We start from the raw sequence: 56481 nt of genomic DNA on the forward strand, positions 1-56481 counted from the left end.
CATAAGATACCTAGGAATAAACCTAACCAAAGAGACACAGAATCTATACTCAGAAAACTATAAAGTACTCATGAAAGAAATTGAGGAAGACACAAAGAAATGGAAAAATGTTCCATGCTCCTGGATTGGAAGAATAAATATTGTGAAAATGTCTATGCTACCTAAAGCAATCTACACATTTAATGCAATTCCTATCAAAGTACCATCCATCTTTTTCAAAGAAATGGAACAAATAATTCTAAAATTTATATGGAACCAGAAAAGACCTCAAATAGCTAAAGGGATATTGAAAAAGAAAGCCAACGTTGGTGGCATCACAATCCCGGACTTCAAGCTCTATTACAAAGCTGTCATCATCAAGACAGCATGGTACTGGCACAAAAACAGACACATAGATCAATGGAACAGAATAGAGAGCCCAGAAATAGACTCTCAACTCTATGGTCAACTAATCTTCGACAAGGCAGGAAAGAATGTCCAATGGAAAAAAGACAGCCTCTTCAATAAATGGTGCTGGGAAAATTAGACAGCCACATGCAGAAAAATGAAATTGGACCATTTCCTTACACCACACACAAAAATAGACTCCAAATGGATGAAGGACCTCAATGTGCGAAAGGAATCCATCAAAATCCTTGAGGAGAACACAGGCAGCAACCTCTTTGACCTCAGCCGCAGCAACATCTTCCTAGGAACAACGCCAAAGGCAAGGGAAGCAAGGGCAAAAATGAACTATTGGGATTTCATCAAGATCAAAAGCTTTTGCACAGCAAAGGAAACAGTTCACAAAATCAAAAGACAACTGACAGAATGGGAGAAGATATTTGCAAACGACATATCAGATAAAGGACTAGTGTCCAGAATCTATAAAGAACTTAGCAAACTCAACACCCAAAGAACAAATAATCCAATCAAGAAATGGGCAGAGGACATGAGCAGACATTTCTGCAAAGAAGACATCCAGATGGCCAACAGACACATGAAAAAGTGCTCCATATCACTCGGCATCAGGGAAATACAAATCAAAACCACAATGCGATATCACCTCACACCAGTCAGAATGGCTAAAATCAACAAGTCAGGAAATGACAGATGCTGGCGAGGATGCGGAGAAAGGGGAACCCTCCTCCACTGTTGGTGGGAATGCAAGCTGGTGCAACCTCTCTGGAAAACAGCATGGAGGTTCCTCAAAATGTTGAAAATAGAACTGCCCTATGACCCAGCAATTGCACTATTGGGCATTTACCCTAAAGATACAAACGTAGTGATCCAAAGGGGCACGTGTACTCGAATGTTTATAGCAGCAATGTCCACAATAGCCAAACTATGGAAAGAACCTAGATGTCCATCAACAGATGAATGGATCAAGAAGATATGGTATATATACACAATGGAATACTATGCAGCCATCAAAAGAAATGAAATCTTGCCATTTGCGACAACATGGATGGAACTAGAGCGTATCATGCTTAGCGAAATAAGTCAAGCGGAGAAAGACAACTATCATATGATCTCCCTGATATGAGGAAGTGGTGATGCAACATGGGGGCTTAAGTGGGTACGAGAAGAATCAATGAAAGAAGATGGGATTGGGAGGGAGACAACCATAAGTGACTCTTAATCTCACAAAACAAACTGAGGGTTGTTGGGGGGAGGGGGTTTGGGAGAAGGGGATGGTATTATGGACATTGGGGAGGGTATGTGTTTTGGTGAGTGCTGTGAAGTGTGTAAACCTGGTGATTCACAGACCTGTACCCCTGGGGATAAAAATATATGTTTATAAAAAATAAAAAATTATATTAAAAAAAAAAGAATTTTTATACTGAGTGATCAGGAATACTCAGAATCATTCTGCATGAAGGACTGGGACATGGTATTATAAAACCATCATTGCTAAATTCCAGAAAGTATTCATTTCTTCCAGGGAGGAGTAGAAAGGGGCTTCTCAGGGGCAGCTCAGTGACCACAGGACACCTGTCCAAGTTGCAGAGCTTTTTCTTCCTGAGAGTTTCTCTGTTTATGTCTGGAGGAATTTGTGCTGTGCTTCTTTCAGCAAGAGAGACAGCAGCCCAAGAAGGGTTTAGAGCCAACTAATACAGAGATGAAGCAATAGGAATAATGGGCATTTCATCAACCTGAAGAGCACTACCAAAACAGGAGAGAGGACCTCCAGCAAACGCTGTGTCCCCAGCGCGTCTCCGCAGCAGTGCAACCATACTCCCTGTTTGAGAGTGGCACCCATTTGGACGATGATGTGTCAGCAATAAGAACAGTGCTTATGGCTTTGGACCAGAGGGTAACGCTACCTGTGCCTGGGTCAGGGTGTACTGTGAACAGCAGCCGCAGACTTTCATGCTCAATGCATTCTTAAATGGCTTGATCTTTGGCTGCTCATTGGATCGTGGCTACTTGTGAAGTAGAACCACCTACATGAGTCAAACCGCTTGCTCCTTTATATCTGAATTGGATGTGAAATATTCACACTTAGTCTCAAATATGGACCTCTGTATGTTCTGGGATGCAACAATACTTTAAAGACAGTAATGAAATCAAACTGCAAATTTCTGACCAGGCAGTAGGTGCAAAACTACCCAGCTTTGCCATCCTTCCTTCCCAACCTTTCCTCCAAACCAAATATCTCCCTTCCCGAGGGCAAAGATAGATCACATACATTTCAGACTAGTGCAGAGCTCTAGTTCCAAGCCATACAGGATGCTTAAACCTCTGACTTAAAAGGTCCCTAGGGTTGAGGATCACAGTTTCGTTTTTTTGTTTGTTTGTTTGTTTGTTTTTTTAAGATTTTTATTTATTTATTTGACAGAGAAAGATCACAAGTAAGCAGAGAGGCAGGCAGAGAGAGAGAGAGGGAAGCAGGCTCCCTGCCGAGCAGAGAGCTCGATGCGGGACTCGATCCCAGGACCCTGAGATCATGACCTGAGCCGAAGGCAGCGGCTTAACCCACTGAGCCACCCAGGTGCCCCCACAGTTTCGTTTTTTTAATAGCTTTGTCTTCCACCTCCTGCTAAACTAAACAGAAGTTCTAGGAATATCGACAGAATTGTTACCATGGATCCAACCTTTTGAATTCAAGGGATACTCCAATCATCTTCAGAGAGCTAAAAATCTCAGTTCTTAAAAATCTGACCCACATCCCTCTCCCAGTCTTTTTCTCCAGTAGCTTCCTGCCAACACACACACCACACTTCACTCTGCTACACTGCTTATGATTCCCCAAGCCAGTCGTGTATTTTCCTGCCTTCAAACTCTGCTCATGCCAGTGCCTGATCTGGAATTTTCTAGCCAGTACTTAGTGTTACAGTTATTTGTTGATGTGCCTTCCTCTCTTACTAGACTGTGAGACAACCCAGGAGCAGGGACAGGGTATGTCGCATCTATGCTTTCCCAGCACTCAGCAAAGCTCCTAGGCAACAAAAGGTACTCAATAAATATGTGCTAAAAAAAATCTGAACAGGTACCACAAACCATTTGCCAATTTCTTAAAGTAACAAATGTACCAACTGAAACATACTAGTCCACAGGATGCTTCAAAAAGGTCAATATGAAGGCTTGTCTAGAGCCTAGACAAAGGGAAAACTTTATTTCTCAAAATACTACTTCAGTGTGGCCAGAGGCATGAGGAGCCCACAGAAGTCTTCCAACCCCGAAACAAGGTATAATGTATGTTTCTTAACCCTGACAATCAGGACAACAAAACAACTCTGGATAGGATTCTGTTTCTCACCCGGGCATTGGGAAATTAAAAATGTGGCAGGACAACATAGGCATAGATCTTAATTAGTGGATCTGTGATGCTCATTGAGTTGAAATTGATGCAGAATAAGCAAAAACAAAGTATACTCTCCCCCCTCAATGCAAAAGGGTGGCCCAGGAGTCCAGGTGGTCCACAGCAACACTGAAGAATGGACTAGGAGTGAACTAAAAGACCGAACAGTAACATTTACTACACCCATGGGGCAGAAATGCCACAACAGCTTCTCCAAATCCCCCTGAATTGGTTTGGGGGCTCTAAGCACCACAAATGTGATTAAGAACTTTTTTTTTTAAGATTTTATTTATTCATTTGACAGACAGAGATCACAAGCAGGCAGAGAGGCAGTCAGAGAGAGAGAGGAGGAAGCAGGCTCCCTGCTGAGCAGAGCCCAATGCGGGGCTCGAGCCCAGGACCCCGGGATCATGACCTGAACCAAAGGCATAGGTTTCAACCCACTGAGCCACCCAGGCGTGCCGTGATTAAGAACTTTTAATTAGATACACTGTGGGTAATATACAAATGATAGAGTGCTATTTATTGCATAGGTCAAACGCTACCCTACTTATACGTCACCAGAGTTTGCTGATTTGTACCTTTAGACATAATTTTCACCCACAAGTCTGTTGTCCTGGAAGAAAAATGCCACCTGCAAGCCTCTGTGGAAAGGGATGGGAGGCAGGGGTAGAGATAAGTGTGGAGAGAGGGCCAGCGGGCTGACAGCCGTCACCAGTGATTTGTGTAATGGCACTTGTCTGGCCTTCCCAAGGACCTTGAAGTAAAACCAGCTTCCAGCTGCCAGCTGCCAGAAGCAGGAGCAATTCAAGTCCATTTGCCAGAAGGGCAAGGATAAAATCTGTGGGTAAAGAAAGAAACATCATCACCTTTGGGTCCCAAAGAGGGACTTGGGCATAGTGACTATTAGGAAAACAAAAAGGAGACAACTATTTTAAAAAGATACATGATGGTGTCTCTTTAATAACCATAGTAGCCTGTGCTGAAGGTTAGAAGGTATTTAGAAAATAATCGAGGGACACCTGGGTGGCTCAGTGGTTTAAAGCCTCTGCCTTCCGCTCAGGTCATGATCCCAGGGTCCTGGGATCAAGCCCCACGTCGGGCTCTCTGCTAGGCAGGAAGCCTGCTTCCCTTCCTCTCTGTCTCCCTCTCTGCCTACTTGTGATCTCTCTCTCTGTCAAATAAATAAATAAAATCTTAAAAAAAAAAAGAAAAAGAAAATAATTGATAACCTTCCCTAACAGCTTTTGGGGGAAATGGTGGTAACCCATTCATTGGCTTCTCCTTGGCCGTGTGCCAGCGACACAGGGCAGCTCTGAATTTCTCCCAGTGACAATTCACCCCCAAGAGTCTATCTCACACTGGACCACAGAGGAAAGAGAAAATTGTGAAAAGGCTAGAACATCCAGATTTTACTAATGAATCCTGACAGTTAGCTGTTTGTTAGCACATAGCATTTTATTTCATAGGAGGCTGGCAAATCCCCTGTGGCTTCTTCGGTTGATGCTTCCTCGAGAGAGGAGGCAGGAACTCCATGTGGGTTCAAATCCAAGTGAGGTTCAAGATGCCTACAGCTTTCCATGGATGTGTAACACGACTATGGGATAAAGGAGACCATTTCCCATGTTTTAGAGCAGAACTTTCACAGTGATAGTGAGGACTCCAAAGAGCAATGCCAAGAGAACAGGAGAAGGAGAATGAGCACAGATTAAACAGACTCAGAATGTGGAGGACCACAGAGTTGTCCCCAGTAGGGCTTACTGGCCAAGTTACAACGATTAAAAAAAAAAAATGACAAACAAAAGCTAGCCATTTCAGAACGCAATCTTGTTAGGAGAGACCCTGCAGCAGCGGCAATACTCATCACCAGGCAGGTGGGAGCCCCGGGTTTCCGCAGGGTTTTATTTGGGTTAGACCCTAGCTGGCAGACAGATGGAGCCCAGAACCCCAGGGAAAGGCCCAGCCAAGCCTAGGCTGGATGTCAGAGCCCCAACCAAGGAGGACAGCCTTCGGTGGGTTCCTGGAGCACACCCCAGTTTCACCCACACTATCAAGTCAATAGGAAGGCTGCAGATTCATGAGCTCCGGGGGCTCCTCCCAGGGGCACTTAATACTTGAGGTCTCAAACTAATCCAGATATCACCTACTGGCTGGGGGGTGGCATGCCTTCTATCCTGCCAATGCTATTCCTGATACTACAAGTACGGGGAGTCACTGAGTCTTCAGGCTGCTGATGTTTGGGTACCTACCCAGATCAGGCGTGGGGCAACCACAGTACCTGACAATCAGGTAGCAGGACTGGAAAGCAGGGTCTACCTTACCATTGTGCTCTGCCAGAAAGGTCCTCCATCGTGTGGGGCATCCAGTGCCATGTAAAGGAATGGAATTCAGCCTTTGATTCAATGACCTAGGGCATTAAATCACATTTTATCAATACCTAAATGATACCAATAGATAAGAAATTCTAGCATTAACATTTCAGTGTCAGTGGCCTCAGAGAAATCTTCAACATATGCACCAGATGGATTCACTCTTTTAGATTTAGTTCCCTTCTCTCAGCAAACTCCTGCAACACCAAAGGAATAATTACCGCTCAGTGGAACACTGCAGAGTGCTAGCCAAAAAAATAAAGTCACATCAATTTAAACCAGCAAATGTGAATTTTTGGAAGAGAAAAGTATTCTCTTTCCAGAGGCAATTATTTGTCTCTTCAGAAATGTTTGCCAATATAAAATTCCCCTCCCCCACTGTGGAACTCAAAAAATGAGAATCACAGTAGTGTATCTGCTTGGAAGGGGCTGGAAGGCACCAGGCAGAAGGGCAGAGATGGCTTTGCACAGAGCCCTGTGCACGGCTAAAGGGTGGACAGTCTAAATCCAAAACTCGTGGGCAGCTGAAGGCATTCTCCCAAAGGAAAGACAGCAAGTGGCAGGATGAGTACCATTTTCTTCATGTATACCCCACCTGACAATTACAAGGCACTTTTGTATCCATTCTCAGACCAGCCCTGCCTGACATCTCAGCAAGGTAGGCAGGACAAGGACTGTGGGTCCATTCGCAGCTGAAGAAGCTGAGGTGTGACTTCACTTCAGACCTGCCTCTGTCTCCATGTCTCTCACCATGGCACTGTCCAGGTGGCAGTGGACACATTCCATCCCCTCCACCAGCCTCCACACCTCAACCACACCAGCCGCTGCTCTTAATTCACCGAGGAAAACAGCCTGTGTCTTCCGTTTGAAGGCAGCTGTTCAAAGCCCTTCACATCCACACCCAACTGCCTCCTGCTGCACGCTGCCAGCGGGTCTAGTCGAACTGTCACTGGGCACTACGGGAAGCATCTTTGCTGCATGCCTTCCTTAGGCAAGTCAATGAATGTGGCTCCCTTGCTACTAAAGAGTTTGCTTGCAATAGTTCATTTTGATTCCTTCTTAAGGCAGTAATGGCCCCATTGCTACTACTTCCCCATACCCTAAAGAGCCACCAAAGCACTGACAGCCACCTAGTACCTCAAAGAGCCATGATCCACCCCCATCCAACCCCCATCCACATAGACATTTAGAACACCTGTCAACAGTATCACTCTGAGACTGGGATAGCCAGTCCCTGGCCTAGGCATCACAATTTAAAGGGCCTTCCTCTGGCCCTGCTTTAACCATACCACTCTCCACAGAGCAGGGAGTCTATGTGGCCAAGGGACTTGCCTACTCCAACTCTATGCTTCCCTCTTCTACAGTATAATCTCAGAATATACAAGACCTTGAACTCCCTGGCCATATGCCCCAAGCCTGTGTCATGGCCCGTGCCATCCTCTTCCCAGCTCTGTCTTCCCAAGAATGGGCACATCTCTAGGCCTAAGGCACTGGAGGGGCAGCCATGAGACGGCTGTTGCCCTTCAACCCAGTAACATTGGAATTTGAACATGTGGGCTATAATGATACTTCCCAAACGTGAATGTGACTGTGAATCACCTGGAATCTTATTAAAATCCAGATCCTGGTTACAGGGCATTTGGGAGTCTCAGTCAGTTAAGCATCCAACTCTTGATTTCAGCTCCAGTCATGATCTCAGGGTCGTGAGATCAAGCCCCATGTTGGGCTCTGTGCTGAGCATGAAGCCTACTTAAGATTCCCTCTCTCGGGCGCCTGGGTGGCTCAGTGGGTTAAAACCTCTGCCTTTGGCTCAGGTCATGATCTCAGGGTCCTGGGATCGAGTCCCGCATCGGACTCTCTGCTCAGCAGGGAGCCTGCTTCCTCCTCTCTCTCTGCCTGCCTCTCTGCCTACTTGTGATCTTTCTCTATCAAATAAATAAATAAAATCTTGAAAAAAAAAAAAGATTCCCTCTGTCCCTCTCCCTCAGCCCCTCCTCCCACCCCACCTCCATGTTTTCTTCCTCTCTCTCAAAAAAAAAAAAAAAAAAAAAAAATCCAGGTAATCCAGGTTAAGTAGGCCTAGAGTAGGCCCTGAGAGTCTGTAGTTCTAACAAGTTCTGAGGCAATGCTGATGCTCTAGACTCTGTGGAGCACGGCTTGTGTCTATAGGCCTGTGCAGAAGGCCCCTCAAGGTAAGGACAGAGCCAAGAGGTTGGAGAAGGGGAAGCTGGCTGTCAGTCTACATTTTGTACCCCTGTCCCAGACCCACCAAAGTTAGGAGTGGCCTTGTCTTTCATCACATCTAGAAGTATCAAGAGTATGTCAACCATTTCTGGAAACCAAAGGAAAATGGTCAAGTGGGAAATACTGTTTGCCCCTCCTTCAAAGCCTTGAATCCCTTCCATCATCACCTCCCATGACAAAAACTGGAAGACTACCCTCTGGGACCCTGCACAATGACACACATCAATTTTCAATATCAACTTTCTCCTTCCATGGACATTCCCACAGTGTTTTACTCCCCTGCCACGACATCTGGCTCTCAGAATCATACATTCCATCTTGCTCGGCACTTGTCAGTATCAAAGACTGGAGACACAGAATTCAAGACAGCTGGAGAAGGATACAAGATTCTTCATGACAACATACTTACTACCAAGTAATCCCATGCACTCCCTGGCCTAAAGGGGAACATAGGACACTAGGCGGGCCTGACCCATGTGCTTGTATGGTCTATCTAACTCATAGCCGAGAGGTCATGAAGCCCCAGCCTCAGTCACTGGTCCACTAACTAGTTTGGGACAATCAACATTCAAATGACCATATCCACATGAGCAAGCCTGAAGTTTTTTCCTGCCTTTTATCATTGTAAAGAGAAGGATAAAAACAAAAATAGACACAAAACCACAGAAATATCGTTTAATTGGAATATTCAACTGGGGGAGCAAACTACCAAGTGCCTTCCTGAAGTACAGTTTTCAAAACTTTTTCAACATGAAATCACTTAAATCCAGTGGTAGTGTGGGCCCATATAAAGCAAATGAAAACAAAACTTCCTGTGGAATATGAGATGGGGGTTGGCAGGCAGTACCAGTTTCCTTGGGACCCATTGACTGCTATACACAGAGGCCCCCAGGGAAGCTCCAAGAAACCTCTAGTACTCCAAAGTATCCCCTTTGGAAATCACTGATGAAGTACATGTCACTTATAAAGGTCAGACTTTTTCCTAATTTCACTGATTAGCACTCAGGCACAAGCAAAGCAAAATAAGAAAAAGAAGTCCAATGAAGGAAGGCAGTCATGCCACAGCAGTCTGAGGTGCGGGTCTTAGAGCTGCCAAATGTTTAAATAATGCATCTGAGTGAAGACTCATGATTACCTGAGGAATACAGAACGGAATCTGAGTCCTAATTCTGCAGCTAACTCACTGTGTGACCTTAAATAAGGTCCTTGTCTTCTCTGAGCCTCAGACAAAATATCCAGATGGCCTTTGTCCAGCTCCGATGCTCTGGGATTTTATGATATTTCAGGAGTCCATATTTAAGCAAAGATTCATGGTCATGTCATCCATCATGGATAGATGCTAGAGGAAAAGAAAGAAAGGAAACCTTTATGTTGTTCTGCTGGCACAGTTCTGTGCTTTCGTTCAGAAACTCAAACCATTTTAATAGCTTATTCCATTGGATCTGAAGCAGAAAAACAAAAAGGAAATTAATCTTGAAGAAATCATATGTCTGCAATCTTTGAATATCTCTCACTCAGTAAGGTTCCAGCTACTTCTGTGCCTTGCCAGTCCTTTCTGACTTCTAGATAGAAGGAGAGAGAATAGTGTTTGACTTTTGGTGGAGAGGGAGGTGCTCTTGAGGGTATAAGACCGAGGAAGCAGAGAGACCACCAGAAAGCACTGGCACTAGTCGACATCAGAGATGATGGGGCCCTGAACCAAAGCCACGGCAATGGAGGCGGAGAGGAGAGGACAGATCCGAGCAGTATTCAGGAGGACACACTGACAGGACTGGGTGCTGGAGTTGAAGAGAAAGGGGAAAATGAAGGCCAAATGTCTTACCTGGGTGATGACACACATGACAGTGCCATTATTCAAGTGATAGCTGAGAAGGAAAAAGAGATTTGAGAGGTAGGCTGATGAATTAAAGGTTGGAATGTTGACCGGGGAGTGCCTGTGGACCATCAGGTGGAAATGTCTAGCCCGCATGTGGACATACGGGTTGCAAGTCCCACAGGCCTAGGCAGGAGCACATGCAACCATGAGATTAATTTGGAGATCCTTGGCACACAAGGCTCCTGCCTCCTTGCATGTCTGCCACACTGCCTCATTTATTCACCAAAATATTTAGAGACCCTACTTACTTTGCTAGGCAAGGAAACACACAGATGAATAAAAGCAGACATGGTCTCTGTCCTTGTATAGCTTATAGACTAGCAGGGGAGACAATTAACAAGAAAAAGGTACAGGTATCATTTTAAATTGTGACAAATATTATGAAGGAAGCAAATTGGTACAGTGATCAAGAATACCAGAGGGTGAAAGCGGGGGGTCTCCTGAAAAGGCCTTTAAACCAAGACTTGAAGGGCATAACTGGACGAAAAACAGAATATGCGAAGACCCAGAAGCAGGAAGGAATGTAGTCACCAAGCTGGGATACCTACTAATGGGGCGGTTCTGTGGTATGCCTACAATATTTGCTGCTGCTGTTACTGATATTTAAATGGTAGTATTAAAATGCTGCAATAAAGGCATGATTATAAAATTATACCAAAGCCAAAACACTTGATGCCTATGAAATGGTGTTTAACAATTTTTCGTTGTCACTGATGGGACTGGATGGTAGTGGTTACATGAGTCAGATGGAATATTAACGTGAACAGAACTTAAGCAAAATTGCCACAGAGCTCTGCATTCCATTACTAATAGCTCCGATTGCTTCAAATCTCGCCAGCACACTGAAGTCACACTCTGGGCAAAGTCACCGTTCTGTAGGATCTCAGTCAAACACTGTTACTCAGGAAGCAATACTTAAAATAACATTCCTTTTAATGATTAAAGAGAGGGTTGGCATAAACTGCAGAACAGAAAAAAAAAAATTCTATGTAGCCACTGGGGAAAGGATAAGTAGGTTGTGTTTTGCAAGTCCTTCCTGGTGGGTTTGCAATTATTCCACAGCGTGACAGCTAAAATGCCGAAGAAATCACTTACCTGAATCTCAGTAATAATTAGTTCTCTATCCTTTGTATATTCACTCCAAGTTCTGTTGACCTCACCACATGGAAAGACTGAGTTTACCCATTTACAGTTCGAAGTATTTATTCCTTGAAGGCAAACAAAAGTGTGCTGGGGGTTGAACAATTCCTGGCCAGCACTGTGTATTTTAACTAGGATGTTTAAGATGCATCAGTTGAATAATTAATGTATAAATCTTAGCCGGCTGGGTAAGGAAAATGAAAACAAGCTCTATTTGTTATAGACAGAGATTTAGCTACGTTAAAAGTCTTGCTGCTTTTAAGATGAGCCTCTACGTCAAAAAGGGCAAAAGACAGAAACACTACTCTTTGTAGTGCAATTAAAGAGGAAATTAACAAATTGTGCTAATTTGTTGCACTGGTAATTTGTCTGAAAATTGTGGTGTTGCAGTATTACAATTTGGGTGTGGGACAGCATGCAAATGAAGAACTCACCAGCATTTACCAACTATTCCCTTACTTCCTCGTCTGTGAAACTACTCAGAATTGCACGGCCTGCCTGTGGTAAGCTATAATTAAGGCTATTTCTTATAATTAAGGACTATTTTTAAATTAACATTTTAAAGTCCACTGGCAGCCCCTATGTCTCTGATCTCAGCCCGGCAGGACTGATGGGCAGGCTATCTTACTATGGCCCTCAGCAAATGAGCCAGGTGCGATTTTGTCAAGTGACCCAAGTTCTCCAGCTTGCTGGTGGTGTGTGCATCACTAGGGGGTAGCCGCCCCATTGGAGTCCCTGGAACACAGCAGCCTCTGGTCTATGGCACCTGCAGAGGCCGAGGAGCACAACTGTTCAACCCTCGTCACTTTGGCTTGTGCCATTTCCACAAATGTTTAAATGGCCCAACAGAGCACAGACTATCGTCAACATCCCTGGCTCTGGCAAACAAGAAAGGGAAAGGATCTATTTGTAGTTTGATTTTGACTTTGGGGTTTTTCATAGGTTTAGCTCAATTGTGGTGCTGAGGCTATATTTCTTTCCCTCAAGTCCAACAAGTCAAATCCCAAAGGCCACAGAATTCTTTTCTATGCTTTAGAACTCACAACTGAGAGATGAACCAAATGTCTTTATCATCTCAATTCTCATTTTATGAGCAAGAGAAACCGAAGCTCCATGAGTTTAGATGACTTGTCTAAGAGCACTGGCTAAAAACCAAGAGTTTTGGTCCCTCCTGACAGGGCTCTTTCTAACACACTACACATCACCTTCTAAAGTCAGCCTTCTAGAAAATAAATGTACAAGCAGTGAGTTGTAGGGAGTAATTTACTGATATAAAGAGATATCTATGAGGTTATAAGTGAATATAAACTCCGAAGCTTCCACAGAATGACCTGATTATGGAGCTGCTCAGCTTCCCTCTGCAGTCAGACCAAAGCTTAAATCCTGCAGGAACACGATGGCCCAACCAGGGTTTGACTAGCTTAGACTTGGACTATGTGCCCATCATTCCATGTATCTGTTACCCTCGATTCTGACAAATCTTCCCGTGGTCTAGCTCATGACAACCATTCTTAGCTTCCTGCTTAGGTTTGTTCATAGGTTCTCTTTTCCCTTCTTCCCAACGGCCATCCCAACCACACTCCCTGCCCTTATATCCGGCACCCCTACTGAGACCCCACCTAGACTTGTAACAGACCCTCTTTCATGATCTACCAGGTCCTGTGGATGAAGACCAGGGGCAGGGAGTGAGGTGGAGAAGGCGGGAGTATTTAAGCATTCACTTTTTCAATATATCTACTAGAAGCTTCACTCGGCCACCCCTTGGCATCACTACCTGCAATGAAAAAGGATAATCAAAAGCTAACCCGGGGCCTTCTGAGATCGTGAAGGGCCTACTGAATGAAAAGATTAAAGTAAGCTGCTCCCACAATTAGGGCTGAGTCTGTATTCTTATATTCTTCGCTTTTCAAAGTTGTTCACCTCTATATGGTTTATAGCAACTTTTTCCCAGCTTGAATATTTGTGAGGTACTGTTCTGGTGATGTTTTTAAAAGAGCCAAGAAGTGGGGCACCTGCCCAGCTCCGTCAGTAGAACGTGCAACTCTCAGTCACAGTAGGGCTGTGAATTCAAGCCCCACGTTGGGCATAAACCAAACTTAAAAATACATAAATAAATAAATAAGAGCCAGGAAGTCATCTAAATTATCACAAAGCTAATTCCTCATCAAACAACATAGGTGGACATCTTCCATTTAGAGAGACAATCTCTGTGTACAGAAAGTCAGCAAGCAAATTAGGCCTCCTTTTAGCAAATGTGTTACATTAGTAATTGGCAATAAAATAAATACATAAAAGTATAATTCAATTCAAACTACCGCTAAATTTGTGATAATTCAATCATGGGCTGGCATATTTTACCCTTCCTCTATTTAAGAAACACCAACAACAGGTTTCTGAGTAAATTAGGAGTATAAACATGAGCTCTTAGGGGATGTTTAACCCAGTTCAGAGAACAACATGTTTCCAAGCTCTCTGACAACACTCATTTGCATAGAAATAATTAGTGTGCTAATTTCAAATGATCTTTACCTACTCATTGTAGCATACTCTAGCAAGACATCTACTTGACAATACTGTTAGCTGTTTATAACATGTATCATTTCTGCCTGCAAATAATAAAAATCAATCATTTTAAAGTAAACTGTAACTCAGAATTGTCCAGACATCAGAATGCCCAGCTTTCCTTCCCCACCCACCCTCTACCCCCCACCGCTGCCCATCTGTGTGAGAGAGACCTTAACTGCACCCACAGACACTTTTCAGCATCCACTGAATCGTCATTAAAGAGCATTAGAGCATTTAGAATAAAAACATCTATAAATGCCCCATGCAGTAAGATCTGAAGCAGACTGCCTAGTTATTAGGGTTACATAAACCTAGATACCACTTAGGAACCAAAATGCCTAGGGCTTTAAGAGATTTTAAAGAGAAAGAAATAACCATGCACCTATATTGCTTTTACAATTTCAAAAAAAAAAAATCTAAGTAGTGTAAAAATTCTCAGAGAAAGGGTAAAGAAGTGTCCTGGGGTGCCTGAGTGGTACTGTGTATTAAGCATCTCTTAGTTTCTGCTCAGGTGGTGAGCTCAGGGTTTGAACAGAGCCCTGTTTTGGGCTCCACACAGAGCCTGCTTCGGGTTCTCTCTTCTTCTCCCTTTCCCTCTGCTCCTCCTGCTCATTCCCTTCTTCTCTTCTTCTCTCATTCTCTCTCTCTAATAAATAAATAAATCTTAAAAAATAAGAAGTGTCCTAAGAACTCAAACATTACGTAAGCCATGAAAGAGAGCTCGGAGGTCATCCAGGATGACTCTACCCCTGGCAACAAAACTCTCAGCAGAAGCCCAGAAACCTAGCTTCTGCTTAAAGACCCCAAGAGTCTCAGACCTTCCCCTCTCCCAAAACTCTTCCCATCATTCAACAGCTCAGAGGCATTAGACAGTCTTTCTTTACGCGAGGTCAAAATATGCCGCCCTGTAACTCCCACATGTTGGCCCAAGTTTCTTAGGGGAGGGAAACTAGGTTTTTTTATCGTCCTTTACATGGTATTTTGCACATACATGTTCTCACTGGATCGTCCCAGTAACTCTGCAAGGCAGATACTCCTACTACCCTTGCCTTACAGATGAAGACGTGGAGGTTACGAGGTTTGGTTCCCGCTCAGGGTTGCAGGTGGCAAAGTGGCAGAGGTGGGGCTTCAACGCAGGTTCCCTAACTTCACCTTTGATACCATTTTCACCACCCCACCTTGCCTGACTGCAACATTCAATACAAACACACAAAAAGCTTCTGTTTCTCCATGAGAATAACCCCTGAAGATAAAAAGGGATAGAATCATTGAAGATGCACTCTCCACACATTCCCCCTGAGAGATTTCTGCTACTCCCATGACTTTAAACCCCCCATAGGGAGAGGCCCAGGTCTGTATCTCCAGCCCAGGCATTCACCTTGAGCTCCAGAACAAAACAGCCACCCTCCCATCTGGATGTCCCACAAAACCTCAGATACAACAGGTACCATGTTGAATTTATCCATTATTCCCCCATTCTCTGTCCACACTCCATTTCTGATCTTGGTCAGAAGTACTACCCTCTCCCCAGGAAGCCATGCCATAAAACTGGAAAATTATCCTGGACACCTCTCTCCCCGAAACATCATAAGGATTCCACCACTTTGAAATCTGGTTCATCTGCTTCTTCCTCTCCATCCCCATTGCTACTGACTTATTCCATCCACCATGAAATCTCAGACAAATTCCACATGCTACTGGGCAAATCTACCTGCCTCCATGTAGAGCACCACCAGAGCGATCCAATATGACAATCTATGCCCCTCTCCTGCTACCAATCTTTCAATGGCTTCCTGTTGCCTCCAGAGGTGAACGCCAAACCCAGCTGATCAAGAAAATCACTGGGCATGTGGATGGGACATCTTTCTATTTTTTAAGTGCCCTGGGTGATTTGAGTGAGTCAGCAATGGTTGGGAACTAATGGTGTACCAGGCAATGTTAACATCCTCAATGGCCTGATTGCTGCCTACCTGTCTAGTCACCATTCCTACAACTTCCCCCTTGGGAAGGAACACTCCAGCAATCCCAAAACATACCATGCTGGATGGTAATTCTGCGCCTGCACTGATGATGACCTCTCAGCCTAGAATGTTCTCTCTACCTTTGACCAACCTCTACTGGCCTTTCAAACTGTAACTGAGGTGTAATTTCTTCAAGAAGCCTCTCATAATCTCATTAGACTGGACTAGGCAGCCCCCCTCCTCTGTCACCCCACAGCATTACACAGAGTTCTCTATCATAACACTCAGCACATTAGTGCTGAAATTATTTCCCCATTTGTCTGGATCCTTGACAAGCCTATAAGCTCCTCAAAACTAAGGAACTAAGGAACATGCTGATTCATCACTGGCAATCACATAACAGGTGCTTACTAAATGCTGACATGCAATGTACCTGATTTCAAGTTGAGGCTTTACGCTGACTTACTCTAGAGTTGGATCTTAGGAAACTCAATTCCTCAATTCACAGGCTTGGGTCTCAGTTCCCACATCCGTACAATGGGATAATAAATCTCCATGCTCATTCATATGCCAAACATGTGACTGTCTACTAAGAGCCAAGTACTGGACTGTGTGATGCCTGAATGAATCAATTAATGTATGTGAAGTATTTCTATAAACTGTTACACAGTATTTCAAAGACATTTCTACAATTTTAGTTTTCCCTTAGTCTCTCTGAACCAGAAATAATAATCTCATTTCATAAAACCAAAGTCTACTAAGTATTAATCCCTATTAGGCTCATCAAGGTATCAGGTAAGAAAGCCACTTAGTCCAGAAGGAAGTACACTGGCCTAACTGGGATTGGAGGTCCACTGGAGGAGGTCCGCATAGTGAGAACCCACTTTAGTGGGGGCAGTGCTAATCTCCCAAGGACACAGACTTTACAGTTGAACATTACTGAAAAAAAAAAAAAAAAACCCTCACCGAGCCACAATCCACACCCCCATTCCCACCACTGACTTCTGTCTTCCTGTGCTCAGGTTTCCATGGTAAAGGGTGTAAAACCCAATGCAGCAGGCTAGACTGGGCTCAACAACCTGACTCTTCCAGGTCTTCCTGAAGCCTAGCTATTCAGGTGAGTAATCAGTTCCCTGAGATTTTCCTGGGGATCTCAGTCCCAGGAGCAGCAGTCTTAAAGTTCAGTCCCACACAGAGCCCAGGGAAACCACACTGATGTGCTGACCCTGAGGAATCTGAGCCCAGATTAGCTCTGGGCTATTCTATAACCAAACTGCACTGTTGCCCCTGAGGACTTGTATTCCACAGGCCCAGAGGGGACCATAAACTCCCCAAAGTCCTGGGACTAGACATTCTTGGACATGTTCTAAGCAACTACTCTCTCCCATCAAGTTTTTCATCCTCTAAAGGGAGGTCCCAGTCCATAGATTGCTTCTTAGAACCACAAGCCCTACAGGCACGTAGAGATGACACCATGTGACATAAAAGTGCCCATCCCCCTAAGGGATCTGATCTCTCATTGCTCTAGAAGTAACTCTTAGAGGTGGGGGAGCTATCAGAAGTGACACTGAGAGCTAGGCAAAGAGGGGATGGAGGCACTTCTTTCATGTACAGAGCTCCTAGAAAGTATCAAGTCCACATTCAGTGAAACAGATTCTTATCAATCATCCCCTCTAATACCAGCCAGGTGATCATTCCTATCTCCAAGAAAGCACAAGGTTTGAGCTTGTCAACTAGGATTGAAAATAAAAGATCCGAAATCTCTGTTATCATATTATTTCACACTCAATGCCATGTACAGTTAGACTTCATGGACCACAATCCAGCCCACGGAACATCTTAATCATTCATTCAATAAATATCTACTGAGCACTTATTATATAGCTGGAAAAATAACCACAATCTGTCCTTGGAGAGCCCAGAGCCCAGAAGGGAAGACAGACACATAAACAAAAGAGCTACTTATAGTATGACATTGTGTGAAGTACGGAAGAATCTCAGAGCTGGGTATAGTTCATTGTGCTGGAAAAAGGCTTTCGAGAGTGGGGGGATACCCGGACAGGGCTTTGAAGAACAAAGAACAAAGGCAGACAAGGCAGGCAAAGGAGTCCGAGCAGAGGGAATGCGTTAAATGTCCAGAGTATTGCTGGAAACTAAGATAAGATGGGGGTAGGAGAGTAAGGAAAAATGAAACTCAAGGAGTAGGTAGGAAGACCGACAATATGCCAGGCTAAGGAGCTTGAGCTATATATACACTTTCGGAAAAGTGAGGCACCACGAAGGAGACTATAAATATTTTCTTCTTTTTATTCTGTAATTGTTTATTGTCATCTTTGTTTTTGTTATTTGCAATGCAATGGCATAGCTAAGTTTTCAGTTTGGAGAATCACTTTGTGTCAGTGGTCAGGGTGGAAAGGGCTGCAGGGGCATGGTGAGAAACTAGACACAGGAAGACCAGACTGAGGGTCACTAAAATAATCTAAATGAGAGATGATGAAAGCTGGAACAAACAAGTAGCATGGGGATAAAAACTGCAGATTAGACTTGTGAATGTTTGGCTTCGGGGAGAGACAAAGAGGAGAATGATGGCCAGATTCTGTCCTAAGAACATTCAATGGCTGGTGCTGCAGTCAACTGTAAATATGAGAGGTTGAACAAATCTGGGGGCAGTTGAGATGGGACTAGCTCAGTTTAAACACTGAGTTTGAAAAGTCTGTGCAGTAGCAACGTCCTGCAGATAGGTGGATGAATATGTCTGAAGTTTTCAAGATATTCCAGGACTAGAAATATATATATATTTGGGAGTTATAAGTGGGTAAATGATAGTTTTAATCTTGGCTGACATTAAAAGATAACCAAGCCAGAAAGTATACATGATCGCAAATGAGGATTGCCAAGAAAGGGGTGGGTCATTCAAGGGGCAGGTAAAAATAACCTGAGATCAAATGATCAGAGAAAGAGAAGAGGAGAGTAAGGGATTGAGAAAGTCAAAAAGGAACAGAGATCAAGAAGTCAAAAGTAAGGAGAAAACAGATGCAAAATATTTAGGAAAGGGCCGCCTGGGTGGCTCAGTGGGTTAAGCCTCTGCCTTCAGCTCAGGTCATGATCTTAGGGTCGTGGGATCAAGTCCCGCATCGGGCTCTCTGCTAGGTGGGGAGCCTGCTTCCTCCTCCTCCTCCTCCTCCTCCTCTCTCTCTCTCTCTCTCTCTCTCTCTCTGCTTGCCTCTAAAAAAATATTTAGGGAAGCAACACAGAACTTTGAATCACAGAACAATGAATCAACTCTTCCCTATCCAATTTCTCTTATATGGAGTTATGATGCCAAGTTTCAAGTTTGGGTCATTAGAGGAATAGTGGTATAATTAAAAGAATCAAGCACACAGGAAGAACTGGATTCTCAAGCTTGGGAAGAAAGCTGATGAGTTTCAGTTGGGATATACGAATCTGGAGATGCAATCAGGACCTTAGTGCCTAGTAAGGAGAAGGGAATCTGAGACAATCTCAGGAGAAAGGTCAGAGTTGGAAGTAAGTATTTGGAAATCATCTGTCTGAAGATGTTAGTGGAATCCATGAAATTCCCATGGAAGAGAATATCAAAAGTGAAGAGGAAAAGAAGATATGTGAAAGGCCAATAAGCATATGAAAATATGTTCCACATTGAGTCAGTAGGGAAATGCAAACTAAACACAACAAATCACCAATCTACACCTACTACAATGGCTGTAATCAAAAAGACTGACAACAACCCGTGTTGCTGAGGATATGGAGAAAATGGAACCCTCCTACCTTGCTAGTGGGGATGGGAAATGGTGCAGCTGCTTCGAAAAAGGCAGTTTCTAGGGAAAACAGTTTAGCAGTTTCACAAAAAGTTAAACATAGAATAGTTGTATGACCCAGCAATTCCATTCCTATGTATCCACCCAAGAGAAATGAAAGCATATGTCCAAACAAAAACTTGTACACAAATGTTCATAGCAGCATTATTCATAATGACCAAAAGGAAACAACCCAAGTGTCCATCAACTGATAAACAGATAAACAAAATATAGGGTATCCTTACAATGGAATATTATTTAGCCATAAAAGGGAACTGGACTTTATTAAAAACAATTTTTGTAAATTGTGGAGCACCTGGCTGACTCAGTCAGTGGAGCATGCGACTCTTGATCTCGGGGTTAAGTTCAAGCCCCATGGTGTGCGTAGAATTGCTTAAAAATAAAACCTTTTAAAAAGTTTGTTTTAATTGTGCTTTGTGAAAGGCATTGGTAAGAGAATGAAAAAAAGAAGCTATAGGCTGGGAGAAATATTTGCAAAATAACTATGTCATAAAGGACTTGTATCTAAAATATACAAAGAGTCCTTAAAACTTAACAATGAAGAAAAATCCAATTTAAAAATAGGCAAAGGATCTGAACAAAAACATCACAAAGAAGACAGAGATGGCAAGATGCTCCACATTATACATCATTCGTGAATTGCAAATTAAAACAATGATGAGATACTACTATGTGCCTATTGGAATGGTTAAAATCCAAGTAACTGATGACATCAAATGCTAGCAAGGATGTTGAGCAACAGGAACTCTCACTCATTACTTAGAGGGAATGCAAAGTGGTGCAGTCACTGTGGAAGACAGTTCAGCAGTTTCCTACAAAAGAAGGCATACACTTGCCATATGACCTAACAATTACGCTCCTTGCTTTTTATCTCTAAGTGTCGAAAACTTAGGTCTACACAAAAACCTGCACACAGATATTGAGAGCAGCTTTATTCATAGTAGCCAAAGCCTGGAAGGAAGCATGATGTCCTTCAGTACAGGAATCGATAAAATTAACTAGGGTACACCCAGACAATGGAATATTATTCAGCCCTAAAAAGGAACGAGCCATCAAGCCATGAAAAGCCATGGAGGAACCTTAAACACATACTACCAAGTGAAAGAAACCAATCTGGAAAGACTCCCTACTGTATGATTCCAACTACATGACATCCTGGAAAAGGCAAAACCATGGAGACTGTGAAAAGATGAGTGGTCGCTAGAAGTTCTGGCAGAGGAGGGAAGGACAACACTAAAAGTTCCCTGTGCTCCAACTACCCGTGGAACTACTCTCTAGGACACTACAATGGTAGACATACATTATGCTTTTGTCAAAACCCACAGGACTGTACAACACAGTGAACCTTAATGCCAGCTCTGAACTTACTATATATTAATATATCACTGATATGTTGTGAATTAACATTATTAAATCAATACTGGCTCATTAGTTCTAACAAACATTATCACACCAGTCCAAGATGTTAGTGGGGAAAACTATGGTCAGGGAAGTTTATGGGAACTCTACACTATCTGCTCAATCTTCTATAAACCTAAAGCTATTCTAAAAAATAAAGGTCTATTAATTTAAAAACAAAACACAAAGAGAGAATGAAGTACTAGCACATGTTACAGTGGGATGAACCTTGGAAACATGATGCTAAATGAGAGAAGCCAGTCACAAAAGACCACAAATTATTGTTTTTTTCTGTTTATCTGAAATGTCCGGAGCAGGCACTTCTGCAGAGACAGAGAACAGGTTAATGGTTGTCTAAGGCTGGAGGGGCAGGAAGGGTAAATGGAGAATGACTGCTCAGGGCTATGGGGTTTCTTTGTTTTTTCTTTTTTTTTTAATGTTCTAAAATGTATTGTGGCGATTGTAGTGCTGGTTGTAAACTCCGTGAATATCCTAGAAATGGCTTAAATGAGTGAATTGTATGGTATGGGGATTATAGGTCAAGAAAGCTTGAAAAATGCTAATAAATTTCAAAATCTCAAAATGGATGATCTCCTAGGAAACAGCAAATCAGACTCACAAAGAAGTAGAAAACATGGGGCAAACTAACGCTGTTCAAAGCCATTTCCTCCGATGGTTATTACAACGCCTAGACAGTTTCACAAGCAAGTTCTTTCTGTCTGACGAGGAACCAGTAATTTCCATGCTCTGAAAGTAGCTCCTGCTATAGAGAAAAAGAAAGAAATAAGTCCCATTAATTTTATAAAACTAAAGTTAGCCTATCCACAAAACTTGAGAGAACACACACACAAACCCGCAGAGGAAGAAAACTGAAGACTAACACCAGTTACAGAGATGCAAAAATCCTAAATAAAATACCAGCAAACCAAACCCAGCAAGACAAGAATACACCACCACAAGCAAAAGGGGGTTATTCCAGAACTGCAGTTTAGTATCAAAAACTCTAGACATATAGTTCATCACAACAGCTAGCCAGAGGAGAAAACCTGCATGAATGACTAAGAATTAATATTTTAAATTTATTTTTAAAATCTCTTCAGTAAATAAGAAAAATATCTATACCAGAACAGCAAGATGGCCAAAAGGGTAGAGAAAAGGAAAAAAAGTTCAGCTTCACTAGCAATCAAGCCAATACAGATCTTAAAATAAGGCACTAATTCTTTGCAATCAGATTGGCAAAAACCCCATCAGCGATAATCAAGATTTCAGACAGAAGGGACAAAGGGGCATCCCCATAATCTGCCTGTAAGATGAGAATATCCATCAAAAGCTTACAAACATGCATACATGTAGGAAGGAACAACTGCATATCTAGGAGTTTATTCAGCAATCAAAGATTTTTGCACAGACTTGGCCACAGAATACTCATCGCTGCCTTTTCTTTACAGGAGGGGAAAACATTTCTCTTCCTAAGTGCCCAACAGTAGCCAGTTGGTCAAATAAACTGGTATTTCCGCACAAGAAAATGCTATATAACCACTAAAAATGTAGAAGAATAATGAACCTAAAAGAATGTTCAGAATATATTAAGTAAAAAAAAACTTGTAGAAGAGTATGTAGAATACAGGGAAAAGAAGACTGAACAGCTGTGACAAAAGGTTAATAGTGATTACCTCTGTGATAAGAATACGGGTGACTTTTACATTCTCCATTTTGTAAATCTGTGCTTTCTACATGGTCTATGATAAACATATTAATTTGCTATAAAAAAAAACACAATGAAAGAGTGCCTTCTAATGTTCATACTCAACTCAGAAGTTCCACATCTAAAAATTTATCCTGATGATCACACATCCATGTAAAGATTTATGTACAAGACCATACAGTATTATCATTGCAAAAAAAGAGGAGACCAACTAAATGTCTAGCAATAGTACTTATCAAGTATGATATCCCTATAGGACGGAATAATGAGCAGCTACTGAAAGTCATGAGGTAGAAGAATATTTAAACACATAAGCAATTCAGTGAAAAGGCACATTTTAACATACTAAATACTGAGATGTTTGGGTGGCTCAGTTGCTTAAGCATCTGCCTTCAGTTCAGGTCAGGATCCCAGGGTCCTGGGATCGAGTCCCACAACAGGCTCCTTGCCCTGCCTGCTGCTCTCTCTGTTTGTGTGTTCCTCCTTCTCTCCCTGAAAAATAAATAACATCTTTAAAAAATATTAAACACAACACACAGCTAGTGTTCTAAAGAACTATGTAGGAAAAAAGCTAGAAGGAAGTGTACCAACATGAACTTCAGCTATGATTCTCTCCAAGAGGTAGAACCACAGATGGTTTATTTTCATCGTTGTGCATTTGACACACTTTCTACATTGTGATTTTAAACTCCAGAAAAAAAAAAAAGTAAGTCTGCATTTGAGCTGCAAGGAGAAAGAAATGGTAGAAAAATTCTCTTTGCTGGCATCATGCTGAGAGGCACTGATGTCAGGGCACACTGGTACCCCAAAACTGAACCCCAAAACTGGTCCTGTATGAATGGGAAGAACATAGATTAAAACAAATGAGAATTAATATGTTGTCTACATAATTTTTAAAAAGTATAAACACAGGAAAATGTTGGAAATCAATGTATCAAGATGTTAAGAATGATGAATTCTTGTTGGTAGGAACATGAGCAGTGGCTACTGTTGTGGATGTGATTTTCTATTTAACTTTCCAAAAATAAAAAAAAAAATTACCTACCAAATGAAACCAAATGAGAACACCACAGACATTTGCACTCATGGGTTCTGGAGAAGTGGGATCACGTTTGATCACGTGTCTCGGAGACTGTGGGAGAGCCCAGTCTGTTCCTGGGTTAGGAGGGAGCATTCTCGGCCTCTTCTTTCCTCCCTTGGCCTCTGGGGTTGAACAGGGGCACTGCCAGTGAAATAATGCAACAGTGCTTGTCTCTCCCTTCCAGTGCATGCACGGAGCCCCTCAACCTATGCCAACAAGTCCCACAAATCAGGGCCAAAGACCACTAGCTTCTGGTCACACAGAGCCTCCAGTGAGAAGCATTCTCTCCCCTACCATGGCCCTCTACTCTAGCTCTTATGTCCCCCGCCCCCCACACCCTGTCCCCAGGCTCTGAGCTCCTGGAGGGCCCAGGCAATGGTGTAGCTCAAATCTTGCCTCTGTGCCTACCATAGCACCTGGCACAGAGTAGGTGCTCAGTTAACATTTATAAGACTTGGAGAGGCAGGCAGGTATGGAATAGCATCTTGGTGCTGATGGGAGTAGAGGAACAAGGCAACCCACAAGCATTTCATCTGCACAGGAACCCACAGCCCAGCCCACGGGCCAGGCGGCTTCAGGTAGCAGGCCGGGCTGCAGTAGTCTCATGGGTAAGAGTGCCACCTAGTGGAACAGGATAGGCATGGGCACGATGAAAGCAGGTCAACATGGAAATCAAATGGTTCAGATCTTTGAAATAAAAATATAAAGATCGTCACAATAAGTGGAACAGTGCGGACCAGATGAGCAGTCTGTGTAATGACATGGCAGCAGCAAAATCACTGCTGCATCAATATACCGACTTAACTGTGATGCAAGAGGTTTTCTTTGCTTCCGAGTTTACGGGACGGATCCCATCTCATCACCAATGGCTTCCGTCAGACTCTAAGCGCCGAGGTTCCTGTGGATGCTATGGTACTCCCATAACTATAAAATTATTCTACCATTGTTTTTTTGTATTATTTCTCTTACTTAGTGGGAAGATGACAGAATTTGTTGATCACCAAACTATGTAAAGAGACAAGTCTCCTTTGCTAAAAAGCTCATATAATGAAAGGTACAGAAAAAGAACCTTTTTTCATTAAAGCAAATTTTCCACTATATATTTGCTGGGCATCCCAAACCACTGACTAGAAAAACCCAGGTTAAAATTGCACTACCCTTGTAGTTGTCCCTTCAAATACAAGCCAAATAGCGGCTGTTACACTGAGTGCAGGGAAATTCCTCCATGTCCTCTAACATCAGAATGAAATGAAGCCCCACTGCTCAAGCTCACAGGGGACAAGTTGAAAGCATGGGTTAAGCACCTCAGACTTGTCTATGTGATGTCCCCTCCTTCAACTAATAAAGCAAAGATGGTCAGTGTGAACTTGGAGATTCATGGAACCACACAGACTTCATGATGCCAAGAGTACTATACACAGCTTGAGAACCCCATTTGGAACAGGTGCCTTTGAAAGGCAAGGCAAAGGATCCTCTTTTTTTCATAGCTGAGCCAGAAGAAATCTTAGACTAGAAAGCCTGCAGAATTCAAGAGGTAACACTTCACCTGTTTTTAAACACCAGTGCAATAAGAGCTCACAATCAAGTTGGACAACTTCCTTAACACCTTTAATAATTATTAATTTAATAAATAAAATAATTTAACTTACTAATTTTAAAATTAAAAATAATAAGATAAAATTAATTTAATAATTAATACCTTCATACCAAGACTGTTGTAAGTTTCTTATTGATCTGTCTTCACTTATCTCAATGTGGGCCAAACCTACACATTTCAGCCTTATTAATATCCTTAGAGTCTAACTCTAGCCATTCCATATTTCTCCATCAACCCTTGTTCAAAAACCTTCAATGCCTGCAAACTGATTATCAAAGACAGTTGAAACACCTTGGTTAGTATCCAAGGCCCTCAAAAATGTGGCCCCAACCTACCTTTCCAAACATGTTTCTGTAATTCTCCCAACATAAGCCTGTGCTCCAGCCAAACTAACTTGCTCATTGTTCAAGTGTATCAATATATATTTTTCACCCTTCTAGCAGTGAAAAAAAAATTAGATCTCCCCAAAAGGTCATTGGGATCATCCCCAAGTACTGTAGAAAGCCTGCCCAGAAGAGAAGTATCTTCAGACATACCATCGCACAAAATATGTATTTAAATACAGATTCATGGAAGATGAGTCAAGAATTTATACCTCTTAGTACCTGACCTGGGTTATTTTATGCCTATTCTGGTATTTATGGACTAATCCACTGCTTCCCAAATGTTTCTTGAGTTTTGGCATTTCATTGATTTGACTTGTGTGTTTTTTTTTTTAAGATAACTACCCCAACCCCAACATGCTGTAACTTCAAAAAAACTGAAGTCAATTAAGATGAATTTGGCTTTGAGAATTTTAGAGTGATTTTGTGAGGCACTTTGAGATCCTGTGAAACACCCTAGAATGTCCCAAAAATGGAGTTCAGAATCAGCATCTTGGCAAATATGTTTGCCTCTCCGTGTTTTACCACTGCTACCTCCAGAATGAGAACGAGCCCCTACAGCCTCCCGAGTCTCTCAGCCTGGGTGTTGTGAGACCACGCATGTGTGTTATATATGAAGAACTGTGTTTCCCCAGAATGAGGGAGCCATATACAACGCAGATAAAATGGATGTAGCCACAATTCCCAAATCCCCTTAGGAGAGTAAAATTTCTAAATGGCTCCAGCAAAATATGAGACACTATCATGTCACTCGATAACACAAAGGTATAAAGTTCTTCCAGGCTACAGAAAGACATTTATGCTATTAAACTTACATTTGGAGACCACAATGCTTAGAAAGGTGTGCATCCACAATCCAAAAAGAACTGCCTGGGGAAGGAACCGGACTTCCGGCTAGCTTTAGCAGCTGTGAACAGAGGGGCTCCTTCGGAAGTAGGAAGGGGAGTTCAGGGCTTTGGGAAGATAATTGTCTCAGTTTCCACGGGGAGCGGGGGTACTCTGTTGAAATGTTTCTTTCTGCAGAGAGATCAGAAGTGAAGCACTGGGAGGAGAGGCTGGAAAATAAACATAAGGCTCCCTTGTGAGGAGTACATTTTGTCCCCACAAAGCTATTTTGTTTGCAATCACAATTCAGCAAATTCTTTTTGATAGAATTCTTTCACTGAAACCGTCTCAGAGACATTGAACTTCTCCGAGCAGCAGTCTGTGGAGAATTCCAGTGTTAGAATATAACTACAACCATAAATAAGAGTCCTACAAGTCACCAGAGATTCTTAGACCAAAGGGAGGGTGACAGACTATGCAGGCTACTCACTGCTCTCTTCAGGCTGTACAAGAAACCTATCCCAAGTAGACTGGAAAAGAGTCCAAGTCATTCCAGAAGGATTACAAGAAGGCATCCAAGAATTGAAGACCTGTCTTAGAGCCAGAAAAGGCCTCCAGAGATCATTTGCTGTGGCCTTTTGGCAAAGAACAAAGATTTATGTTAACTTTACACAGGTCTGCTGCTAAGAAGGTAGCACTTGGTAACCTCACATGAAAATAACTAATGTCAAACAACACCTGTGTATGATCTCAAATATTAAGATTAAATCACCCTTTCAGATTCTATGACTATTTTTTTTGCATAGAAAAAAAGGTCAGGATAAATTAGTCCCTTAGACAACCTAAAAGTGCCAGAACAGTCCCTCCTGCTTCTGAAGTATTTCTTCTTCCCCATCTTGCTGAGTAACAGCTTAGGTCCCTAGGTGCCTGCAGCCCTCATCAGAATCATAGGTGATTTTGACCATTCAGAGGAAGAATCATTTCAAAGACCCAAAGAAAACCTTGAGGGATGCACTAGCACTTGGTCTCCCCAAGGCATTTCCCTGTTTAGAGATGGTCTAGATTAAGCCAAACCCACCTTCAGAACTGACTAGACATCCCAGCAGGAGGCTACCACTTACCCAAATCCAAAACTAGGCAAAACAAAACACACAGCATAGCTCTGAATTTCTGAAGTCTTCACTGTCCTTCCCTCCTCGGCCATAGGAGATCAGAAGTTCCAGAAACCCCAGGACTCAGCATATGGGCTGAAAGACAAGCAAAAGGGAAATATATCTATCGCTGAAAGAGTTTCTTAGGCTTTCCCTCAGGATATTTACTGAATTCTGAAACTGCTGGGAAAAGGACAGAGGAGGAAGAACAGCATGCAGAGAGATCTCAAGCAGTGTGAAGGGGAGACCTAAAACTTAGTGTTGATAAAACAGCCTTCTGGAAAACCACCACTTACTTCCCCGAAGCAGAAGGAATCGCTACAGGAATTTGAAATCTGTGGTGCACCAAGAATAGGCACAGTGAGAACAACCTCAAATCCAATCCAATTCCTAACAAGGAGGGGGGGGGTACTCAAGACTCTGTTCTAAAGATCTAGCAGAAGGAAATGTGTTTCCAGTTCTAGGCATAAGAACTATTTACCTCAGTCTCTATTAGTCTCTATTGTCCTACACAAGATGTTCGGCTTCAAACAAAAAAAAAAAAATTAAGACACACAGAAAGGCAAGAAAAATCATACTCTTAAGGAAAAAAGCAATCATCAGAACCAGAATCTGATATGACACAGACACTGAGGCTATCAGACAAGGAACTTTAATTATGATTAACATGTTAAAAGCTCTAATGGGAAAGGTAGATAACCATGCATGAACAGAAGGTAACTGTAGCAGAGAAAAATGAACTCTAAGGGGAAAAAAAAAAGACAACGGGAATGGTAGAAATGAAGAACATAGTAGTGAAGATAAGTAATATGTTCAGTGGGGCTCACTGCCAGTGTCAACTCAGCCAAGAAAAGAATCAGTGAACTTGAAGATCAGTCAAGAGAAATTACTCACATTGAAATACACAGAGAAAAATTGAAATAAAAACAGAAAAGAATACCCAAGATAATATAAAACAATCTAATATGAGTGTAAGTATAATCCCAGAAGGAAGGCAGGGGGAATGGGAACTTATCTATTTAAAAAAAATTTCTTATGAAGTCATAATAGGTGAGAATTTCCCCAAATTATATGACACCAAACCACAGATACAAGCTCAGAGCCACCCCTTGGCATATCATAGTCAAACTGCTGGAAAAAAGAAAGAAAGAAAGAAAGAAAGAAACAAACAAACAAACTAAGAGAAAATCTTGAAAGCAGCCAGAGAAAAAAGAAACATTACATGGAATTTTTTTTAAAAAGATAAGAATCACCAGATTTCCTATCAGAAACCATGCGAGTCAGAATTCTATACCCAGAAAAAAATATCTTTAAAAATCAACATCACTGGTGCCAATGTAAACTGGTTCAGTCACTTTGGAAAAGTGTGGAAGTTATTTCCTTAAAATGTAAAACATAGTGCACTTTAGTTCTGATGTAAAAGGTGTAATAATCTAATGACACAGGAGTAGTTTCATTTAAAAACATCATTACCTTGAACAAAATATAGAAGAGTGTTATTCAAATATCTCTTAAGTAGTATATTCAATCTCTTCTAAAAATAGTTTAACTTACTGAAGTTGAAAAATATTCTTCTGAAGAAACTTTTCAATGTTACACATAAATTTACCATGTGAACCAGCAATGACACTCCAGGTAAGAAGTAAAATGAAAACATATGTCCACACAAAGACTTGTAAGCAAATGGTCACAATAGCATTATTCATAAAACCAAAAAATGGAAACAATTCAAATGTCCATCAATTAGTAAACAAATCTATTACATCTATACAAGGGAATACTATTCAGCAATACAAAGGAACAAAACACTGACACCTGCTACAATACAGATGAACCTCAAAAACATTATGCTAAGTGAAAGAAGCCAGATGCAAGACTCAGTACCGTATGATTCAATTTATATGAAAATCCCAAAGAAGGCAAATCCATAAGAATAGAAAGCAGATTTCTATATACCTTAAACTTATACAGTGTTGTATGTCACTTTCATCTCAATATAACTGGAAGGGAGCAGAAAGCAGATTAGTGGTTGCCTGGGGTTGGGGGCGGATGATTGACATGGTATGAGGGATCTTTGGGAGTGAGAGCAATGTCCTAAAAGTGGATTTTGGTGATAGTTACCCTAAATGTAAATTCCCTAAATGTCACTCAAGTATATATTAACAGGGTGAATTATACAGTATATAAATTCTATCTCCTTAAGGTTAATTTTTAAATGATGGAGACACAACGACTTTCTCAGAAAAGCAAAAGTAATGATGGAAATCATAGCCAATAGTCCTACTCTACAAAAAATTTTGAAGAAATTTTCAAGCTGAAATAATACATTAGTCTGAAATACGGATGTTCACCAACAAGAGTGTTAAAAAGAAATAAGTGAAGGTAAAATAGATTTTTCTTGCATTTAATTGATCTAAAAGATAACTAGAAAGCAAAAATAGTAGCAAAATACTGCAGAGTAGCTATAGTAACACCAGACAAAAACTTCAGAACAAAGAATATTATCAGAAATAAAGACTAACATTAGACAATAAAGAGGTCAACTTTCCAGTAAGATAAAAATCATAAATATGTGTGCATTTAACAGAGCTTAAGAATACACTAAAATGACACTATTAAAAAGGAAAAAAGACAAATACACAACCATAGTTGGAAACTTCCACACTATTCTCAGAAACTGACAGAACATGCAGGCAAAAATTAGTAAGGTTTCAGATTACCTAGACAGCACTATCAAACAATCTGATCTAAATAATGCACAAAATCCCACCCTGCAGTATTTTCTTAAAAAAATAAATAAATAAAAGATTTTATTTAGTTATTTGAGAGTGAGCGAGAGAGTGAGCACACAAATGGGGGGGAGGCAGGGGGAGAGGGAGAAGCAGACTCCCTGCTGAGCAGAAAGTCCAACTCAGGGCCTCATCCCAGGACCCCAAGATAATGACCTGAGCCGAAGGCAGATGCTTAACGGACTAAGCCACCCAAAAACAGGTGACCTCAGCACACCATTTTCTTTTTTTTTATTTTTAAAGATTTTATTTATTTATTTGACAGACAGAGATCACAGGTAGGCACAGAGGCAAGCAGAGAGAGAGGAGGAAGCAGGCTCCCTTATGAGCAGGGAGCCTGATGCGGGGCTCGATCCCAGGACCCTGGGGTCATGACCTGAGCCGAAGGCAGAGGCTTTAACCCACTGAGCCACCCAGGCGCCCTATCAGCACACCATCTTCAATTGCACATGTAATATTCATAAAGATCAACTATTTTGTGGGCCACTAAAAAATGAATTTTAAGTAATAGCAATCACTAAAAATATGATCTTAGGCCATGCTGGATATCAATTTAAAAAAAGGTAAAGGAGGGGCTCACAGATGGCTCAGTTGGTTAAGCATCTAGCTCTTGGTTTCAGCTGAGGTCGTGATGTCAGGATCATGAGACCAAGCCTCATGTCAGGTTCTGTGCTCAGCATAGAGTCTGCTTGAGATTCTCTCTCCCTCTCCCTCTGCCCCTCCCCCACTGCTTTCTCTAAAATAAATAAATAATTTTTTAAAAAGATAAAAGACATTGTTAAGAGAATGAAAAGACTAATGACAGACTGGGAAAAAATATTTGTAAATCACATATTTGAAGAACTTACATCCAAAATATATAAAGAATGCTCCAAATTCAATAACAGTAATAATAAAGTATGTACTGGAAGAGACACAGACACACAGATCAGTGGAAGACAATAGAGAACACAGAAATAGATCAATGCAAGATGCCTGATTGATTTAAAGCATGACACATAGAAGTAAAAACTGATAAACTGCACCTCATCAAATCTATAAACTTTTGATCTTTGAAAGATCCTGCAGAGATGAATAGACAAATTATAGACTGGAAGAAAGGTTTGAAAATTCTATATCCCATGAAGGAATAAGGACTTGTATCTGGAGTATATAAAGAACTCTCAAAACTCAACATCAAAAACCACAATCCCATTAGAAGATGGGCAAAAGCCATGAAGAGACATTTAACTGAAGAGGATACACAGAGGCAAATGAGCACATGAAAAGATATTCAACATCATTAGCGATGGAGTAAATGCAAATTATAAGCACAGTGAGATATTGCTACAAGGCCATGCAAGTGGATAAAGTAATAAATTATGACACCAAATTGTTGGTGAGGATGCCAGGAAAATAGATCAGTATACACTGATGGTAGAAATATAAAATGGTACAGCCACTCTGGAAAGCATTTTGGCAGTTATTTAAACACTAAAAATGGATTTCCCAGCTGACCCCGCAATCGCACTCTTGAGCATCTATTGCAGAGAAATGACAACTTACGTTAGTGCAGAAACCTGTACGTGAATGTTTATGGCAGCTTTATTCATAATAGCCCCAAACTGGAAACTTATGGAATGTGTAAATGGTTAAATTGTTATACATCAGTACTATGAAATATTATCCAGCAATAAAAATAAGTGAATTATTGATACATGGCAGCAACTCGAATGAACCTGCAGGGAATCATGCTGAGTGAAAAACAAAAGCCATTATCATAAGGTTACGTACGGTATAGTAGGAGTCCATATACGTAACGCTTTGGAAATAAGGAAGTGATAGACACTGAGAATAAACTAGTGGTCATCATGGGTTAAGGGATGTGGAGTGGGAAGTGGGTGGGCTATAAAGGGGAGCCATGAGGTATGAGGATGATGGTGGTGGAAGTTACATGAAGGTACACATATGATCAAACTGCACAGAATTATGCACGCACACACACACAGAGTTGTGCAGGTATAACTGGTAAAAATTTGAATAAGCTCCACGGATTGTATCAATGTCAATTTCCTGGCCTTAACACCATACTCTAAGTTAGTGAGATGTTTGGGGGTGCACGGAACCTAACTATATATTTTTTCACAACTTCCTCTGAATCTGTAATTATTTCAAAATTAAAAAAATTAAATGAGTAAGTAAACAAGCCCCCCAATTTTTCAAATGGGCAAAAGATCTAAACAGAAAATTCACTGAAGAAGTTATACGGATGGCAAATGAGCATATGGTAAGATGCTCAAAATTACTAATCATCAGCGAAATGCAAATTAAAACCAGAATGAGATATCACTACATACCTCAGAATAGCTAAAAACATTTTTTTAACCTAGCAATACCAGATGCTGACAAAGATGTGGATGTGGAACAACTGGAATGTTCACACACTGTCGGTGGGAATGCAAGATGGTACAACCACTCTGTAAAAGTTGGGAAGGGGCCCATAAAGGTAAAGATTCATTTACTATGCAACCCAGCAAGCCCCACCCCTGGATATTTACTCAGGAGAAATGAAAATTTTTGTTCACACAAAAACCTCTGTACAGATATTTATAACAACTTTATTCATAATAGAAAAAACTGGAAACAAACCAAACGTGACCAGATAAAAAAATGTGATGCCTCCATATGATGGATGGCTACCCAGCAATAAAAAGGAGTGAACTACCAATGCACACCCACCACAAGGAGGAAACTCAAAGACAGTTTGCTAAGTAAGAGAAGCCAGACCCAAAAGACTACATACCACATGATTCCATTCACTCAACAATCTGGAAAAGTAGAGTTGTAGGGATGGAGATCAGACCTGTGGCTGCCAGGGCCTGAGAGTGGGGGAAGGGTTGAATACAAAGAGGAGGCTCCAGGCCCTTTGCAGGTGATGGGGTGGGGGGAGGGGGAACTCTTCCCTATCTTGACAGTAGTAAAGGATACAAGGCTCTGTGCTTTAGTCCCATGTCATGAAATTGTACACTACAGAAGTTTGCTCGATGTAAACAAACAAACTGAAATAAGACCTAACTGTAACCCACCTAAATGTCAGCATGTGCAATCAAGGATGGACACAAACTGGCACTCACACCCTGCTGGTGGGAGAGGAAATCACTACAACCACTTTGTAAAGCTATTTGGCCATATCTGCTGAAGTGAAACATGTGCACATCCTATAAATCATCAGCTAGACCTCTAGACATATATGCAACAGAAGCATGTATTTTCCAAATAAAGTAAACAAGGCTATTCATAGCAGCTTTATTTGTAACAACAAAGACCTGGAAGCCCCGACAATGTCCACAAACATTGGAATAGACAAATCAGAGTACAGTCATAAAACGGAATCCTGTACGGCGAGGAGAATAAAGGAAATACTGCTCACACGACAACACGGATGAATAATCAAAGATGTCATGGGTCAGAACAGTAGTTACCTTTGGGCAGAAGGAGTAACTTGGAGGGGATCACAACAGAGTTCTAGCAATGCTCTATCTCTTAATATAGATGCAGATTACTGGTGTGTTAACTTTGTGAATATCCATTAATCTAGTCACTTAATATTTGTGTGTTTTTTTCTGTTTGCAAATTGTATCTCCATTGTAAGAAGTTTTAAAAACAGAATGTGTGTTTCATTTTCTTTCTTTCTTAAAATTTGGGTTTGCTGATCAAAAATTCTCTGATTCCAAAGGGAAGGATTAAGAGTAAGAATCACATATGACAACCTTTGTTCCTGACTGGACAAAAGGATGGAAGAAACTTTTGATCACCTCCTCTTCCATGAATGGTGCCAGGGATTCCATGACAACTGGGAGAGGCAGGTATTTTATTTGTTTTAAAAACAGAGAAGACCCAAGGACAAGAAGATAAATGGTTTCAACTGTGATTGTGTGATTCCAGCATTTCTAGAATGACAAACTTGGGGAACATCAGAGAAAGACCTACTTGAAAGAGCATCTAGTCCAGTCCCTTTGTTTTCCAAAAGCAAAAAAAAAAAAAAAATGTGTCCCAGGAAGGGAAGAACTCATTTGACATTACCCATCTACTGAAAGAAGGGACTAGAAGTTCACTCTTCTGAGTGACATCCAGTCTGTGTCCAGTGTCCAGTGTCCCCTGACCATTGTTTCCAGACAAATCATCAAAACACCTTATTGAATGGAGTGACAAGAACATTAAATTGGGAGCTGGAAGACCTGAATTCTTTCCCAGTTTTGCCAAGTAAGCTCAACTTTCCCCTTTCAGTTTTAATTTTCCCACCTGTGAAATATGAGGTGACAGTAACAAAGTCAACAAGAGGTCACAAGTCTTGGATCGACAACAGAGGCAGATCCAGGTTTGGTGGAATCTGAAGCTTCTAATATTTGGGGCCCTCTCCAAGGATAAGAATACAAAAATATCAATACAAAGTTGATAACAAAAGTGAGTTATTTCAAATGAGGGAAGAAATGCAATAGAATACAAACTGGAAAATGTCAACAAACATTTAGACGCATCTCAAAATTCAGGGGAAAAATGACATAACAAAAGTGTGCTTTTATTAAATAATTGCCTCACATACTTCTGCAAACTATTATTCCTACTTTCCTAGTTTATTGTAGTGGGAGACTCATGGGACTTAGCACATAGTTGTACTCACACCTAAAAAGAATTATAGCAAGGTAGTAAGGACACACAGGCATATCGTAAGAGGAAAAGACGCGGGGAGAGCCTGGAGGAACCCCTGTGCAGACCCCTTATCCGCTCTCCCTTCCATGAGGGGCCACAAAGAGCACAGCCTTCTTTCAGCAATGAACGTGCGGTGACATGAATGTGATGTTTCTGCCCAGGGAAGCCCACACTCGGTGCCCAAGAAATTTATTCAGGCCTGGTCACGTAGGAACGCTCTGCCTAATGTGCACCAAAATTTCAGGTTCCCAGAAGGGAAGCAGGTGTTCAGCATAAACCACATTGTTTGTAAAAACAGTCTGCACACCATGAGCCCTCTTACGAGTCTTCTGTTGCCTGGATGCCCTCTGTGAGCCAAGTCCCCAGAGGCCAGCCAAGGGCCAGTCTTCCAAGCGGACCTTTTGAAAACACAGCAGTCTCAAGCCAGCTACATTAACTCTTTTTGGCGTGCTACTCAGCATTGGTAGCTCTGATGCAGGCGTGTGCCCCACAGTCACAAGAATTCTGGAAAATGCCACTTCACATACCCCCCTCCGCATGTTAATATGAACGCGTGCCGTGCTTCTGATTGCATGTGCTACACACTGAGAATATTCCTGGCAGGACAGAACTTGTGTTTGCCGATTTTCCGCATCTGATTTACGACTGGAAGGTTTTCCCACAGACTGGCTTCTGGATCTGTACCTCGTGGACCCTGGTTCTCCTCTGCTGCCAGCACTTCCAGCGCTGTGTGCTACGAGGCGCAACATCACAATGTCCTCCTCCACCTCACACTTGTCCCAGGGCTGGGAGCAATGGTACAGAAAGCAGCAGTATTCCTGGAAGCTATTTCAACACAGGGCAGCTAGCGGTAACTCAGACACGTATGGAACTGGTTGTGAGCCCCTGAGACAGGACTCTCTCAATCCAAACCAAGTATATCCCAATTTAGCAACTCCTGGGCCCGACTCCCAGTATGCCCATAGCCACTGCACCGCCACCACCGGAGCAAGAGGAAGGGAGACAACTGAATGGAAGGAGCGGTACCTCTGAGCAATTCCAGCTACAACATTTCTCCTGGACATTTTAAGCCATAGGACTAGCATAACCCATAATGCCAGGGCCTCTTCCAGGCCTGGGCAAGCGAACGACCCTGAAGCTGAGTCTTAAACTTCATTAGCTTCACTGGGCGTGTGTGTGTAGGTGCAGAGAGTTACAGAAGAGAAATCAAACACAGAAAAGGCTCAGGCCCCAGATCATGGGGCAGAAGGGAGCAGGATGTGTGAGAGAAGCAAGGCTAAGGAAATCGGGATGAACTGCTGGCAACCAGTATGTCCAAGTGCCTGGGAATGAGGGACAAGCGCAAGAGCTGGCAATGGGAAGACAGCCCGAGCTGGAACCCAACACAAATACGCTGACTGCAGAGTGTGCTTCTGCCGTGGCTGATGCGTGCACTGCAGTGTGAGCCGGGGTAGACACAGAGGGGAGCGGAAGAGCTGGTTTGGAGGAGTGGGGCTTCCTGAACCACAGGCCAAGAGCAGCTGTGCTGGGCAGGGCCAGAACCGAATCGAGCAGTCCAAGAACCCAAGAGACAGCTGAGAGAGACAACCTCCTGATGGGTTGAGACTGAATTCCCAAACCGTATCACTCACATCATCAAATGTTGCTCAGGCTCCAAAGGGCCTTCCGGGCGGCATATGCCACCTCCAAACCTCTGTGGGTCCTGGGAGCCAGTCACCACAGCTGGAGGCAGGATGGCTCGAGTCCCCTCTCGGTCACTTACTATACGACCTGCAGCAAATCACTTCCTCTCTCCAAATCTCAGGTGCCTCATCTCTAAAGTGAAAACGATGATAATGTCATCCCAGGAGCCCAGGGAGAGTCCAGTGTGGTATGGGGACGAGGCAAAGGGCCTGGAGAGGATCTCTTCCTAGGCCAGAACGGAACACGGGGACCCACAGGCAAGCAAGCTGTGACCTGCAGACCCTGACAAGGAGGCCAGCTCAGCTGGACCCCAGCAGGGACAGCAGCCCAGGAGCCGCAACAAAGGACGTCTCGGCATGGGGAGTGAGCGCTCAGAACCCGCCACCTCACCCCAACTCCTCTCCCCCTCATGTATGAACAGTTTAAAGTAGTAGTCTTGTTGGTATTTCAAGGGGAAATTGATGGTACTACTTTGGGATTAATTTGAGATGAGTAACAGTCATTGTACAAACAGGATGTGTCCCAATGAGTAGTTTTACTAGGATGGGAGAGGGAAGGGGAAGAGGACAGAAACAAGCATCAAAATGTCTGATACAGAAGATCTGCTGTGGCTACAGATGACATCAGCACTCCCTCATCTCCACACCAGTGCTGCTCTATCCCAGTAGGATGATGTATATGGAAAGCGCTGATGTTAAAGTATAAGGGTGTATAGTTTTTAAAGTCACATGGCTGTGGACCACACTGATCCCTAGAAGCAAGCAACAGAGTTGTGACAGAAACTACGGTACCCTGGATCATTCTGGAGAATCCATCAGCAAAATAGTTGAGTGTAAAAATAAACATATATGCCCGATTTGACACCTCTCAACTGGAGCACTGGGAATGAGAATTTCAGGATGCTGCCTTCAGGCAGCTGTGTAGCACAACAGGCTCTTCATCTCCCTTTTGATTCAGCTTCTCCTTATAGTCCAGAGAGCATGAGCCTCAGTTGAGTAAACAGAACTGATTCTTTGACAGCCATCATAAAGCATATCCTGTGAAATACATACTCTTTTGATTCAAGTGACATAGTCCCTCCTGCAGTCTGAAAGGAGCAGACCAGCTCACAGGCAAGCAACACAATTCAAAGCCCCTGAATCACATTGTAGCTGAAAGGAGCTGAAGCAGTCAGAGGCAAGCCTCTCACCTTGCAGATGGGTAATGAGAACACACTCAAGGCCTGGGGCCAGCCCTACCCTTTAGAAGCATAACTCATAGCACAGGGTGACAGCCTTGGCACGAGGCTCAGAGTGCATTCCTGGGTTCCCAACCTATCTGGCAGCCACAGTGACTCTGGGTGGGCCTATCCTGAGTTTAAATCCCAACTCTCCCCGACCCTCAGCCAAGTGAGATCTCAGCCAAGTCCCTTGGTCTCTGAGCTCTTGGTTTCCTCATCTGTCAAGAGGATCTAACAACACTGAGCTCTCCAGGTTGATTCAAGGACTAAAGGAAGTAAGAGGACAGAAGCACTTTCACCCACTTCTTTGCCTGTGCTATTCTTTATTGCCTCTGATCTCCTGTCTTTCAAGTCCGAAGTGGACTTCTCAGGACTGGACTCCTTTATCACCACCTTCAAAACCTTGTCTATTCTTCAATACACAGCTCAGACCCAGGCTGCCTCTGAAAACTTCCTGATCTCCCAATGAGGAGCATACTGGCCTCCCCTGAGGCCTCACAGCACTTCACAGATAGTTCTCTCTGTGGATGATGTCTGGTCCCGCCTCAAATGAGAGTTACTGACATACTTGCTTTTCTTATCCAACTAGCATGTACTGAGTCCAAGGCAGGGCCTATGTCACTCATCCACCAAGCCCAGCGTGGTACAGTAGCTCATCATGGTGGAGAGTCGATGAATCCTGGATGACTTGAACTGGACTGTTTATCGCCATCATCAGTCAGCACCTAAGGAGTGTCTCCACCAGCAGAGGCAGGCTCTGGGGATAGTAAAAGGTGAAGTGGACAGGGTCCTTGTTTGCAGAGCAATCCCAGTCTAGCTGTAGTGACTGGGCACACACACACCAACACACACACCAACCCCCCCCACACACACACACAGAACAGAAATGGCCTAAGGTAAACCTGCCCAAAAACAGTACAGGCAAGGTTCTGGCAAGGTTCTGGCAAGGTTCTGGAAAGCTGTCAGTAAGAAGGAGCAGGCCCTGAAACCAGGCTCAGTTAGGGGAGGCTTCATGAGGCCATAGGAAGTGAGGGAGGGTATTTGCCATGAGAGAACAGTGTGGAAGGCAGAGGCTCTGAGTGCTGGGAACGGAGAAGAGTCCAGGCAATGACACAGGAGGGGCAGCTATGCCCAAGGAGACAGGAGGGCTGACTTGAACAAGGCCATGTTATGAGTACGGCTTCATGGAGATTACCATGATGGTTAAGCTGGGCCCATTCAGTCCTCATAGCAACCCCTTGAGGACTGTTTATTATCCTCATCCAGCACACGGGCAAACGGGGCCAGAGGTGTTCAGGCACTTGAACACTAAGCATTAGGAGCTAATCAACTCCTGGGAAAAGCTGTGTTTTAAGAAGCACTGTTAAATTAATGGGCAGGGTGGGGGCACACAGGGGCCAGAAAGGGGTTAGAAATCTGCCTGGATCCTGTGGGCAATGTCCCCAGCTAAGCAAGAACTCAGGAAAAACCAGAGGTACAAGACATTCTCCCAGAAACTTTGTTTTCTTAAGGATTCTATCTGCAGTCTATCTACTTCTCACTGCTGATTTTGTTCCATGAGTAGGGGTGCGGAACTGAGAGGGAGAGGGTAGCTGAGGAAAAAGAAATTCCTGCTCTTTGTAAAAGATGTGCAGGAGAGGCTCACTTGCAGGCCACCCAAATGAACCAAGGGTGACTGAATATTTTGGAAAAGTAACCCACAAAAAGAAGGAAAAACAAGAAGCATCCAGGCCAGTGGGGAAACTCGGGAAAAAGCCACCAGACCCAGACCATAGGCCTGAATTCAGGAGGTAGCAGTGGGGGCAGGAAGAGAATTTATCCTGATCAGACATGTGGGAGGCAGGGACAGGAACTTGGTCACCAAGCAAATGCGGAAGCAGGGTGAGGGTAAGGGGACCCCAGGAGCAAAGCTCACTGACTCTGAAGTATGTCCAGCCCCTGACTGAGAGGTAAAGGACAGGAAACAGAAGTTGGCTTTGTCTGGCCACGTCAGGTCCGACGGGCAGCAGGAAACAGAGGAGGCATTTCTCTTCTCACCTGCAAAAAACGTTCATCTAAAGACCGTCCCTCAGGACCCCGCTGACCACCCCAGGGTGGCTTGGAAGGAGAGCCCGCCCAGGGCCTTCAGAGTCCAGGTGCAGGACTCAACCTACAGGCGCCGTCCTCTCCCGCCTCCGTGTTCTCCGGGGTCCATTCTGAGGGTCACCTGAGGTCGCTGAGGAACCTGGGGCTGCCACTTTGTTGCCTACCCAGGCGGTGCCACCCAGACGCCTAAGTCCCCAGAGGCAGAAGGGAACTGCCTGGCCTCCACCACTGAGACGCCCTTGCCCCGCCCCCGAGCCCTTCCCTGGGTTCCCCCCCACCCCACTTCTGCCAGCTCCGCCCCGGCTAGCACCACCCCGGCTCCGCTCCGCCTCCCAACCGCTCCGCCAGCCAGTCCTTCCCCAGCACGCCACGGCTACGCCCCCCAACCACCCAACCAGTCCCGCCCCGGCTCCGCCCCGGCTCCGCCTCCCAACCGCTCCGCCAGTCCTTCCCCAGCACGCCACGGCTACGCCCCCCAGCCACCCAAACAGTCCCGCCCAGCCCCGCCCCGGCTTCGCCCCGGCTCCGCCTCCCAACCGCTCCTCCAGTACCGCCCCAGCACCCCCCTCGCCCCCCACCCGCTTCTCTTCCCAACCACCCCCCATCATCAGCCCCCCCCACCCCCGCCTCCGCCCTGGCCACGCCCACCAGTCACACCCACTAGTCCTGACCCGCTCCACCCTGGCCACGCCTCCCAACCACCCAACCAGTCCCGCCCAGCTCCGCCCCGGCTCCGCCTCCCAACCGCTCCTCCAGACCTGCCCCAGCACCGCCCCGGCTTCTCTTCCCAACCACCCCATCAGCCACCCCCCCGCCGCCTCCGCCCTGGCCACGCCCACCAGTCACACCCACCAGTCCTGACCCGCCCCGCCCTGGCCACGCCCACCAGTCACACCCACCAGTCCTGACCCGCTCCGCCCCGGCCACGCCTCCCAGCCACCCCACCAGTCCTGATCTGCTCCGCCCCGTCCACGCCTCCCAACCGCTCCTCCAGACCTGCCCCAGCACCGCCCCGGCTTCTCTTCCCAACCACCCCATCAGCCCCGCCCCCGCCGCCTCCGCCCTGGCCACGCCCACCAGTCACACCCACCAGTCCTGACCCGCTCCGCCCCGGCCACGCCTCCCAGCCACCCCACCAGTCCTGATCTGCTCCGCCCCGTCCACGCCTCTGAACCGCTCCACCAGTCTCGCCCCGCTCCGTCCCGCCCCGGCCCCACCTCCTAACCAGCCCACCAGTCCCGATCTGCGCAGACCCGGCTCTGCCCCCAACGACCCCACCAGTCCCGCCCAGCTCCGTCCCGTCCACGCCTCCCAACCACCCAACCAGTCCCGCCCAGCCCCGCCCCGGCTCCGCCTCCCAAACGCTCCTCCAGTACCGCCCCAGCACCCTCCTCGCCCCCCACCCGCTTCTCTTCCCAACCACCCCATCAGCACCCCCCACCCCCGCCTCCGCCCTGGCCACGCCCACCAGTCACACCCACTAGTCCTGACCCGCTCCACCCTGGCCACGCCTCCCAACCACCCAACCAGTCCCGCCCAGCTCCGCCCCGGCTCCGCCTCCCAACCGCTCCTCCAGACCTGCCCCAGCACCGCCCCGGCTTCTCTTCCCAACCACCCCATCAGCCCCGCCCCCGCCGCCTCCGCCCTGGCCACGCCCACCAGTCACACCCACCAGTCCTGACCCGCTCCGCCCCGGCCACGCCTCCCAGCCACCCCACCAGTCCTGATCTGCTCCGCCCCGTCCACGCCTCTGAACCGCTCCACCAGTCTCGCCCCGCTCCGTCCCGCCCCGGCCCCACCTCCTAACCAGCCCACCAGTCCCGATCTGCGCAGACCCGGCTCTGCCCCCAACGACCCCACCAGTCCCGCCCAGCTCCGTCCCGTCCACGCCTCCCAACCGCTCCACCAGTCCTGCCCCAGCACCGCCCCGGCAACGCCTCCCAACCACCGCACCAGTCCTGACCTGCTCTGCCCCGGCCACGCCTCCCAACCGCTCCACCAGTCCAGCCCGCTCCGCCCCGCCCCTACCTCCCAAACACCCCACCAGTCCCGCCCAGCCCGCCCCGGCTCCGCCTTCCACCTGTCCACCCAGCATTTCCCCAACCCCGCCTCGCTCCCCTGCAGCTCCTCCTCCCAGCTATACCACCAGTCCACCCAGCTCCTCCCCAGCTCGCCTAGCTCCTCCCCCAGTACCTGCGGTCAGGGGTCCCCAGGCCCGCCACACTCCACCCTAGCCCTGCCCCAGCTCCTCCTCCCAGCGATCCCGCAACTGGCGCTACCCCTCCCCAGCCCCAGCCTGCTCCTCGAAGCTACCCACCAGCCCTGCCCCGCTCGTCCCCAACTCCTCCTCCCAGCTTTCTCCGACACCGCTCTGCTCCGCCGGAACCCCGCCCGGCCCCTCCACAGCTCCTCCTCGCAGGTTTCGCCCATCCCCAGACCCCTTTGGCCGCTCCTTCACAAACCTGTCCGCCAGTCCCTCCCTGCCCCTTCCCAGCTCACCCGCTCGACCGCAGCTCTTCCTCCGCGCGGTCCACCAGCCACGCCCCACTCCTCCCCCCTTTCGCCTTTCCGGGGTCCCCCTCCCTGCCCTACAACTCCGCAGGTCCTCACCCACAGTGGTCCCCCAACTCCTCCCAAGGCTCCACGTCCAATTCCACCTCCCCAACGTAATCCCGCTGCACCCCAGCTCAGCCTTCCCACTTTCCTCAGCTCCACCCGCCCCTCTCCAGCTCCTCCACTCAGCTCCGCCCCGCTACTCCCCAGGTCTCCATCCCCGGTGGTCCCCCAGCTTCTCCTCTGCCGCCTCCCCCCACGCTCCGCTTCCCCAGCGCTCCCCAGACCCCCCCCCCGGCACCTCCGCTGGCTACCCGTCCTCAGGCCCACCCTACTCTTCGCACAGCTCCTCCTCCGCCAAATCCCCCCCAAGCTCAGTTCTAGCTCCCCCCCAGCTCTTTCTCACAGCCGGAGCCCACTCTTCTTGCAGGGGCGCCCCAGCTACTCCCCGAAACCTGCCTCACAGCTCCTCCCCCAACTCCTTCCCACAGGCCGCCCGCCCGAAACCCTCCCCCAGCCCCGCCTCCCGTAGCCCCGCCCCGCGGGCCCGTCCCCAGAGCGCCCGCCCCGCCCCTTCTCGCCGCGCCCCCATTTCTTTTCTCACTTCCGGTTCCGCTCCAGCCGTCGGCGCCTACCTCCCCACCGAGCGGGAGCGTGCCCGGCGAGTCGCGGCGCGGTGAGTCCAAACCCGTCTCCTAGCGGCCGGGGCGGGCGCGGCTCTGTGCGTGCGCACGTGAGTGCGTGTGTACGTAACGGCTTGGCTGCGGGCCTCCGCGCTTGCGCACGGGCCTACTCGGCCCCTCCGTGTGCGTACGTGGGTTCGAGCCTGCGCACACGCCGCAGAGAAGGGGCGCCGGCACCTGAGCGAGCCTGTCAGGTGAGGGGCCGCCGGCGCCTGAGCGAGCCTGTCCGCGGTCCCCGGGGCCGGGCCGCTCCGATGGCCTCAGGGGGGCCGCGGCGATGGCCCGAGAGCCACGATGCGGGCGGAGCACTCTGTCCTCCCTCCCCGGCCAGCGTCGTCTCGCCGGCGCGTGGGCGCCGGTGGTCCTGGCGCTGGTAGCGTCGGTGGGTCCCTCGGAAGCGGCCGATCCCGCCCAGTGGCCGCAGCCGGGCCAGCCGAGGGTGCCCGCGCCTCCGTGCCCGGGCCCGCCCGCCGGCAAGGGGGCCGGGAAGCCGGTGCCGCTGAGGCCTGCTCGGCCCTCCGCGGGACGGGACCTCTGGGCTGGGGTTTCCCGGGCCGGGGCGGGCGGGTCTGGGAGCATGCACAGAGCTGCCCAGGCCACCCTTCCCTGTCCCCTCCTCCCGCCACTGTCACAACGCCCGCCATCCTTCGAAGTGCCCGGAGCAGCGACGGGCCTGTGCGCGTGGAAGCAGGAGCATGCCCTCCCTCACTGTGTCCCTCCCTGCGTCCCCTGGGCCCTGGGCTGTGACCTACCTGAGGTCCCGGCTGTGCAGCTGTGCGGTGTTCAGCTGGTTGCCTGTGGCACTCCTCCCGCAGGGGCCGACTCAGGATTTTATGGAGGGGAACGGGATTGTGGGGTCCCCAGATCTTTCCCCTGAGACAGTGGGAGGTGGGGGGGTCATCTGTCTCCTGTCGGATAAGGGGTCTGCTAGGCTGGAAGGACACGATCCGCTTCCAGGAGAGGATCTTCTCTGCTGCTGCTGGCTGGGGCGTCAACGTGATGAGCAGAACCAAACCTTGAGGGAGGTGTTTCCCATGCCGGGGGCCCTCCTGAGTCCCAGGGGTCCCCCAACGCTGCTGAGCAGAAAACCTGTTCTGGCACATCCGCCAACGTTGTCCTTTTCTACCTAATGACTTTGTCTTCTCCCCGCCACCCACCCCAGTCCTTGTGCAGGTGACGAAGCCCAGACGAGTGGAACAGCGTTTCCTGCTCAGACCACGAAGCAGGTACTCTGCGGGGTGGGGCAGGAGGGCACCCTTACAGTTCCATCCCTCGAGGGGCTCCGTCCACACTGGTCCGTCCTCCTTGTGGTTTTGTGGCCCCGATGACAAAAGGGTTGGCCAAGAAACTGAATGGCAGACACGAGGCAAACCCGCAGTCCGGTTATCGACCCTCGTAGAAGAAAGAGAAAGGGCCAGGCCACAGGGGGACATCCAGCCTCCCTCGTGACTGATCCGGACCCAATGAACAGGGCGACCCTCTGTCACCCGTCGGGTTGGCCGGACTGGAACAGGGTAACGATGCTCAGGGCCGGCAGTGGAGGAGGGAGGACGGGGAACCCTTGCCCGTGGTTGGCGGGGCGTACACAGGGGAGGGAGCCTTTGGGGAAGGTGATCTGCCGGCCTGTACATCAGCATCTCAGGTGCGCATGCCGTGACCCCGGCCGCCTTCTAAACAGGTCCTCTGCCCGCGAGCGTCTGTTGTGACGTCCTCTGTAGTGGCAGAAAGTACGCAGCAGCCTGGGAGTCTCCATCAGTAAGGGAAGAGTCAGCAGATGGAGGGACAGCCCACAACGGGAGGCCACACAGGCAGTGCAAAAGATGACAGATGACGATGTCCAGGCATGGAGGAACATGCCGGACGTGCCCCGGGTGGAGAAAGCACTGTGCGCCCTGCGGAGATGTCCGGGACGGAGCTTACTCCTACCTCTGAATTAGTTTGCCACGGTGGTGGGAGCAGACTCCCACAGACTGGGTGGCTTAAGAGAGCAGAAAGGAATGGTCTCCCGTTTCTGGGAGCTGGAAGTCTGAGCTCTAGGCGTCAGCTATATTCACCTCTTCCGAGAGCCGGGGGAGCACATGTTCCGTCCCTCCCCCGCAGCTTCTGTTGGTTTCCTGGCCATCTGTGGCCTCCCCTAGCTGGTGGATCGCTGCCTGCCTCTTCACATGCCTGTCCCTGAACTTCACCCTTTTACAAGGACACCAGTCATCCTGGGTGAGGGTCTGCCGAGCTGAGCTCATTTGAACTCAAAGGGTCTGTAAAGACCTTTTCTTTCTACGGAAGGTTACTGGAAGGTTACGTTCTGAGGGACTGGGGATTGAGGCTTCGGACCTGCGAATTGGGCTGGGCGGGGACGTGATGCAACCGATAAGGAGATAAGGACGGATAAAGGCCCTGAGGGAGGGATGCTCTGGGCCTGCGCCCCGGATGGAAGGAAGGCCTTGGTGGCTGCAGGGTGGTGAGTAGAGGGGAGAAGGGAGCAGATAGCAGGGGGTGGGGGTGAAGATCACGTGGGGCCTTGAGGCCCGGGTGACAGGTGTGGATCTGTCCTGGATGGGACAGGCGGCCCCTCGGAGGTTCTGTCAGGGGAGTGACAGGATGGATCACTCCTGTACCAGAACCGCTCTGGCCACGGTGCAGACGCTAGCGTGCTGCGCGCCCACGGCGAGTCCGAGGATGATCGGGAGACCGCCCGAGAGGGCAGCGGGACCTGGGGAGACTTGGACTAGGATGGTGGCCGTGGCGACGATGGAGAGGGGTCAGGCTCTGAGGAGGTTGGGGGAGCGGCGCCCGGGTGATGTGAGGGCCCGGGGCAGGAAGGGGAGCCCGGGCAGCTGCTGGGTCGGGGACTGGAACGACGCATTGATGGTGAAACCCCTTGCAGAGGGGGAACGGAAGTGGATTTGAGGGCGGCGGTGGTTGGGGACCTGAGGCTGCTGGCTCTGGAAGGTGGAGACGAAGCGGGAGTGGCCCGTGCGGAGGGGGACGGAGCGGGCGAGCCTGCAGTGTGCCAGTCTGAGAAGAAGGGAGGGAGGGGTGGTTAAGGGCACCGGGCTGTCGGGCCGCGACTTAGATGAGGACAGAACAGGCACGAGGCGGGTCCCTGGTGCCTGGGGTGGCCCGTGTGTTCCTGGAACGTGGGGGGTGGCACACGGCGAAGGGGCAGAGGCTGCGAGTGTAGACTAGCGTCCTGGGGACCTCTGCCGTGTGGAGATTCGAAGGCCTCAGGAGGCGGAGGCCTGTGTGGGCTGAGGAGGGGGCGGGTTGGGGGGAGTCTTTGTCCTTGTGGTGGGGGCCACACAGGTGTGGCAAACCCAGGGGCCTCCCCATGTGTGCTCTCCTGGGGCTCAGTGGCCTCTGTGGTGGCACTGACCACATGCTGTCCTGGCCCTGCCTGTGTCTAGCCGTCTCCGCCCTCCTGCGCGAGCTCGCCAGGGACTCCGTCTGATGGACAGGTCGTCGTGAGCCCCGGCCCCTTCCTTTGGGCCCGTCAGCTGACCGTGTAGTGGTAGAAGGAAGGAGCCAAGGCTCTCTGCTCCCCCACCAGGTGGGCGGGGTCTCAGGGTGACCCGTGGGACGCTGGGGAGAGGTCTTGCCCGCGTCATGAGCGGGGAGCGCCGGGCGTGAGGCTCCTTGACGTGCGTGGTTCCGTGTTTCCGCAGGCCAGGTGAGGCCCCGGAGCTGGAGCTGTAGGGAGATGAAGTTCGGCTGCCTCTCCTTCCGGCAGCCTTATGCGGGTTTTGTCTTAAATGGGGTCAAGACCGTGGAGACGCGTTGGCGGCCTCTGCTGAGCGGCCACCGGAACCGCACCATCGCCATCCACATTGCCCACAGGGACTGGGAAGACGGGGCTTGGAGGAAGCTGCTGGCCGAGAGGCTTGGCATGAGCCCCGCTCAGATTCAGGCCTTGCTTCGGGAAGGGGAGAAGTATGGCCGCGGAGTGATAGCAGGCAAGTGACCGGAGTCCAGAGGCTGCTGGGACATCTCCGAGGGCTGCCCCCCAGCGTCTGGCTCCGGGTTGGGTGGCTTGTTTTCTTTAGAACTGCTGGGTGCCTGGGCCGTGGTTTCTTTAAGCAACACACCCTTCAGAGGGACAGCCGGGGACCCTGGGCTCGGGGGCTGGGGGGTCGCCGGGGACCCACCACCTCGGGGGAAGCCTGCATCCACTCTGGGCCTCGGTTCCGTTCTTGATCTTGGAGGCAGGGACAGGTTCCCAGACTCCACATGGCATTTGCCTGCGGGCGTATATGTGTACACCCCTGTATTTGTGCTCGAGCACGTGTGTCTGTGTGTGCACGCACATACACGTGGCAGAGACCCTGGGAGGCGGTTTGGGGTAGCCTCCAGACTCAGGCTGTTGCCTGGCTTTGCGGGCGATGCCCCGCCCCCATGGTCCCTGCATCCTGGATAAGTTTCCCTGGAGGGGTCGGGTCCCACGGCTGCACCTGCCACCTGCCGAAGTGCTTGGGGACCTGACGGACTCTTTCCTCCTGGCGTCGGGAGCCCTTCTGATCTCTGCCTGCTGCCCTAAGCAGGTTGGGCAGGGACCTGCCCGATAGTTGGGTGTGGTCATTGAGGACAAGGCCCTCCACTTCCTTTCTCTCCCTCCCTCGGCCTCACCCAGAATTCCCTGAACAGAGTCTGGCCATGTTGCAAATGCTCCATCAGAGGGGCCCAGCATATCCCGTGTCCCCTCGGTGAGACTCCCTTAGTCTCTGGTGCTTGGAGCGATCGATAGCTGTGTTCTGCAACAGGGGGGGCCTCGGTTTCGGGAGGAAAAACCACCGTGTGCTTCTCTTTGCGCATAGGGCTTATTGACGTTGGGGAAACTTTGCTGTGCCCAGAAGACTTAGCTCCGGAGGAGGTCGTGGAACTGGAAAAGCAAGCTGTCCTGAGCGGCCTGAAGCAGAAGTACCTCACTGTGCTTTCGAACCCCAGGTGGTTGCTGGAGCCCATCCCCAGGAAAGGCGGAAAGGACATCTTCCAGGTAGACATCCCAGAGCACCTGATCCCCTCGGGGCGGGAGGCCTGAGGAGAGGGCAGGCTTAGGGAGGAGCGCTGCGTCCTGCCCCGGGAGCTGAGCGTCAGTCGGCGACAGCAGCGTGGTCTGGCTTGGCCCCGCTGCGGAGGCCGCTATGGCTGCGTGCTGTTCGTGGACCCCGATCTCCGCACTCCCGTGCGGGGACAGCTCAGCCGGACTTTCCTTTGGGAGCTGCCCCTCTGGGCTCCTCGACAGCCTCAAGGACCCTGACCTTCAGGAGAAAGGGCAAGCTGCCATAAAGGCCTTTGCACCTCAACTAATTTGGATTGTACCAAGAAATCGGTTTTAAGAGAACTAGTTAGTGGCTCCCCCCTTCTCGTTTCTGGTCAAAAGTCAGCGAGGGCTTGAACAGCATCCAGGGACTGTTGTGGAAGGCAGGCCCAGGAGTGGCCAGCCACGTCGGCCCCCTTCACGGTGACAAGGACATCGGACTGAGAAACAAAGCACCCGCCTGTCCTCTCAGATGACTGTTGCTCTGTTGTAAAAGTGACCCTTGGCCCAGGAAGTATGCGTGTTCCGCACATGGCACGGCTACGTCGTGTGCAAGCGGACCCTAAATACAGCCCTGATGGGAAAGTGATTGAGTGGTGGTGGTTCTTTTGTGGCGAACCTTTTGTTGTTGCTTTTTGTGTTCCCTGCAGAGTTTCTAGTAGGTGTTCTCTCTGGGGATGCCGGGCCACCCTTGCCCCCCTCCGGCCATTGACTGGAAAGGTCTGTCTCTTCTGAGCTAGCCTAACGGCATCCCTTGTCCCTGCTCTGAGGTGGGCCTCTTTGGAAGGCCTCTGGCACTCGCGCTCGGCTGCTGATCAGAAACTTGCCGGCATCACGAGGGGACCCATGAGGAAAGGCCCTCCTGTTTCAGACTACATGAATGCTGTAAGGGGACACCACCAAGGTCAGGGGTGAGGCCTGCTGTCTTCTCCTGACCGGCCTGCAAGGCTCTGGGCCAGATCTTCCTGGGCCTTCCTCAACACTCGTGGCCAGCTCCTGGGCTGTGTGTGTGATAGTGCTGCTGCTTCAGAGAAAAGGGGACCCACCGGCACCAAAACCTGTCCCGGGCCAGGATTCCTAGCCTCCCCAGGGTGATCCGATGAGGCGTGTGTAGTATCACAAGTTGAAAAGAACACAGACTCGCCGTTGTCGTTTGATTGTTTATTTACTCCTGCCGAGTTTTGCTTTTCTTTATTAAAGCCAAAAACAGATTCACGGTTATACAGTAGTGATTTTTACTTGTCACCAGTGGCCTGTGAGCTTAAGGACCTGGATTGTCCTTGAAATGTTCACAGAGGGCACACCTGTAATCTGAGGAGCCCTCCTCCTCCTCGTTCTCGTTCTCACTGGGGACCTCGTCTGGGGACATGACTGAAAGGGCAGCCAGCAGGATGGAATAGCAGGTGTTGTACAGCGACATCACTGACCCGTAATCTGGGTAGGGTGCGGGGGCGGTGGGCAGCTCCCCTGCGCCCTCCCTTCCGGTGGTAGTGGGGGGCGCAACTGTGTCATTCCTGGAGGTGCCCTCCCCACACGGGCCGCCCTGCTCCCCGGAGGCAGGATTCTCCGTGTCATACCCCGCCGCACTGCTCAGGGACCAGATACCAGAGAAGGTAAAGGACCCGGTGCCACTGGGTCCCGGAACATTTGGGCCTTCTTTGGGGGCTGCCTTGTCCTCCTTGGTGGATTCCTTGTGATGGATTCGTGGGGACCGTCTTGTAGGTACCACGGGCTTCTTTCTCTTTGACGGTGTTGTGCCGCTCCCTGGCCACCCGGTGACAGTTCTCAGATTACTTTTTCTCTGAATATTCTCCAGCAGCCCTGGCCTGTCTCGCTGAAAGCTGGAGTTGCGGTAGAGCTGAAATGAGATTCATCATTTTAGACATTCTGGAAGGAAAGAGCCGTGTCCCCTGCTGCCCCCGCCGTCGCCACCACCACCACCACGGCCACGGCTGTCCCTACTGCCATCACTGCCCCCCCACCCCGACCACCGCGAGCATCGCCGCAACCAACCACCGCCCCCACCACTGCCACCACCACTCCTCGCCCTTCTACCCTACCCCCACCACCACCACTGTCCCCACCACCACCACCATCGCTGCCGCCACTGCCACCCCCCCCACTCGCGCCCCCCATCTAATCCCCCCCCCCCACCACCACCACCACAGCTACTCCCTGCCCTCACCCAGCCCAGGGCAGTCTTAATGGTCCAGTTCTACTAGGGAGAAAAGCAGCTGCCTGTGAGCTTCACTATGCCCTAGACCCTGAGCTCACGAACGACCCAGAGTGCATAGGTTAAGGTGTTCACATACCTGTGTGACGTTCCCTGGCCTCTGTTTAGGCATAGAGAAATACATTAATTGAAATATTAATAAGAAATGAAACCCTTTCATGAGATTGTTCATCTGGGTCTACTAGGAAAGTGTCAGGACAGAAAACATGGGAAACCAAGAACTTTCTACTTTACCATCATTTTCCTGTTCCCTGGGGCACGAACCGAAGGGTTGTTTGGGCGTATTTTGCTGAACCCGTACAGGTTCATTAGGCGGATGAACCCCTTCAAGCTGTCAGTTTCAAAGATTCTCTCTGGGCCCCTGCGGTGGAGAATCTCCCTCTGGAAAAGGTCTTCATCGATGATCACAGTGTCGCCGTCGTCATTCCAGCACACGGACGTGAAGGTGGTGTCCTCCACGATCCTCCAGAGCCTTCTTGGGAAGGAGAGCCCGAAAATGTTTTCTCCCACGTTGTAGGCACCGCGGTTTGGGGCCGGTGGCGGTGGGTTGTCTTGGGGGCCTGGATCTCGGCTCACGGCTGGACCCTCGCGCCTCTCCAAATTCTGGGAATCCAAGTTGAGGTGCAGGGAGGAACTCGACGGGACCTCTCCTGCCGACTCCCCATCACCGGGAGGAGCCAGCATGACTTGGTATATGTCGTCGTTACTCTGACTAGCCATGGAGCTAGTCTAGATCAAGAGCATTTTCACCCTGAGGCCGTCTTGCTAGACTCTTGAGTCAGAAATGCCTCCAGCCAAGACAGGATGCCCAATATATACTGTTCACAAAATTCTAGAATTGCGTAGTGGGGCAACCGGGTGCCCGGGTCATCGCCCTCTTTATCTGTCATGTGATGTCACAAAGGTGGCTCCGAGCTGGTCTGGAGAGGGAACCCTGGCCAAGTGTGGGGGCGGACGGGGACGGGTACAGGCCCCCAGCTTCTCTCTTTTCTACGAGTATACAGAAGCATGGTTTGAGTTCTCCAGAAAGGCTCCTGGCTACAGCCAGGCACACTGTTTGCCGGGGCCAGGCGCTGGATGGGTAGAGAAGCCATGATTCCAGGTCCACTCCCACTCCCCGAGGACGGGGGGAGACCTGTTGTTGGCCTCTCGGCTTAGCTCAAGGGCCAGGCCCTGGTTAGTCCTGGCTTGACTACCACCAAATCTGTCCCAGTCAGATGGGCCCTTGGGGGACTGTATCTCTCAGAAGACGGCAGTCCCTAGCGGTCTAGCTGGCCTGGTCTCAGTTGGTAGCCCCCCTCTTCTGCCTGCCCCCCCCCCCGCAATTCCCGCTTTGGTCTCTTCCATCTGCTTCTGTTGGTTAGTTGGTCCTGCTCAGATGCGCCTGAGCAAAGAGTCCTTTTTTCTCACCCCTGGATCCAGTGTTGCCAGAGTAGGGCTGAGCTCGGCAGGGCGAGCGCGTCCCTCTTGTTCCTCAAGCTCCGCGTCACCCGCAGCGCCTCAGACACACTGGTACCCACAGCACCAGTGCTGTCTGTGAACGGCCACTGCCTCCACCCTGCTTGAGGGTGTCTTGTCGAGCTCTGCTTGTCCCCAGACCTCGTCCCTCTCCAGATCATGATGGGATTGTCCCTTGTTCCCATTTGTTCCCTGTAGAAACTCTCCCACGTTGGGGACACTTGTGTTCGCCCGTGGCAGAGCTCCTAGCACAGACAGGTGGACGCAGCCTCCCTGGAGGCCGCCTCGAAGGCCCAATCGCTTTTCCTCAGCAGAGTGCTGGGGCTCGAGCTCTCCCGGATTTCTGGCCTCCCGCTTCCCAGCTAGATCTCCTTTGGCACTTCCCCTTTTGATGACTTGACTTTGGGGTTCAGCGTACATTCTGTTCAGTTGAAACGAAGCATTTCACGGGCCCACTCCCATGCCAGGCCTGCTCCCCTTGCCCCGAGCCCGCCCCCACCCGACCCCGGCGTTCCTCTCCTACCTCGTCGTTACCCGGACGACCGAGCCACCGAGTGATGGTGTTGGCGCTGGGGTTGCTTGTCAAAGGGCCTGCTCTAAACAGCCTCCCTCCCAAGGAAAATTTCGACTTGTTTAGCTAGGCGTGACCAGAGGAAGCCAATACACACTATCTGAAAACAGAGGAGAGTCTGGGTGTGGGGTGGGACCAAACCTAAATGGAAGGTCCTCTTCACCACAGACGAGAGGAGGGGACGGTCGCTCGGGGCATTTGTGTTCTCTAGCCCCCGGGACAGCTCTGTTCTTAGTCTTCACTCTGGTGCCATGCTGCCCCCTCCTTTGTTCCTGCTCCAGGGCGGCGGCCTCCAGAAGGCCTTCCTCCGGGGCCTGGGCGCCCTTAGGGCCCCTCTCCTGGGGCTCCCATGGCCAGGCCAGCTCCCACACAGTCCCAGTTGAGGAGCTCCCGTCTCCCCATCCAGACAAGGAAGGAGGTCCTGGAAGACAGCAGTGACCATCATGTGAACCTGGTTCCCAAAAGTTCTGTGTTCCCCCAGCAGCAGCTGGAAAAAAGCTGTGCCTTTTAAGAGGGCAGGAGGAGCCCTCGGGGAGGACACCTGCCTCACAGTGGCCGTGCCCATCACTCCCTGGTGTCCGGGCCGTTTACTCTGGACCACAGTCCCTCGGGAAGGTGTCGGGAAAGGCCCAGCCGAGGCCGTGGAAGGTGGAGTCAAGCCCAGCTTTCACCTGAGGAAGAGGAGCCGGTCCCTTCTGCCTGCCCTGAAGCCACGAAGCCACCGGTCCCCGGTGGGGACAAGCAGCAAAGGAAGCTGTCTGCTCTGGTGCTGTCACATTTCTGTCCTCATCCAAGGCTCAGGGGACACTGGGAAGCATATCCACGGGGCCATGGTGTAAAACATGCCTTTCTAAAGGACCCACACGTTGGGGCGCCTGGGTGGCTCAGTGGGTTAAGCCTCTGCCTTCGGCTCAGGTCATGATCTCGGGGTTCCAGGATCGAGCCCCGCATCGGGCTCTCTGCTCAGCAAGGAGTCTGCTTACCCCTGTGTCTCTGCCTGCCTCTGTGCCTACTTGTGATCTCTCTCTGTGTCAAATAAATAAATAAAATATTTAAAAAAAAAAAAAAAAAAAAAAAGGACCCACGTCCAAGCTTGGTTCCCAGCCGTCCTCCCTTGCTGTATACACGGGGGCCCGGACTCTCCCGATTTCCACTGGCTTCCTTTTCTGCAGTATCAGACTCCTCTCCCTCAAGGACCTTCTCCCACTGGGACTCGTGGTGTTTAAGTCACTCCACTGGTCTCTCTCTGCTGTGAACTCTGATGCCTGGAAACAAAACCCATCTCCCAATGCTTCCTGGAGCCTCTGGACAGGGAGGCCCGTGTGGGAGGGAGAGGCAGCCTGCGGAGAGACAGACTTGTAGAGACTGGAAAAGCAGGGTTCAGGCTGTGTTCCCGAAATGAGCCAAACAGGTCCTTTGGTGCACGGGTCCCTAGGCAGTGGATTTCACCAGAGCGGACTGCAATTTGCTCCTGAGCTCCTGGGAGATCCCAGGTCTCAACCTTAGCAGCCGCTGTGGATCCAAGATGAGGTGCAGGGTTTCTAGCTGTCAGCTAGGGGGTCTCTAAGGATGGCGAAGCAAAAAAGGCCTCTGCTCGAGCCATGCCTTGACTTGGCACAGGAAAGCCACTGACTCTGTCAGACCCGGGACTCACAAAGCCTCGCGGGCTGGCTGGAACGCCGAGCCGAACCTGAACGCGTGCACGGGGGGCGGCCCTGTGCAGCCTCCGCGTCAGCTGTGCTGAGAGGACAGCAAGCTAAGCGCCAGGGACAGATCTTGAGCGCTGGGATCCTTGCACATGTGGGACAGCCCTCTGCGAGGCCCAGATCTGTCCAAGTATCTTGGGTGCGGTCGCAGACCGTGAGGGTCCCTCCCAGATGTTCAGGATAGAGGCCCGTTCTCTCCTGCAACCGAGGCATTGCTGCCTGTGGGCGCGGCATCCCGGACACAGACCAGTGAGTGCCCTCCTAACTCGGGAGGCCTCCACACGCCCTGCCCTGATCCAACACAGCCCACTCTGCCTTGGCCTCATCGGCAGGCCTAGCCGGGCTGCTTGCAGTCTGCGACAAACGCTGCTTGCCCGAGTCCCTCCCGCTTCCCCAGCTGTACCCACCAGGCCGTGAGGGTGTTCGGTCAGCCTTCCCGGGAAAGGCTTTGCTCTTTCCTCTCCCCCTCACGGGAGAAGCGATGTACACCCCTGGCCAAAGCCGTCGGAAATTCAGCACGTCATCCCCACCACCCCTCGACAGTGACGAGTCTTTCTGGTTCCCTTCTATGACGGTGCTGGTTTGTGAAAATGCTTTTGTACCCGCCACACAGGAGCCTCCAGACAAAAAGGCCTGGGAGAGAAGAGGGGGTGAGGGAAACAACGCAGTTTGATCGCTGGACGACACACTGATTTGCATATCAGGAAGAAAGGCAAGCCCCACACCCAGGACATGTGGGGCGGAGGTAGGGCTCTGTGATCCTGGGGTTCCAGAAGTGCTCCTGGAAGCCTTGTGCCCTCCCGAGAGATGCTCCTGTGCTGCCCCCAGAGCTGCCACAGGGCGCACAGTTCAAACCCACCTCGGAGCCTGGGAGCAGACAGACAGCAGTGTGACAGGGCCAGGGTGGGGGGGAGGGGCTGCGTGGGAGGAGGCAAGCGGGAGAGGGGAACCTCCAGCAGCACAACCACAAGTCACCTCACTTCTACCATTCTCCACCCGGAGACCACAACACATCCCACAGGGTCAAGGCTCCTGCCCACCAGGGGGTCCAGCCCCACTGCTACCAGTCCCAAGCCCTGGGTTGCTCTGGGCGCTTGGGACCAAGGGGCTCTAAGGCACAGGCTCCCGGAGCCCGTCCTCCGCTTCCCCACATGGGCTGGAGCAGCTCCAGGCGCTCAGGCACACAAGCCCCTCACTGGACCCCCGGCTGACCGTACAAGGCCATAGCCCAGGAACACCCGACCCGAGAGCTGCGGAGGCCACAGGTGGTGGGCAGGGGTGCGCGCACAGTGTCCATCCCTCTGGGTGCGCCTATCCCCCTGCATCTTCATGTCTTATGTCCCATGTCTCATGTCCCATGTCCCACCTGGAATCTCTTGAGCCTGTCCCTCTGGGGTTTCACGGACGCTCCCTCCTCACTCAATCTCCAGCCCCCTCAGCCCTCCCCCGCGGTCAGGGGGTCCGGGGACCGAAAGCTGCCACCCTCCAGTCACCTGGCCCGTTCTCCTGGCAACCAGGCACCCACGTAGGTGTTGCCCAGAGTTACCTCTGGACCTAACAAAAGTCACCTTCTTCACTCCCCACACTTTGGAATTATGAGGGTTTGAGGAACTCAGAGTCAGGGCTCAGGACCAAGACCAAATAGAAACGAGACGTGTACTGTGGTCATTGAATGACCAACCCTATATCTTCCTCATGAATCACGGTATCACGCCTACGTTCCACACTCTCTGAATCCCGCTAGTGTGACCACGGGCCCACAAAGGAGTTTTGAGTCCCAGCTTTCAAGTCCTTGACTGCACACTCAGAATTGGGATTGCTGCCCCATACAGAAATTTCCATGTCTGCTTTTTTGTGGCCCTGCC

The 56481-nt window shown here is 48.5% G+C and overlaps 2 protein-coding genes and 1 long non-coding RNA gene across 9 annotated transcripts; 1 reads left to right on the forward strand and 2 right to left on the reverse strand.

The window, feature by feature from the left end:
• Positions 1–4191: 4191 nt before the first annotated feature.
• Positions 4192–40645, reverse strand: LOC123388479. 2 transcript variants are annotated; one of them, XR_006602990.1, is made up of 6 exons: positions 40333–40645; positions 27886–28011; positions 26755–26956; positions 9533–9736; positions 6106–6191; positions 4192–4625 (listed from the first exon to the last, which is right to left on the reverse strand). It is a non-coding gene; the product is annotated as an uncharacterized LOC123388479 (long non-coding RNA). The 2 variants fall into 2 exon arrangements; XR_006602991.1 differs by lacking the exon at positions 26755–26956.
• A 2872-nt stretch (positions 40646–43517) lies between these two features.
• On the forward strand, positions 43518–49869 carry EOLA2 (endothelium and lymphocyte associated ASCH domain 2). Of its 6 annotated transcripts, none has more exons than XM_013048665.2 (5): positions 43519–43609; positions 44779–44842; positions 47021–47163; positions 47279–47566; positions 48425–49869. In XM_013048665.2, the coding sequence occupies exons 4-5, from the start codon at positions 47314–47316 to the stop codon at positions 48646–48648; spliced, it is 477 nt and encodes a 158-aa protein (XP_012904119.1). In that variant the 5' UTR covers positions 43519–43609; positions 44779–44842; positions 47021–47163; positions 47279–47313; the 3' UTR covers positions 48649–49869. The 6 variants fall into 6 exon arrangements, with proteins under 6 accessions (XP_004777984.1, XP_012904119.1, XP_004777981.1 ...); XM_004777924.3 differs by lacking the exon at positions 43519–43609 and adding an exon at positions 43654–43810; XM_045068071.1 differs by lacking the exon at positions 43519–43609 and adding an exon at positions 43817–43998.
• A 24-nt stretch (positions 49870–49893) lies between these two features.
• On the reverse strand, positions 49894–51790 carry LOC123388457 (heat shock transcription factor, X-linked member 3-like). Its single transcript, XM_045068069.1, has 2 exons — positions 51116–51790; positions 49894–50506 (listed from the first exon to the last, which is right to left on the reverse strand). Exons 1-2 carry the CDS (start codon positions 51599–51601, stop codon positions 49910–49912), a joined length of 1083 nt encoding a protein of 360 aa, XP_044924004.1. The 5' UTR covers positions 51602–51790; the 3' UTR covers positions 49894–49909.
• Positions 51791–56481: the final 4691 nt, after the last annotated feature.

The sequence above is a fragment of the Mustela putorius genome, unplaced genomic scaffold (genome assembly GCF_011764305.1).
Source record: "Mustela putorius furo isolate JIRA1106 unplaced genomic scaffold, ASM1176430v1.1 tig00003899_pilon_pilon_pilon, whole genome shotgun sequence".
Classification (NCBI taxonomy): Eukaryota; Metazoa; Chordata; class Mammalia; order Carnivora; family Mustelidae; genus Mustela; species Mustela putorius.

Coding starts and splice junctions, on each gene's coding strand:
- EOLA2 (XM_004777927.3), top strand. CDS start 47,314: ATGAAGTTCGGCTGCCTCTCCTTCCGGCAGCCTTATGCGGGTTTTGTC. Junction 47,567..48,424: donor TGGCCGCGGAGTGATAGCAG/GCAAGTGACCGG, acceptor CTTTGCGCATAG/GGCTTATTGACGTTGGGGAA.
- LOC123388457 (XM_045068069.1), bottom strand. CDS start 51,601: ATGGCTAGTCAGAGTAACGACGACATATACCAAGTCATGCTGGCTCCT. Junction 50,507..51,115: donor CAGGGAACAGGAAAATGATG/GTAAAGTAGAAA, acceptor ATCTCATTTCAG/CTCTACCGCAACTCCAGCTT.